The sequence below is a fragment of the Perognathus longimembris genome, chromosome 2 (genome assembly GCF_023159225.1).
Source record: "Perognathus longimembris pacificus isolate PPM17 chromosome 2, ASM2315922v1, whole genome shotgun sequence".
Classification (NCBI taxonomy): domain Eukaryota; kingdom Metazoa; phylum Chordata; class Mammalia; order Rodentia; family Heteromyidae; genus Perognathus; species Perognathus longimembris.
In genome coordinates, this window is record NC_063162.1 from 82,043,469 (window position 1) to 82,115,557 (window position 72,089).

General features: G+C 38.2%; 1 pseudogene; it reads right to left on the minus strand.

Annotated features, from left to right (window-relative positions):
* Nucleotides 1–23,024: 23,024 nt before the first annotated feature.
* Nucleotides 23,025–42,310, minus strand: LOC125345776 (annotated as a pseudogene).
* Between the last annotated feature and the right edge of the window lie 29,779 nt (nt 42,311–72,089).

The following is a 72,089-nucleotide window of genomic DNA, read 5'->3' on the forward strand; positions in this document are numbered from 1 at the left end:
CGTGATCTGCATATGTCTTCGTATAGCCTGTTGTTTATCAATTACTAATGGAAATCATGGTGTTCTTAGGTTCTGAGAATGTACTATTTCTGTCTAGAGGAGTCACCAGACAAGTAAACATGTCATTGTAATGCAGTATAATGATAGATGCTGTGAAGGGAATAAGGTGAAATCAAGAAATGAATATAACAGTGTGGTATGGAACCTCATCTTCAACAATTCATGAAGTTTGTGTAGAAGAGATTCCATTTAAGCAAAGATCTGAAGTTGAAGATGTGGATAAAAAGATGGTTGTGCTAGTGGTGGCTTTACTGTATCCTCATTGTTAATGCTTTGGATAAATGCCCATGAATGGGATTGCTAGATCATAGGGTAGTTCTATGTGTCGTTTTTGTGAGGAACTTCTATACTGTTTTCCAGTTTTACACTAGATAACATGTGAAAGCAGCCTGAATTCAGGCTGTCAAGGACTGATGTAACAACTACACAGTGCCAGCTGAAAGCAACTTCTTTAGCTTCTGAAGCAACATTGCATACCTGTGTCTCCTTGTGCCTACTAAAGCTACAGCCATGACATATGCATTGCTAGCATGAATCTAAGCTGGACAGCTAGCAATCTTCTGCACAGGTCAGTGCTACGTTTTGCTTCTGTTGCGGTCAGTCAAAGCTTCTACATGATTCCAATTGGGCTTCTCAGCCTAACTTCACAGTGCTCAAGTACATGGAAATTTCTACTATCATTTCAGTAAGTATTGCATGCCCAACAACTGCTTGCTATGCTTTCCAGTGCTGCTGTATTTTTTCTTAAATCTTTTACAAAAAAGTATTCTGTATTTAATTTTTTTAAAATAATTTCAGACTTAAGGAAATCTTATAAAAAATTTTTGTGTTCTAGCCATGGGGCTTGAACTTAGGGCCTGGGCGTTGTCCTTGAGCTCTTTTGCTCAAGGCTAGTGCTCTACCAACCTAAGCCATAGCATCACTTTTAGTTTTTTGGTGGTTAATTGGAGATAAGTCTCATGGACTTTCCTGCCCAGTCTGGCTTTGAACCTCAATCCTCACATCTCAGTGTCCTGAGTAGCACAGGCATGAGCCACCAGCTCCCAGTTATAAAAACATTTCCACCTCCTTTCCTTCCACCCTTCTCTCATTTCCCCCAAAACATTTCTACCCAAAATAACCATAGCAAAATTATTAAAGTTAGGAACCCAAACTGATAGAATATTGGGACCATTGGCACATACAACTGGTTTTCAAATGTCCATCTTCCAGTAATACCTTTGTTCTTAGTTCAGGATGCAAACTACAAGTTGCCTTTAGAATTCATGTACCTTTATTCTCCTCCAACGTCATCTTTGTAGCTACTGAGCAGAGAAGACAAATGATAGCCATGTTTTTTGTTACTATCAATTTAAACTTTAACCCTTTGGTTAAAATTGTATCTGCAAGGTTTGCATCACCATAACACTTACTATTGGTTCATTTCTAGTTATTAAGGATCCTGTAGAGAGATACATCAAAAGTATGCAAATATTCTCTTCTCCTTATACTCCTCCCTCTACCACCAATGGCTTCATCACTCTGGATGATTTTTGCTTCCTACAGTTACTTACAATGGTGTCTGTCAAATAGTAAGGAAGAAATTGCAAGTATTATCAGTCAGTTGCTTCTTCTGAAATATTGTCCCTTTTTAGATCCTTGAATTCCCAAGGCCAGCTATTCCAACTACGGACCACTCTATGTCACTCACAAATGTCACTTATAGAGGATTCTATCTTTTCACTCTCGGCCTCACATGGTCTGTTGTTTTATCTCTTCTCTCTTTTCTAGATCTAGATTTCAGGCTGTAATTCATTTTTCTTTCCCTTCCCTAGACCCAGGTAGGCATATATACAATATCTAGTGTACCAAAATCATATACAGTGACCACATAGCTAACGCCACAGGAAATTCATCTAGAACTTTAAAGAGAACATCAACAATAGAATCCTAGAGTTTTTGACACTGAAAATTCTGCTTTCATTTTCTTTGCTTGGCTAAAACTCTCAGCAATGAGTTTTCAGCTTAGATTCTTTTGTTCATTAAGACCTTGATACTTTGGTGTCCCAACTGCTTAGGTAAGGCTGGGCCTCTTCTCCAAAGTGACATCAGAATGCAGGATAATAATTATGGAATAGGAGAGTGGTAGTCAAATTCTTTTGGCCCTATGTGGCTTGTTTTATGAAATTAATCAATTACATATCAATGAAGCACATTTTAGCTGTCAAACTAGTTGGAAAGACCTTCCATTCTAGATATATAATGTGATGATTTAGTATATATATATATATGTATATATATTATAATAATTACCACAATCAAATTAATTACCATATCTGTCACCACCCATCATTATTATATGTGTGTATATGTGTTGAATACACTTAACATCTGACTTATCAAACTCAAACCCCAGACCACTTCTCCAAAGTCCCTTCCTTCAATTCCAAATTCTTGGAGATTATTTGTGGAAAGTCCATAGCTCCTCTTTGAGATACCCTCTTATCTATTCTTATTCCAGTTTTAGTTTGTCATCAGACAACCTCTTTTTCCTTGCCACTATTCTTTCTTTGTCTCAGGTCTAGTTTCTCTTTATTTTTCCTGATTTGTTTAATCATAAGTGGAAAATAGCAATCAATTGTGCGGTGGAAGAAATGTGCAACTCAAATTGAAAGAGAGAGAGAGGGAGAAGAAGGAGAAAGAGGAGGATGAGGAGGACAAGGAAGAGAAAGAAGAGAGAAGGTGGAGGAGGGAGGAGGAGAGGGAAGGAGAGGAGAGGAGAGAAAAGAGGAGAGGAGCAAAAAGGAAAAGGGGAGGGGCAAGAATGGGGAATCAGAGAGGTGAAAAGGGGAAGGGAGGGGAAAGGGAAAGGAAGGGGAGTGTCTAGGGGAAAGGAGAAAAGAGAAGAGGAAGAAGGGAGAAGAGGAGATAATGCACCAATGGAATTGTTCCATATGGGTGCAGTCTTATGATACCATCTTGTTCTGAAAACATTCAAAATATTTTCAAAACTTTGAAAATATCTCTTTCAATCTATTTAAGAAGCTGAGGTTGATTGTCCTCAATTATAATTGCCTGGAAATGATGGTGGCATGTAGTTATTAGGAGGGGCAAAGCAGAAGGGAGAGGACCCATCTGGTGTAATTAAGTCAGTCATCTAAGCAAACTGACTTCCTGTGAGTAACACAAATTAACTCTGGTGCTACTTGGGGAATTAAGGTGCAAAGAAAATGTTCTTTGGGGCTCAGACTCAACCTAGAAAGTTTCCAGGCTGTGCTTTAACCTGAGTGACCTATCATTCTGACCTACAGATTATGTTATGCTTCATTCCTGGTTCATTTCTTCAGTTTCAATCTTCCATTCTTGTATTGACAAAGTATTCTAAATTCTTACATAAAATTGTAGGAGGGGGGAGTCACTTATATTCCTAATTCATTAAGAGAATTGTTTTACCTTTTCTTTCTTTTTTTTTTTTTTTGCCAGTCCTGGGCCTTGGACTCAGGGCCTGAGCACTGTCCCTGGCTTCTTCCCGCTCAAGGCTAGCACTCTGCCACTTGAGCCACAGCGCCGCTTCTGGCCGTTTTCTGTATATGTGGTGCTGGGGAATCGAACCTAGGGCCTCGTGTCCGAGGCAGGCACTCTTGCCACTAGGCTATATCCCCAGCCCCATTGTTTTACCTTTTCTACGTACTGCTTCACCTTAACCGTAGAAATAGCTGTAACTGTAATTACAACCTCAATAGTATTTCACATTACCATTTTAATAGCGAAGGATACCAATGGGTGATGACTAACTTCTTAACCTTTCCTGTATTGTTAGTTACTTAATTTGTTTTTTATTGTTCTTTAATTATAAATCATCTTACAATTAATGCTTTCATAAGTCTAATTTTTAACCCTTCTTCTATTTCCTAGGATAAATTGCTAAGGGTTAGCAAATTATGATCCAAAATACATGACAACTTCATATTTTGTGTACTTGGATCTGTCATTTTTCTCTTTATTTTTTGTTTAATACTTAGAATATTATTATTCCTTTAAAGTTGTAACTAATCCTGTGTTTCTTCTGGCTAATTTATGATTTCCCTGATAATTGGTTTTTGATACATGCTGAGACTTTTGTTGGTGGTGGTTGAGTGGCTTGAACTTAGACTGGTTATGCAAAGATTTTTAATAGGCTTGTTTATCCTCCCCCCCAAATAGTTTGAAATAACCTAATAATCTTTCAGTACATTCTTGCTGCTTTAGTGATATTTCATTAATTCTATACTAACTTAGGCCAATTTCTGAACTCTCTCCATACTGTTTCTATGGTTTTTGAAAATTAATATTTCTTTTCTTCTAATTGAAAGTATATTTTGATATGAAATAGAGATACTTATTCCTCATTATAATGTCCTCTAAATATTCTTCTCTGGTACCCTAACATAATATTTAAGAAATTTCTTTTCTATTTCATTCCTTTAGCTAAGCAAGCACTATGAGCCCACCATCTCTTCCTAAGAAGCCCAAATCCCACTGCATCTAGCGTTCATTCTCTTTGCCTTCTCCTTTAATTTCTTCAAGTAATGGTGTTGTTGATACCAGCTGGATATTTTCCTAGTTTCTCATGCAATTCCTTATCAGTGCAGCTGAGAAAGATCATCAGTCATTCCAGGATAGCCCCAATCAACATTCCACTTTTGCACTTTCTTGTCCATTCCCAAGTTTAGAGGAATCTATTTCTTCGGATTCTCTTTGTCCTTCTCAACTGCTTAGTGTGACTTGGTAGAAATAGTTAAGAAAGTAATAAAAACAGCTTGGTATTGGCACAAGAACAGCCCTGAGGACCAATGGAATAGAACTGAAGACATAGAAATGAACCCGCAGAACTATAGATACCTAGTCTTTGATAAAGGAGCTAAAATAATAGGATGGAAGAAATACAGCCTTTTCAACAAATGGTGCAGGCAAAAGTGGTTTAACACCTGTAACAAACTAAAGCTAGATCCTTATATATCATCCTGCACCAGAATCAATTCCAAATGGATCAAAGACCTCATGGTAAAATCAGCTACCTTGAAAACATTACAAGAAGGAATAGGAGAAACACTTGGGCTCCTTGGCACAGAACGAAACTTTCTTAATAAAGGCCCAGAAACACAACAAATCAAAGAAAGGTTGGATAAATGGGATTGCATCAAACTGCAGAGCTTCTGCATGACAAAGGACATAGCTTGCAAGGTAAATAGAAAGCCCACAGATTGGGAGAAGATATTTACTGGCCATACAACATACCTAAAATACCTAAAATATTTGTAGAACTCAAAAAATTAAATTCCTCCAAAACAAATCCCCAACGAACCAACTGCCCCCTCAACAAGTGGGCTAAAAACCTAAAAAGAGACTTTTCTGAAGAGGAAATGAGAATGGCCAAGAGACACATGAAGAAGTGTTCAGCATCACTGGCCATAAAAGAAATGCAAATCAAAACAATACTGAGATTCCCCCTCACCTCAGTAAGAATGTCCATTATCAAGAAAACTAATAGTAACAGATGCTGGAGGGGATATGGCCAAAAGGGAACCCTATTACACTGTTGGTGGGAGTGTTAACTTGTTCATCCACCCTGGAAAGCAGTATGAAGTTTCCTCAAAAAGGCTACAGAACTCCCCTATGACCAAGCTGCATCACTTTTGGGCATCTACCCAAAAGATTATAAGCAACACCACACCAAAGCCACCAGCACAACTATGTTCATCGCAGCATAATTTGTCATTGCTAAAATATGGAACCAACCCAGATGCCCTTGGTAGATGAGTGGATCAAGAAAATGTGGTACATATGCACAATGGAGTTCTATGCCTGTATCAGAAAGAATGGCATTGCCCCAATTGTAAAGAAATGGAAGGACTTGGAAAAAAATCATACTAAGTGAAGTGAGCCAGACCCAAAGAAATATACACTTTATGGTTTCCCTCATGGGGAATAATTAGTACACATCCAGGATAATCCTAGCAGTAGATCACAATAGCTCAATAGCCATGTACATATGAACACATAAGATGATGTTAAGTTATGGAAAAAAGTAGTTTATCATTGTTGTTGTTATCTTCAAAATACCATGTGAAATTATGCCCCTTTTCTTTTGTCTTTCTTTCCCATGGTTTTATCCTTGATATCACTATAACTGATTTTGGCACCCTAAATATTGTATATACATGTATTGGAACTAGGGAAGAAAAAGGAAATACCAAAATTGAGAGACACGAGATAAAAAGACAAACCAATGCAACAGCAATACTTACAAAACTATATGGTATAAACCAACTATACAACTCATAGTGGGGAGGGAATTGGGAAGGGGGAAAGGCAGGGGAAAAATGAGGGAGGAGGTAACAAGTTGAATAAGAAATGTACGCACTGCCTTACATATGAAACTGTAACCCCTCTGCACATCACTTCGACAATAAAGAAATTTAAAAAAAGAAAAGAAATGGTTAAGAAAGGTGCCAGTGGGTCACACCTGTGATCCTAGCTACTCATAGACTGAGATCTGAGGACTGTGGTTTGAAGCCATCACAGACAGGAAACTCCATGAGACTCTTATCTCCAATTAACCACCAAAAAGCCAAAAATGGAGCCATGGCTCAAGTGCAACCTTTGAGTTCAAAAGCTCAGGGACAGTACCAAGGCCATGAGTCCAAGGCTCAAGACCAGCACAAAAAGGAAAGAAACGATGATTGGCATTATGATAAACTGTTTATTGAGCATTTAAGGTTTGGGCAAAGATGGTAGAAAACTAGACATGGCAGATGTATTCTTCAATCTACAACATTCCTATAGTCAGTTTAAATTTTCTAGAATAGCTAAAATCATTTACCAACTAAGAGGTCAAATATGCACACTAGGATATAAGAGTAAATTTCCTGGTTTTGAGAGTAAAATACATGGGAGAAAGGAGGGTAATGCAGAGGGAAAGAACAGATGCTTGTGTCAAAAAGACAGCCATTTTTTAGGATTTATTTGTATTTTTATTAGTTTAATTTGTTGTATAGAGGGTGATTACATTGTTACATTTTCTCACGTCTACAATATATTGCTATCAATCTCACCCTCTCTCTCTTTTCCTTCCTTTCCCATTCTCCCCTACCAAAAACAACTGCAACAGGTTTCCTTATCCAGTTCTTGTAGATGCAATCTATTTTGATCATACTCATCCTCTTTCAAAAGGTATTTTAAATTATTCATCTATTATATTTGAATATATATAGAGATATATAGATTGCCTTTGCTATATAGATCTATATTGATCTCTCTCTTTCTCTCTCTCTCTCTCTCTCTCTCTCTCTCTCTCTATATATATATATATATATATATATATATATATATATATACAACTTCTATTCATTTGTTGTTGGATACCTGGTGGAATTCACCAATTGGCTATTGTGAACCATGGTGCAACATACGTATGCAGATGTCTACTTGAGATATAAGTCCAATAATAGTATGCCAAGTCATAGAGAAGTCTTTTGAGAACACTGCATAGTGATTTTCATAGTGGTGGCTCTAGTTTACTTTCTCACCCTAAGTGTATATTACAATTCTTACACTTTTATCTTTTCTAAGCCTGATTAAAAAAAAAAATCATTCACGGGGCTGGGGATATGGCCTACTGGCAAGAGTGCTTGCCTCGTATATATGAGGCCCTGGGTTCAATTCCCCAGCACCACATATACAGAAAACGGCCAGAAGTGGCACTGTGGCTCAAGTGGCAGAGTGCTAGCCTTGAGCAAAAAGAAGCCAGCGTCAGTGCTCAGGCCCTGAGTCCAGTCCCCAGGACTGGTCAAAAAAAAAAACAAAAAACCATTCACGGAGTTAAGATCCTGACCCACAGAAGAGGGAGCTAAAGGTCAAAATGTGAAGTGAGCTGTTGAAGGAAACATCACTTATTAACTGTGAATGCAGTAGTCCAGCTCAGATGGGTTCATGAAATCTTGTTCTCTATCTGCTCTAAAATGATTTTATGGTTTTCTCACAAGTAAGTGGAAAGTCAAAGCTTTTGAAAGAATATCTGCTGCTGCTACTTCTTCATGTCTCATCTCCAAGTTCAGGTTTATCATCTACCTTCCTTGCCTATACATCTCATGAACTCAGTTGGCCCAGATCTCTCCTCTAGTCCTTAGGTTTTCTGACATTTTGTACAAGTCAGAAACCAGCAATAACCTTGGCATCATTCTCTCCTCACCCTTTCTGCCATGCTCCTCCAGGTCACCTCAAAAGTCTTCTGGATTAGTTGATTCTTGCCTTACTACAAACCCTTTTATCCTCTTGTCAACTCTCTTTGCAAAAGGCTAATGTCATGTTCATTGTTTAACATGTTGAGATAATCTTCTATTGGGTGAGGAGCTGGTTGTAATGTTCAAAGTCTTGCCTTCTGCTTATCAAGCCCAGCATAAGCTGGTCCTTAACCATCTCTGCAGCCTTGTCTCTTACCATGTGGCTTGGCTCTTCTGCCCACTATAGACATGCCGTTAGAAATAGAATTTAACAGGAACAGTGCTCCCTAAGGCAGGTGGCAGGAAGTGCTCCTCTCACTCCTGTTTCTCGTTTCTCAAAGAAAAGAAAGAAAGAATTCAGGGTGGGTGCTGTCCCTGAGCTTATTTGCAGGGCTTGTGCTCTACCCCTTGAGCCACAGCACTACTTCCAACTTTTTTTTTGGTGGTTAATTGAAGATAAGAGTCTCATGGGCCTTCCATTCCTAGCTGGTTTTGAACTGTAATACTCAGATCTCAGCTTTCTAAGTAACTAAAGATTACAGGCATGAGGCAGCAGCACCCAACTAAAATCTCCCCCCTTCTGTAGAGGACATTTCCCTACTCATTCATCAAAGAGCCATTAGGTAATTGTCATCTGCCAATTTTCAAAACAGTGCTGCCCTAAAAATTACTTACAAATGCCTCAAATTAACTTGATTCTAAAACTTGTCAAGAAGATTTTGAGTAAGCACTTCCTAAAACAATTTTGAAATTAAATGTAGGCAAATATATAGCACAGTTCTACATCTCAAATGTTGCAAGATATCCTTGAAGGTTATTGAAAATACTTATTTCTAAGTTAATGTTTCAAACTCTAACATGAGAACATAACCTCTGAGTGACTCTTGTACATGGGAGAAGGGAGGGAGTGCTTTTCAGTGAAGTTTACATGCTCTGGTTGTTCCACACAGTTTTTGCCTTCTCAAGTTCAGAAGGTTTTCTCTACAGCAGCACCTGTGGGGGCCCTCCATACTGCTTTTCACTATGTGATGTGGGGACTCTTGTACTTCATTTTCCCTTTGGATGCCAAAGGCACCTATTGTGCACAGGCTTTCACCCAAAGCACTCTTCTCACAGCCAAGTGAGTCATTTCTTCAGTTGACTGCTAATGCCAGGTTGACTTCCAGCCAGGCCCACTGGTTACAACCACTCTGAGAAAGAGTCCTGGCTCTTGTCTGAAACTAAGTTGCCCAGGGCTTTCATTTTGTGCCTGAAAACTTCTCTCATTTTCTGGGACCCAAGTTATTTAGTATTCTTTCTATCATATCAGTTTATCACCGTTTCCTAAAAATACCGCGCCCCCCCCCCCCCGTTTCTCTATTATTTTGTTTTAGAACTTCATATCCAGGCATTTAAAACTGCAGTTGTGGGAATAATGCTCTCATCTGAAGATGTTGAAGGCCCATTCTTTGTTTCCTGGCTTCCAGTATGATCTTATTGTAGCTGAATGCTGGCTCAGGGTAAGGAAATAGTTTTCTATATTTAAGAGCAGTGCCCTTTGGCACCTGCCTCGCCTTTATAAACTCAGCCCAGGCTTCTCACTTGGGAATTATAAGAGCGATTTTGACTCAAACCTATATTTCTTTTGGCTTCAAGGGGAAAAAACTATATAAACTTTAATTTGGCTCTGCAGGTCAGGAAAGTAAATGTCACTGCAGATCTTCATTTATGATCAAACTTCATATGCAACACCCTTTCAGTCAGAAGGAAGTATACAGAAATAGTTGGCCATGCTTATAATGCAATCAGTTTAATTAGTTTGAACATACTAATAAAATATCAAACATTGGCAGAGTGACCATCTTCTGACTTTGTCCCATTAACTAGAAAGGCAACAGTGTTCTGGTTGCCTGTTAAATCATGATTTGATCATTTCACACTCTCAAATCCCTTATTTGTTCAGTCAGTTGTGCCAAAATAATTGAGAAAGAGAAAAACAGACTGTAAACACAAAGCTGACCTCTTAATAAGAGACGAATGGCCATTTTAATTCTTCACTCTTAACTGTATTTCTTGAAATTGCCCTAGGTGGTATATTAAGCAGCATAACAAAAAGTTGATGTATAAAGTATTTGAGGAGATAGGAAATTTTATGTCAGAAACGGGGGTGCTTTGTGTATAGAAGAAGTGCAGGGTGCGGAGAGCTGCTATATTGATTGAATTTGACATGTATTTCGGCCAGAAGTTATGCTGAAAATTGAGACATACAAATACGTCAGAGGCTGGGCTTCTCATTCCTTCAGGAATCTTAACAAACATGAGTCCTTCCACACTATCACAATAGCTAAATAAGAAAACTACAGTGTGAACAAAGAAAAGACCACATTAATTTGTTTGGTGCAAATGAGACATATTTCATGGGAAAAATCATGCAGAAGAATTCTGATTTCATACGTCACAGCAATGGAAAGGGAAGCCCTCTTGAAATGAAAAGTATAAGGTTTAAAAAAGGTTAGGATATTTTGGAAACTATATAAAAAAAGACAGCATTGTGACAAAATTCCCTAAAGTGATGGTTTTAGAGTCAAGGACCTCTCTAAGACTGAATCTGCTCCCCAGAACACAAATACAATGCATCTGCATACACAAATATAATACATTTGGCAAACAAATTGATGGATATCATGGTGTCAAGACACCCTATGGAATCCTCAAATGTGTATTCACAGAACATCAATTGGGCAGTATCCTCTGATTTTGCAAAGACTCTGGGTTGGGACTTTGCAAATTAAGATGCTTGTATGTGAGTACTTTGATCACAGCTTTGGAAAGTGTTTGTCCCTATTTTGAAACACTTAAGATTATTTTAATACTAGAAAAACCTCAAGACATTAATGAATTTATAGTAAGTTTAGCCTCTTCCTAGTCAGGAAGATATTTTTCTTTTAAAAGAATTGTTTGCTTAATTCTTAGTTCTTTTTTAAAATGGAGATGATTTAATTCAATAATCAATAAATCCATTGTGTTTGCTGAGATTCTACTATGTACATATTATTCATAGATTCTTATATATCATAATATTCTTGAAAAAATATTTTTGTTTTGTTTTGTTTTTGTTGCTGGTCCTGGGGCTTGAACTCAAAGCCTGGGCACTGTCCCTGAGCTTTTGTGCTGAAGGCTAGCACTCTACTACTTGAGCCGCAGCTCCACTTCTGGCTATTTTGGCAATTAATTGGAGATAAGAGTTTTATGGACCTCCTGCATGAGCTGAGCTGGCTTCAAGCCATGATTCTTAGATCTCAGCTTCCTGAGTAGCTAGAATTACATGAGCTACCAGCATCTGACTATTTTTGTTGTTGTTTATTTGTTTGTTTGGTATTATTTTTTGGTGGTGGGGTTTGAACTCCGGGACTGGGCACTGTCCCTGAGGTCTTTTTGCTCAAGGCTAATGCTCTGCCACTTTGAGTGACAGTGACAGTTCCCATTTTTAAGTGGTTAATTGGAAATCAGAATCTCATGTGGACTTTTCTGCCTAGGCTGGATTCAAACCATGATCCTCAGATCTCAGCCTTCTGAGTAGCTAGGATTGCAGGCAAGCCACCAGCTACCAGCTTTTTAAAATGTTAATCAAATATAAGAATTAAGTTGCCTAAGAAAATTCATCATTGAAACCAGTGTGATTATCTTGTTACATGGTTAAACTATGATTCGTTAACTGCTTCTGTATTGTTCTTTGGTAAAGGGAAGTAATGATTTTGTGGTATAACCTGAGATTCACCAAGTTACAGAAAAAGCAGAAAATCTGTTTTCAGTCTTGTGTCTATACAGAAATTTTCTTTTCTTATGAATATAGGATTAAGTCATTTTTGGTGTCATCTTGTTGGGGAACCAAACCACTAGTGAGCAATAATACATTGTGGATGACAGCTAGAAAGATGCTTTCAAACTATGGTGACCAAAAACCTTTCCAAATATCTCTGATATACTTGGAACAAATGCTTTGACAGATCATTAGGGTGTGCTTAAGTAACAAATGCTCACTAATTGCTGACTGGGAAGGCAGGTCTGATCCCCTAGAGCTCTCCTGTTTGTGGGAAAAGATAGGGACTATTTCCAAAAGCCACCTCCATTCTCCCCAAGAGCTCTTCACCTCTGGAAAAGCTAAGGACACAAAGAATATCTGTTTCACAGGACACTGAATTATTACTCTGCCTACATTGGATCTAGACTGAGCACCAGTTTCAAGTCTTCAGTTTTTAGGTATTATCCATTGTTCAGAGAGAGTAGAGTGGGAGAAGTGGAATTCTCTCCTAGCAAGTTTATGTTGGGCCTGAATATACTACTTTGAACTTACAGGACTAGGGGGAAAATCATGTGTGTGAGTTGTTAGAAGTAAAATTAAAATTTCTTATAGAAGTTAGGGTATATAGTCAGCCAATGACATCATATAAAATAGTTTTAGTCTATATTTCTTCACTCTTCATTCACTCTAGGCACTCGACATTCATTCACCCTAGGCACTAGGCCACATCTCAAAAAATGCTTCAACAACAAAGTTGAGTTATGAAAGAGGCATGCCAGAACACCATTCTGGAAACACTTTGTTTTGTTTTTCTAGAATTGTGCAAGCCAAAGTGGCATTCCAAAGCCTATTTTTCCATTTTTCATCAATGGTTACTAATTTTTTGTTTAGAGAAGCTTCAGTTCTACCTCCATCCTCAACACAAACAGATGCCCAACTCCCCTTCTGAGATCCCAAAACACCGTAGAGGTTGAGCTGCATGATTCTTCTGATTTCCTCCCCTCCATCAGTGTACACTCAACTTCCCCCACTGCCATACACGCTGAATTCTGTGCATAACCTCAGGAAGGGTGCAGCAGGTCCTCTACCACCACTGGACTTCTGTCACAAATGCAATTTGGCTTATGCTCTGTGTCCTCTAAAAGGCCTTCCAAGGTAAGGACCAGGCCTCACAAAATGTTCAGCACAAAACTGTGGTGTTTAATCATGAATTCAGAAAAATGAATGAGTGAATGAACTTTCAACCAAGAGAAAATTTGATAGTGCACCTTATCTAAGTGTATGTGATACTAATAAGGTTGACCAGGACAAGCCCTAGACTTCAGAGAGTGGCCAATCCAAAGTTTTCTAGAAATATAATACTGAGCCCTCAGTGGATGCCATGGTACCAAAGCAAGATCCGGTTTTGTTCTGACCTAGATACCAAGAAGTGATTAACTCCTCAAATGTAGCTGAGGCACAAGAAGATTTTAGGACAAAAGCTAAGATCTCCAGGGCACCAAGAGATGGGAGAAGTTGGAGACAGAAGTAAACAAGGTACAGAAAGGTGATGTTCTAGAACTTTGAATTTTTACCCAATATCCTTCATTGGCAGGGTGCTGTATAATGTCTCTTGTACCAGGCATACTTAGGCATGTATGCAAGAAGACAGTTTAAGGTAGAGTATGAATTCTTTACAATCCAGGCTGGCCACTGAGGTCTTTGGATGATAAAATATCCAATGCTATTTTTGTTTCTGATGTTTCAACTTTATAATTTGAATGTGCAAAATTGTGCTTTAAAAACAGTGAGCTAGCTGGGCACTGGCAGCTCATACCTGTAATCCTTGATACTGAGGAGGCTAAGTGATATCTGAGTGTCACAGCTCAAGGCTAGTACAGGCAGGAAAGTCAGAGAAAATCTTATCTCCAATTAAGTAACCAAAAAGCCCAAAGCGGAGCTGTGGCTAAAGTAGTACAGTGCTAGCCTTGAGAAAAGAAAAGCTCAAGGATAATACCCATGTCCTGAGTTTGAGCCCCAACACCAACACAAAAATGAACAAATACAGTAGGTTGTGGAACTATGTCATAGCAAGTTTAAACATACTTACAAAGATTCACATTTAAAAGGTATCCTGAAAGTCAGGTGCTCATGGCTCATACCTGTGATCCTAGCTACTTAGGAGGCTGAGATCTGAGTATCAAGGTTCAAAGCCATCCAGGACAGAAAAGTTTGTGAGATATTTAGCTCCAATAAAGCACCAAAAAGCTGGTAGTGAAGCTGTGGCTCAAGTGGTAGAGCACTAGTGTTGATCATCAAAAGCTCAGGGACAGCACTCAGGCCCTGAGGGCAAGCTCTAGGATCAGCATATACACACAAAAACAATGTGAAATAAAATAAATGACTACTTGCTTTCATTGAGCTCCTGACTGGTGGGACATTGGGAGAATATTTTTAATAGCAGAGCTTTTACCCAGTCCAAGTATTTTTTTTCTCACATATTTAGGAAAAACTTAATACCTTAGTATGGAGTTCTCAGAGCTTTGTATGTGTTTCCTGCAACGACAAAGCTGTAAAATATAGATTTCTTTCCCATTCCTCTTAATTCTGGATTTGGCTAGTAATTGCTGTCCTGAACTCTATTCAGACTTCTGTTAAAGAACTGAAAAGTGATTGCTAACAGCAAGGAATTTCTTCAAAATTCCCTTCATAGAAGGAGTCAATCACAGCAGACTGTTACAAGATATGTATCCATAGCTCTTAAGACATGAAGTGACTTAAATAAGATTTGAGTACTGAAACACTTTTCTTAATTTGGTTCTATGTGGTTGGAGAAGACAGAATGGAATTGTTGCTTGTGTGTCAAGCATTTTAGTGTTCAATAGATTACTCCAGCTTAAAAAGTAGTCATAAAATAATGAAAGTAAGAATTAGCAAGTTCAAGCTGGGCACTGGTGGCTCACTCTACTCACCCTAGCTACTCATGAAGCTGAGATCTGAGTTTCACAGTTCAAAGCCAGCTCAGGCAGAAAAGCCTATAAAATTCATTTTCAATTAACCAACAAAATCCCAGAAGTGGGGCTGTGGTAAGGCCCTGAGTTCAAGCACCAGGACCAACACACACACAGTGTGTGTGCACACACACACAGAGGAATTATCAAATTTTTAGCTATGATCCAACGATGAAGAATTTACATGTTGGAGACATAGAAGATAAATGAGTAGGAAGGAAGGAAATATTTCAGATAAATGTCCCTTAATTCTAATCCTTAGCATATTTTATTTTAAATTTAAATTTTATTGTAAAGGTGATGTACAGAGGGGTTACTGTTACGTAAGTCAGGTAATGAGCACATTACAGTTACATAAGTCAGGTAATGAGTACATTTCTTTTTGAACACTGTCATCCCCTACCTCATTTTATTCCAGTTTTTCCTCCTGATTCTCTTTCTCCCCGTATTGTATAGATCATTACCAACATAGTGAGAATCATTGCTGAATTGGTTCACCCTTCACCTCACTGTTTCTGTGGTTCCCCTCCCCCTTCTCAAATCAAATAAACTTACACATAAGACAAAAGGTACGGAGTCAAAAGCAATGACACTCCTGGACATTTAGCCCAAAGACCACAAACCAGACTGCACTAAAGTCACCAGCACAACCATGCTCATTACCTCATTGTTTACCTTAGCTAAGATATGGACTCAATCCAGATGCCCCTCAATGGACTAATGGATCAAGAAAATGCTGAAGAATGGACAGATTTGAGTGAATGTATGTTTCCAATTCATCCACCCAGCCTTGTAGGTAGATTTTCAAGGAGGAAGCCACAAGTTGACCATTGATGAAATATTTATCACAAGAAAAGTGGCAGGATATGAGTGCAACAGATCTTTTGGAAATCTAGGCAATGAAGTATACAGTGCAGCTGTCAAGCAGCAGTTAGACATATTCTCCAGGTCAGGAAAGAGGCCTAGAAGACTTGTTCAGTTGGCCCTATGTACTTTGTGGGTGCACCTAGCCACCTCTGCCCATAATGAATCAGACACAAATACTTATTCAAATATTTGTTGAATGTAAAATTCATATGTGTAATAGATAAAGCTCGGAAAATACTTGTTTATTTCTTTCCAATATTTTTTAAACATACGAGTAGTACCAATTTACCATGTTATCTTTTTTATTTTTGCCTTGACTAAATCTGATCCTCAATTATAGTAATTTTCTTATCATTTGGTTAAGCATTCATTAAATGTTCTACAATATTTCTGTTGGCTAAGATTTTCAAGGAGTAGCAGATAATGAGGCAAAGAGGAAATCAGTCCAAGTGAAAGTGAATGATACATTTAATGAATTAAAATAAGATAGAAAGAGGAGATAGGAAATAGTAATAGGGAATATCTGTTCAAAGTATATTATAAACATTATAGATATATCACAATGTAACCTCTTTGTACAGTTTATATATGTAAAAAAGTGAAACAAAGCCACATGTCAGTGATTTATTCCTGTAATCTTAACTCCTCAAGATGCAGAGACCTTGGAAACATGGTTCCAAATCAGCCTGGGCAGGATAGTTCTTGAAACTGTTATCTCCAATTAACCAGCAAGAAAAAAACAGACATGGAGCTGTGGTTCAAACAATAGAGCACCTGCCTGGAGCAAAGCTAAGGGACAACATCCAGCCCCCCAATTTAAGCCCCAGTATTAGCACTCAAAATTTAAAATAATAAACTCAAACGAAAAGCAATACATTAAATACATGAGAAGGTATTTTTGTCTTGTTTTAAAATCTCTGGCAAAAGATCTAGAATAGATGAGGAAGGTTAATGAAATCATCATTGACATACTTTCTCCAAACTTAGGAGTGAACTTGCTTAAAATCCTGGCTACCATATGGAGCAAAGCCATTTATATTCTTGACATAGTTTCTGAATTTTAAAATAAAGGGATCCTTCAGGACACGTGATCTTCACAAGATTGTCATAGAGTTAGTAGATATCTGTATTCTTCATAAATTATGATATGAGTCTTCAGAGGTAATATAGGAAAGGTACTTGCACCTTTCAACTAAGAACAGAATGTCATTTTGTCCCTTTATTGTGTATACATGTGATTAAAGACTATTTCACTTCCTGCCCCATGCTCAGTAGTGTGTCCAAACTTCGGGAAAGGTTTTTTTCTTCCTAAGAAAACGAGTTTCTATCCATCTTAAATATTTTCTTACTAATTGAGTGAGGCTGCCCAAACAACCTCATGAATCATTGAAGAAATGCTCCCACGCACTTAGGAAAATGCCTGTCATTTTTGTTGGTCAGAGTTCTTTTTCAGAGGAAGCTCCAAAATACATGTTAGTTTAAAGAGTACTCATTGGGTCTTCCAAAGGGCTGCTAATGAAAGAATACATGAACAAAATCAAGTTAATAAAGATTCCTTCTAGTGATTTTTTTTTGCTCCCTGGATTCATTTGTTTATAAACGCCTTCTTTACTGGTGTAATCTTCATTGCATCATTATTATTATACTTATTGTTTTATGATATTTTTATCTTTACACACATACACGTCTAGTTTTTGTATGAGCACCCAAACAGGAAGCCTATTTTTTTCTTTTTCCCTTCTCCCTCCTTTTCTGTTTGACACAAAAATGTGATTCCTTCATCAGAGGTCTTGATACAGTTATTCATTTTCTTTCAGATAAATGTAAGTTTGTATATTTAATCTCATTCTACTCTTTCCATGTTGTCCTTGGTAGAGTTGCTCTTCTTCCATCAAATACATTTTTTCATATTTTTCACTTTGACTCTGGTGTTATGGGAATATAGTTCTTAACCAAGTATGTAAAGACAATTTCCTGTAAGGTTTTATGTCTTGGTGCAATTATTCATGTGAATATCAACTGATAAATCTGCTCTGAGAAACTGCTGTGCCTGTCATCCCCACTTTTCCCTAAATCCATTTCCTGCTAGGCAAAACTCTTGAAATAGTTTGAGCAAAATAATCCTAAGAATACAACAAATTATGTGCTGATCTCATAGGAGAGCAGTCGTTCATGGTTTGCCAGAAGTTCATTTCTAAGTATTGTTGAGATAGAATACTTGCCAAAAGACTTGCCATTTAATGGTTCAGTTGAGTAGTGATTTATTCCCCCAAAATATTTCCAGATGTTCAAAATCACCTTCACTTTAAAAAGGGCACATTTTACAAAGAGAATGGCCTTGACTTTGCAGCTACTCTATCAAGTTACATACTTTATTTCATAAGTTGAAAAAAATAGATACCTGCTTGTTTTGCCACATGATCTTAGCACAGGAAATCCCTGCCACGCGGTGTGGAAGGCTTGCAGCCACATCTGTTTCTGGTCTGTACATCCAGTGAGATTTGCCATGATCCTGCTGCTCGTGAGAATTTTGACTCTTGCAGGCTCCCATCACCAGAGAAAGGAAGAGGCTACACTGCCGGGTGACCCCTGGCAGAACATATGCTTTCCTATGTAAATACATTTCTGGGAATATATGTTATAATCAGAATCCTACACCTTTTATTTATTAAGATGACAGAATGAGAGCATTATACTCATTCCATGAACTAGAGTTTTAAAGCTTAGCTTTTGCCAGTGTATAAAATAGCTACAAAGGGTGTGTTTTCCAATTGGTTCTATGTTCACTGCCAACTGTGAAAAGCCATTCTCCATGCAGAATTTGAAAGATGGTTTATTTATGTCAAAAAATTCTGCTTGCTCTCTCTCTTTGAATTAAGAGGTTGCACCTACTACTTGCAGTTGTTTAAACACGTTTTAATCTTAGATATAGGTTCCTGGGAAAAAGAAAGTACCTTCATGAAAAAAAAATCTCACAAAATATCTTCTTTTTGCAGAAAGCCAGTGAGCAATAAATATACAGTGGCTAATTATTTTTACTCTAAATTATATTCTAATTAATTTATTGGTGTAAAAAGAACATTCCCTTCAGAACTATATCCCAAAAGGAAGTTTCACAGTCATCTTCATGATGCCATATATATGACATATGAATCACACCTTACATATGTATGTGTGTCTGTGTGTGTATGTGCAAATGTATATTCTATATAGATTTGTATATGCTATACTTATATTATGTATATTTGTATTTTATATATTATATACCTAAGTTATAGAATTATATATTATATTGAATATATTTATATTATATATTGCATTATATTTATATTATATATTCACATATGTCGCAGACCTGGTTGATTGCTATGTTCTTGTGGGTCTTTTTCAAACTATGGGCTCAAAAACATTTCTGTTTAGGTAATTGTCTAAGATAAGACTTTTCAAGAGTTTGGCATGGGCTGGGAATATGGCCTAGTGGTAATGGTGCTCACCTCGTATACATGAAGCCCTGGGTTTGATTCCTCAGCACCACATATATAGAAAAAGCCAGAAGTGGGACTGTGGCACAAGTGGCAGAGTGCTAGCCTTGGGCAAAAAGAAGCCAGGGACAGTGTTCAGGACCTGAGTTCAAGCCCCAGGACTGGCAAAAAACAGAGTTTGGCATGATGATCAACAGTGTGGCCTTCTGACAGGCTGTACTCAGATTCCATCCAGATCACCCATCTGCTGGCAGTTCAAATTTGGGCAGATTACTTCATGGCTCCTCTTTTGACAGATAGCATGCCTTCTCACCATTGTTGTGAGCAATGGCACATGAACAATAGAGTACTTAATATAATATTTCTTATATTATAAGCATAATATAGGGTATTTAATTGCTGTTAATATTATAATTACTCTTACATTTGTTTCCATCAACTATAGGCCAACTTAATTATTTATTCTAGGATTCTACAGTACATCTTGCAATTTCCTTGCATGAAAATTATTGGGGTTTTTGTTTTGCTTTGTTGGTTGTGGGGCTTGAACTCAAAGCCTAGGTGCTGTCCCTGAGCTCTTTACCTACAAGGCTAACACTCTACCATTTTGAGCCACAGCACTGCTTCTAGTATTTGAGTGGTTAACTGGAAATAAGAGTCTCATAAGAACTTTTTTCCCCAGGATGGCTCTGAACCATGATTCTCAGACCTCAGCCTCCTGAGTAGCAAGGATTACAGGCATGAGCCACCGGTGCCTGGCTATAAACTGCGTCTTTTATACAGTCATTGTGGACATGTTATCTTTGCTTTAGTGAAGATACATACTTTTCCTGTCTTGTTTAATGGATTATTTCCATGAGAGATCTTTCACTAATAGGGATCACTTTCCCTCTTTACAGAGCATAGAGTGCCCGAGAACTCTGCTGAGACACTGAACAGTTTGACTCTGTGTTAGATAGAATTTCCATAAAGCATTGCTCTGCTTTTAATCTTTAGTCTCTGTGTTACATCACTACCCCAAATTTCAGCTATTCCGTGTGTGTGTGTGTGTGTGTGTGTGTGTGTGTGTGTGTGTGTGTGTTTAACTCAGAGGTTTGGATATAAAGTTTGAAATCTCCCATCCAATCCCAAACTTAGCTGCTGAAGAATGTGTAGCTGTGTTTGTAGAAAGTAAATCAGTGTTAAACAATAGGGTATCCATTTTCAACTCTAATGCCAAGCAGGAAGCAACTTCTCCTGCCAAAGAGGCTTGAGACACCCAGCCCCTTTTTTTCTATCTGCACTCAGCCCGGCCTGTGAGCTCCTGTGTCTTCATCTCATGGATGTTATGTTTTTCTGCATCTTCTGAACACACCTAAGACAGGAGGTTTTCTACATAAAATCATCATCTGTAACAGCTCATTTGTCACTCATTGCAGTTCCTTTTCAGTAGGTCTAGTTTTATTTGTTTAATTGCTTTTGGTGGGGAAGGGGTCTGGTTTATTTCTATTACAGCATTTTTTTTTTATTGGAGAAGATCCAGTCTTGGTATGGTGATCATTTGTCTTGGTATGCCACATTCCACCTCATCTTCTGATATTATTATTAAGAGAACCTCTTTTATCTGTAAGGTATTCCAGTTTAGAATATACTTTTGAGCTAGGCACCAGTGGCTCACACCTGTAATCCTAGCTACTCAGGAAACTGAGATTTGAAGATCATGGGTCAAAGCCATACTGGGGGAGGGTTGGGGGAGTCCTTGTGAGACTCTTATCTCCAATAAACTACTCAGAAAAATCCAGAAATGACACTAGAGCATTAGCCTTGAGCACAGAAAGGCTCAGGGATACAGCCCAGGCCTTTAGTTCAAGACACTGGAGAGAGAGAGTTTTCAGTTACTACTGCTCATAACCTCTCTTTCTTAAGGAAACTTGCAGAAATAGGATGATTTGCATCTCTCCAGTTGGTTGTTTTTCCTTGCTTCTGTTTTCCCAGTTAGAAAAAGCTATAATGCAATGAGATCTTTGCCACTTCCCTTCCTTCCAGCTTCCCAAACTCTGTCAAGACCACCTGCAGTTCTTCAAGAGGAGTTTGAAGTGAGAATCTTCATTCATTCCCCAGCCCAGTGCTTCCTGCAATCCATGGGCAGCCTGTGTTTGTAACTAATGTTCATCATGCATTATTGGGTGGGAATAGACCCCTACCATATTGGCTGCCAACCCATCTCTAGCCCTTATATTGTCTTGGAATGATCTGAGCTGGTGGGTAGCATGAGTGAATAGCAGGCCAGCTCTGAAGACTGTTAGCAGTTAGGGTGCCAACTTGGTCTTCTCTTTGGTATAATATGGGTATTTGGCCTACAATAAAATGAGAACATGCTTCCTTTCCAGTTTGGCTATTCTTTTCTACCTCATACTGGTTCTGTCAGAATGAAGTTCCAAAATGGTATACTGCAGTCTATACAGTTACTATTATTTTTAAAACTTTTTGTTGTTTTTGCTGTTCGTGGGGCTTGAAATCAGAGTCTTGATTCTGTCCCTGAACCACTTGGAGCCACAATGCTACTTCTAGTTTTCTGATGATTAATTGGAGATAAGGGTCTCATAGACTTTCCTACAAGGCTGGTTTCGAACCATGATCCCCAGAACTCAGCCTCTGAGTAGCTAAGATTATAGGAGTGAGTCACAGGCACCTGGTTCAGGAAATGTGGTTTTTTTTGTTTATTTGTTTTTTGTTTTAGTAAAAGAAACATCTGTATCAGGAGGTAAGAAAGCGATGATCAGTGTGAACTCATCAGCAAGATTATTAAAATGATCCCCTAATTTGAGGAAAATGGAGAGTTGGAAGAACTATGAAATGAAAATCTCTTTAGGATTTGGAAAGAGTGACTGCTCTGGCTTCTCCCCAGACCATAAGCCAGAATAGAGACAGAAAGCCCTGGCCAGCTTGTAGATAGAAAACATTCAGGATTTCTTGGAGAGACAGTGAGACCCCAGAAGAGTAGACTAAACCCAAGTGCACAGGGACAGCAAGGGACTGGTAGAGAGAATCACAAAACCTAGAGAACATGAAGATGGTGCAGAGGGAAGATCCCACGCACAAGGAATCCCTGACCAGACCAAGCACTGGCTGGAATATTTAATTATTAAAACCAAACTGTATGGTACCATAGGTGCTGCTTTTCTGTGAGACTGTTTATAAGGAACAGGACTCATTTATTTCTTAAAAACAAGAGAAGCTATTCAACAATGTTAACTGCATATATGCCCGAAGACAAATTTTAAGGAAAGGAACAGAGCATTGAAAGCAGTGGAGTTTCGTATCATTTTTTTAGATTGACATTATTTTCTTTTTCTTTGGGTCGAATCTACTTTACTTTAGAAAAAGTAAATGTGTCAGCTGGTTGCCTTATAATCATAGCTCCTGAGGAGGCTGAGATATGAGGATTGTGGGTCCAAGGCAGCCCAGGCAGGAGTATCTGAAAGGTTTTCATCTCCAATTAAGCAGCAAAAAATGGAAGTTGGAGATGTGGTCTTACTGGTAGCGCTCCAACTGTGAGAGAAAAATCAGGGGGAGAGCACTGAGTTCAAAGCACCAACACCAGCATTAAAAAAGAAATGTAACCAGATGCCAGTGGCTCATGACCATAATCCTACCTACTCAGGAGGCTGAGATCTTAGGATCAACATTAGAAGCCAGACCACACAGAAAAGTATGTAAGACTCCTATCTTTAAGGAACCACCAAAAACAAGAGTGGGACTGTGTCTCACACACACACACAAACACACACACACGAAGTGGGACTGTGTCACACACACACACACATGCACACCCATTGTAGAAAATTTAGAAAATGCAAATCATGCAAAAATACATTTTTAAATGAGCATAGTTGTGCATGCTTGTAACTTCAGCTAATTGAGAAGAGGCAGAAGTTATTTGAGCCCAGACTGGGCAAAGTTATAGGAGACCCTGTCTCAAAAACAAAATAATAAACAAACGAGCTGTAATAGAATGCTTTCCTAGCAGTTTGAGATCATGGATTCAATACCCAGTACCACATACAAGAAAAGACAGCTTATATTATTACGAAATTGCTATTGGGCTGGGAATATGGCCTCGTGGTAAAGTGCTCACCTCATATACATGAAGCCCTGGGTTCGATTTCTCAGAACCACATATATAGAAAAAGCCAGAAGTGGCGCTGTGTCTCAAGTGGCAGAGTGCTAGCCTTGAGCAGAAAGAAGCCAGAAACAGTGCTCAGGCCCTGAGTTCAAGCCCCAGGACTGGCAAAAAAAAAAAAAGTGACTTAAAAAAAAGTGACTTAAAAGAAATTGCTCTTATGTAGTGCTTAATATATAATGTTTAAATTATGTCTTCCCATGAATTTTTCTTTTACGTATTTAGAATTATTGTTTTATTATCTATTACAATTCATAATATTTACCTATACTTTGCATTTATTATATTTTATAATTTTGAAACCACCATTTTACACAATTATAAATAGTACAATCCAATCACCTGTAATATCACACAGGATTAGTAACATTTTCAGTTTATTTCCTTCAAGTTTTTCATTACTCACACAACACATATTTAGATTTTATAATAAATTGTTTTAAAAGTTGTAAACTTAGTTTCTTCCTGTAAGTTAATATAGACTTTTATCCTTAACTGGATTTGCTACAAATTTTTCTACTTGAGTTATTTTCTAGGGTAGATTTTTATATATACAATATATTTAATATCATGTATATCATATATTAAATTATAAATATATAGGTATAATTTAATATATGATATATTAAATCATTGTATAACATATTTAGTACATAATTATATATATTATATTATGTTATATATGGGATGATTTTCCTTGCTTCATATCTTTGTTATTATCTGATATTGTCATGTAAAAAGATAGCCATCAGAGAGAGGCAGAGTCAAGAAGGAGAGAGAGATTCATGAAGCAAGTCTAGCCTCTGTGATCTCAACTAGAGATCCTCTTGTCTTTACCTCTTCTTTCCAAATACTGTGATCACAACAACCAGACATCCATATTCCTTTTAATTATGTGCTACCAAGTTCCTTTTAATTATTTTTTTTTTTGTGCCAGGGCTCTGTGCTCTCATTTAGCTTTTTCAGCTCAGAGCTGGTGCTCTTTGCTTGAGCCACACCACTAGTTCTGGCTCTTGGGAGATGAGTCCCTTGGATTTGTCTGTTCAGGTTGACATCAAGCCATGATTCTTAGAGCTCAGCCTTCTAGCCTCCTAGGAACTAGGGTAACAGGTGTGAACCACCAGCACCAGGCTGTGATCACTCCTCTTGATTTCAATGTTGCTTTCCTGGTTTTTGCTCTGCCCCAGTGCTGTTCCTTATCAAATTCCTTTCCTGAGTCATCTATTTCTGCTTAACCTAAAAAACAAACAAACAAACAAAAAAAAACAGTGTGTGTGGGGGGGTCTTTAGAGTTAACATTAGATTCCTTTTTTCCCTATCTACATCATTTCCCTTTAAGACATCGTTCACCATATGGGTTAAAATTCCATCCAAAGGCTTTTCTATGTCTGGATTTTTCACAGCAATGTAAAAACTCATCCATGGATTTTCATGTATTAATAAGTATTTTCTTCATTTTTACTGGCTTGTGTGTATTCTCTACAGTTGATTGATTTACTCAGGAGTTGGTTGACATATACATTGTGTTCAGTCTTTGAGTTTTAAGCTACTATGAACATTCAAACAAAGTGTTTTCTAGACATAGTCTTCTGTTTAAGGTTGGGTAATAAATATGTGAAGAAGAACAATTTATGTATAACTTTATAAGGGATTACAGTATTTTCTAAATTATAATTATACCATTTCATGTATCCAACAGTCATCTAGTGAATGTTTCTCCTTGCTTCACATCGTTGTTATTATTTGGTATTGTCATGTAAAAAGATAGCCATTGCAGTGATCTAGTGAAGACTTAATTTGCATTTGTTCAATGAATATTGATATTGAGTGTATGTTTGCATATTTAATGGCTAACTATTTTGCCCTATTTTTTCAGCTATTTTTCTTAGCATTGTTGGTAAATTAATACTCAAAATTATTGAGTCTTAAGAGTTCTTTTTGTATTTTATTTTCCTTTGGGGTATTGTGTATTGATTCTAAGGCCTCAAACATTCTAAACAAGAACTCTACCACCTGAGCCATGTGTCTAACCCTTTGGTCTGCATTTTGCTTCTTGAGATCCGCCCTTGAGGTGTTCCCAAGTTGGCCTCAAATTAGCAGCTTTCCTGAATCCACCTTTTCAGTAGATGGGATTACAGTGTACAATACCACATCCAGCGAGATGTCTGATACTTGTTCTGAGTACTTACCCTAGTTTTTACTGCTGTATCCATTTACATAAAAATGCAAGTAGCTGCCTACAGAATTTGGTGTCCTTCAATGAATGAGCCACTCCTGGTCCTCATTCATGCAGGATGAAACAAGGGAAAGATGGCCAGCCTTCTGCTCAGAGAAGAGCAGTTCTTTGAAGAGAAGTTCTTCTGAACCTTTCGTCTCCGGTGGTCTTTTCTTTTTTCTTTTCTCTTCTTTACCTCTGTTTCTGTTTTTTCCTTATTCAAATACAAACTTCATAAAAGAAACGACCACAGTGTGTCTTGGAAATGAACTTTGTCTATTTTTAAACACTTTCTAGATAAATCATTGTTAGATGCATAAATGAGTGTATGTAGGATCAGATCCTAATTTTATCCTACTCTAATAGATGGTTTTTAAAAGTCTAAAGAAAAATATGAGAGCTTCTCATTTCAAATAGCCAAAAATAAGCCTTGGAGACAGCTTGTTCCATCAGGTTCTGCATACAGGAAAACAAACATCTAGGCATTCATCCCTTTGGAAGAATATCAGCACAGTAGAAATGTGTGGGAAAATCTTGAGCATACAGACTCCTGGATTTTCCAAGAACCTCCTGATTCAGAATTTCTAGTAGTGAGTTCTAGAAATGTCTGTTTTGCCACAACTCTGCACACCTTTTTGCTTTTCCAACTGCCTGTATTGCTCCTTTCCTGTTTCACATAGCAATACCGCAAGCCTCATTTCCCTGCTGACCAAAAGTAAAGGCCAATATGAGCAGAATGATGCATTGTTTTTAAATAAAAGGGATAAAAAGCATACTAAATGCTTGCTTTAAAAAAAGAATCTCAGGCACTGGTGGTTCATGCCTGTAATCTTGGTTACTTGGGAGGTTGGGATCTGAGTATCACAGTTTGAAGCTAACCCTGGCAGGAAGTCCGTGAGACTCTTACCGTCAATTAACAAGCAAAAACCAGAATGGAACTGTGGCTAAAGTAGTAGAGTGCTACCCTTGAGAAAAATGCTCAGAGAAAGCACCCAAGCCCTGAGTTCAAGACCTAGGACCTGCATAGACTTATACACACACATACATACACAGAGCAAGAGAGAGAGAGAGAGAGAGAGAGAGAGAGAGAGAGAGAGAGAGAGAGAGAGAGGAAATTCTGACACATAGATGAATCTTGAAGATGTATGGTAAGTAAAATAAATCAGTCATACAAAGACAAATTCAATATGGTTCCAGGTTCAGAGAGGGTATATTCAATACAGAAAATAGCATGGTGGTTTCTGGAGGTCAGGAGGATGGGGACCAACCAAGGAGATATTGTTTAATTGGGACTGAGTTTTAATTTGGGTTCTAGAGATGGATGTCAGTGATGGTCACCCAACATCTAAATGTACTTAATACCAGTGTGCTGTGAAGATAAAAATGGTTAAGATGGTAACTTTTATGTTATATTCCACAATAATAAAAACTAAAAAGTATGGGAAAGGATATCTAATACAACCCTATTTTTTAAAAAAGACAAACAACTACAAAAGCAATACTTGTAAAACTGTTTGGTGAAAATGAACTTAACAACTCATGGGGGAGGAAGGAAAAGGGGGAGGGGGAGGAGGGAGTGAGGGACAAGGTAACAAACAGTCCAAGAAATGTATCCAATGCCTAATGTATGAAACTGTAACCTCTCTGTAATACAGTTTGATAATAAAATATATATAAAGATTATAGCACATTTAATTTCATTTCCTTTTAATTTTTCTGATTAAGAGGAGTAAAAATCAGAAAATTAAATAGACTTGAAATACTGAGCTCTCAAGGAGAAAAGGGAGAAACAGCAAAAACTAAGAAGCTGGTTAGGTAGTGCACCTGGACCAGCAACAGAGAGGCTAAAGCAGAAGGATATCAAGTTTGAAGATGGTCTGGGGAAAGTTATCAAGATTCTGTCTCTGAAACAAAATAAAAACACAAAGGCTGGAGGCATGGCTCAAGTAGTAGACTCTTGTAAGCACAGATACCTTAGTTTAAAAAAGAAATAAAGAAAATAAGTAAGAAAAAAGAAAGCATGGCTTTAAAAAGGCTTTAATTAATTTAATGATGGAGAAAATGGAGTACCTTGAAGAAGAAAGCAAAGGAAGTCACTTGATCTGCAAACAATCCAAGAAGAAAAGCAAATAAATTACTTGTTGCTGCTATTTTATTAAATGTGTATCATGAGACCAGTCTTCACCAAAATATGTCATATAACTTTTAAAACTTAAAAGATAGTTTGTAAAAAAAATAATAAATGTATGACAAAGAGTTGTAGGAGGGAGTAGAATTGCCACAGCAATCTTTATCAAATATTATTTAAAAGTTTGTAACACATAAAATAAATTAACATAATTAAACATAAATTTTATAAATTAGTTAAATGTTTGAAAGAAAATACAATAAAATATCAGAACAATCATTTAAGGTTGAAACTACAGCAAATATTTTCATATTTGAGGGTGGCATTGATCAAGACAACATGTTAAGCTGAAATCCCTTTGTACATTACTTAAAGATAATAAAAAATTAATAATACTGTCTGAATTTCTAGCAATGATAATATGTTGTTCCGTGGTCATCAGAAAAGCTAGAATGGAATTTCAAACAAAACAGAAAAAAACAAAACCATTCCTATTTCTAGTAGTTTCTCTTCAAGGAATGAATGGAAAAAGACGATCGTAAGTACTTGTGTTCTTAAAAGGGTCAAGTCTCCCCTTCCCTAGGCCTGAGAATCTACACCAGGCTTGGATGCTCTTAGAAATATGGTGGAGCACTGCCATTGAACTTGGGGGCAGGACAGGCAGCCATCTTGGTGACAACTTTATAGCAGGAGCACAGAGGTATGTGGTGGTGTTGAGTAACCTGTCCACAGTAAAGGAGTGAGTGAGTCAACAGCAGGCTAGACTCCAGTCAGCGTGACTTTGACTGCTGTGGTGGTAGTTGGGGCCAATGGGAGGAAGACCTGTGTCAAGCCATGTGAGGAATGCAGGGCTCAGACTATGTTTGTGCAACCAGGCATCTTCAGATCACTTTCATTCTTCAAGTGCAGAATCCTGGCTGAGTGTGCCTGACATGTCCCTTTGTTCTTAAGCTGAGGTAGGAAATGTGGGGAATTCCCCCCAATAAATGACATCATAACATACAGCATATCGTTCAGGTTGGTGGCCATCCTGCTGCTAAACTTTCATTCAACAGTATTTCACTCGAACCTACTGTTTTCCTGTCCTTGGCAGCTTTATAGATCAAGTTTAGTCATGAGAGCAGCTGTGGTAGTTATTTCCGGATGCTTCTGGCATGGTGTTTGTTGCTGGTTGGCCCTGAAAGTCCCTTCACTCTGATGGGTGGATTTTTCACTTCTTATTTCTCTACCACCTCTGCTTTGAACCCATGGAAATATCTAGACACACAAGCTTAGACAAGTTGATCTAGCAGAGCCTTCTTTGAAATAAGTTGAAATCACCTACTACAGTGGTACCTTCCTTCTAGCAGCTGGACGGCCTGAGTCATGACTGACCCCATCTTGCCTGAGACTCTCCATTAGCAGTTAGAGTGACTACACAACAGAATGGCTACAGAACAGATCCACCTAGAATCTCATGAGTGGCTGATCTTGACTTGAGAGAGGCTTGTTCTGCTTGCCAGTTAGGCCCTTCACTGTCAAAGCAGAACTCCTGCCTCTCTCAGCCAGCCATGGAGGAGGGGCTGAGGCTTCTGGTACAGCAGACCGACTGGTAACTTTGTTACTGAACCCAAAGCCTTGCACTGAAGCCATATGTCTAGCCCCTTTTTGCACTGGTTATAATTTGAGGAAGGGTCTCATTTTATGCCTGGGCTGGCCTGATCTGAGATTCTTCTATTCTTCCCTATGTCACTGGAGATGACAGGCAGGTTCCACTGTGGCCAGCCATTCTTTCTTTCTTTTTTTTTTTTTTTGACCAGTCCTGGGCCTTGGACTCAGGGCCCGAGCACCGTCCCTGGCTTCTTCCCGCTCAAGGCTAGCACTCTGCCACTTGAGCCATAGCGCCGCTTCTGGCCGTTTTCTGTATATGTGGTGCTGGGGAATCGAACCTAGGGCCTCGTGTATCCGAGGCAGGTACTCTTGCCACTAGGCTATATCCCCAGCCCCCCATTCTTTCTTTCTTAGTAGCTGGGGTGTCAGGATTTGCATCACCACACCCAAGCACTGGTTGAGATGAAGCCTCCTGAATTTTTTATGCCCAGGCTCCCTATATTGAAATGTCCTGATCTCTACTGAATAAGTAACAAAACTAGAGCCATTGCATACAACTGCTTTTGAAAAAAATGTTTAAGTAATACTTGGATGCATATAAGTTGTTCATAGTAATGGGGTGCCTATTTTATGTTTTAATACTTGTATACTCCATGCAATTTTTAGGATAAATTCAGGATAAACATAGCCATCTCCTCAAACATCTGTCACTTCCTCTGAGGGGCCACAGTGAAGCTGTTTCTTGAGATGAGGTTGAAAGAGAGAAGGTTGCAGCCATCTGCTGCAGCTGGGATTGAGTGTTATTGCTAGGAGACCTGTCAGGGAGGGCAGAGTCTAGCATCCAGTCTCTGCTGTACTTTACCACCTCCCAGTGACACAAACTAACAGGGGCCCATCCTCAAAGGAGAAATTAAGTTAGCAGTAAATCACAAAGCTAAAAATAGCAGCACACAATGGCAGAATGCAGACAGGTTGAAATTGAGAACAGCAACTTCATAGGAGGCAGAGTTTCACTGATGTACAAACACCAGTGCCCAGTAGTCATTGCAGAGCTGACAATCTGTCCATGTAATCACCCATCTAAGGTTTGGATGGCACTCAGAATTCTCCCAACCCTGCCTGCCTACCTGTGGACCCAGCACAGTGCATCTTCTTCCCATGTTCATGTGTACTGTGCTGTTTGGGCCTGATAGCCTTTACATTCTCATCTCTGCCTTTTCCCCACCTCTCTCCCAGATAACAAAGCCCCCTCTCCTCCTGTCTTCACTCCCATGTCAATTCACACTTCCCTGAACTCTGTAAGTCAAACTCTTCCATTTTCAAGTCATAATACCATGCAGATACTCTTCATAATACTTATCAAATGGGAAATTTACTTGTATTAGTGAGATTCCTTCGGTTGCCTCCTTTTACTAAACTGAACATTCCCAGGCATGGATAGCATCTGTCTTTGCTTGGCAATAAAATTTACAGAAGGCACTAAGCAAGACTTCTACCCCAAATTGTTTTTGTTTTAAATTTCAGAGATTATAATTAGCTAGTAGATACCATCTATGAGGCAGAGGCTGTCTCTTACTCCCCAAAGAAATATTAGTACTCATTACTCCCACGATCTGGCAGCTCAGTGCTGTAGTTTGGCTCTTGAACACCCCTCTCCCAGGCCTGTAGGCTTAAGCCCTTGGCTCCCAGGCTGGTACTGTGGGGAAGTAGTAGAAACTTTAATAGGTAGAGCCTCCTAGAAAACTTCAGGTCATTAAGACTGAATTGTGCAGCCAGGTGTTAGTGGCTCATGTCTGTAATCCCTGCTACCCAGGAGGCTGAGATCTGAGGATCATGGTTCACAAAAAAAGATGGAAATGGAACTATGGCTCAAGTGGTTGAGCACTAGTCTTGAGCAAAAGGAGCTCAGGTATAACTCACTCAGGCCCAGAGTTCAAGCCACAGGTCCAGCAAAAAAAAAATTTTTTTAAGAATGAATTGTGCCCTTGAAGTATACCCTCTCCATCTCATACAGGGCATGAGGTATTTGTGCTTAACCACATGCTTCTGCCATAATGAGCAATGGACCCAATCAACCAACCATGGAATGAAACCTCCAGAAAAATAAATTTTCATATACATCTTGCCTTCTTATAAGTTGATTCTGTCAAGTACATATAAGGACAGAAAACATGTCATTCAGGTGACATTTTTTTGACCACCCTGAACCAAGCAACGGAGGCTTGCACCTCTTCCTCTGGCCAAGGTAAATTAAGTTGTTAGCTAGATGATGCCTCTCTTTGCTTTCTACATAGTGATTGCTTCAACCTTCCTAATTTCTGCTGCAAACATTATTGAACACCCATCCAACTTCTGCTTCTTTTATTACAGGCCAAGTTCAATTGAAAGATCTTTGAATTATTGATACATAGTTCCATGCTGGTCTTTGAAGTCCTCTGATATTATCCACAGTCCCATGATTCCCCATGGGGGAAAAAAAGCATCCTGATTCATTAGTCCTCAGTTGCCCTGCCTTTTGTTTTTTTGGCTCAGTCTTTGTTTTGTCAACTTGTTGTGTGTGACTGTTTTCTCCTCTCTTCATCTGTGATGTCTAGGCAATTGTCCCAGTTTCTTCACTTAGGCTTTTGCTTCCAGCTGCCTACATATGGGTCGTGTCTTCTACAAAGAAAATGATTTGTAATGATCTATTCTTACAAAAATGGGAAATTAAATTTCTTTCTCTGAGGCGACACGTTTTATCCTTCTGATAATCTGCCCAAGAAATCTGTAGGCTGAGTGTAGTAGAGAAGCAGAAATGGTGGTTAGCATGAAGGCAGAGATAAAACACAAGACATGTCTTTGGTAGGAAATATTCACAATTAAGTATTCTAGGGGGGAAAACACTCCTAGGAAAAAGATACACAAGTATACAGAAAACTTACACTATGTCACTGTGTTCACAGAGGAAATAAATGCCTGTTCCTCTTATTGTAAAGTCATTGTATGTTAGTGAGTATGATCCTTGTCCTGGGTATGGTAGGTCAGGGCATTTACTCTACCTGGTGTAGCTAACCCCACTCCTGCCTAGAAGGATAATTTAGTACTGGATATCACATTTGAGAGAACCCATAAAGCCTTCACAGCAGCTCCTTGAGTGAACAATACCATGGGCAACTTTACAATGGTAGCAAACAATGGAAATTTTGAAACTATTCCTCAGGAACAAATCATGGCCAAGGAGTACTGTCTGAGGAATCTTGCACAACTTTTCCCAGCACATGATGAGTTTTGAGCTTCTCACATCAGATGTGCCAAAAAGGTTCAGAGTCATGAGGGCTGGCTCATTTTCTTCTTTTTCTTTGCCTCTTTCTATGTCTACATATTAAAATCCAGTCAGCCATCACTTAACCAAATCTTTATATTTCAAAGCAAAAACAATGGATCTTACTTTTTACCAGGTGAGAGCAGGCTTGTGTATCCTCTTTGAAAAAGACTGTCATTTTCACACCAAGGACAAGGTGAACTCAAATGTCCACAGCAAATGAGTAGTGTTCCATGAATTAGAAGTTTAGCCCCCTGCATTACGTCAAACATCACTGCAATTGTGACATTGTGGTGTTTGAGGGATCTGGAATAAAGCTGAACTAAGCCTACTTTTGGCTGAGCTCCAGTTTCCAAATCAGCTTTGACAATGTCCATTTTACTGCCATGTCCCTGATCTACACTGATTTCCCAAATGATCCCTACCCTGTTCTATGTTACAGATTATGACACCAGAGGGTCAGTGAAAATTATCATTGGATATCCAAGTATACGTCTGTGGTGAAAAAGTCCAGTGTGATGCCAAACATTATGGAGGAATCTGTGGGAACAAACACCAAATTATTCATCTCACTATCATAAAAAAATTGCACATCCATTCCTGGAAAAGACTGTTTCCTATCTATAAATACTTGTTTGGGGTCAGCTTTCCAAGAGGGTGGACAAAATACCTGAGATACAATACTGTAGGTTGACTTGCAGTTTTGATCATTTCAGTTCATGTTTGGTTTGATGTTATGACTTTTGTTGTCTGTGATGAGGCAGAAAGAACCTGCCCACCTCATGGCAGCCAGAAAGCAGAGAGAGGGATAGAGCTTAAAATATTGGGACCACAATGTTTCCTTTACGAACACACCCCAAATAACCAACCTATCTCCTAAAGATTCCACATTTTTCCAATAGTAGTACATGGTTGTAGGTCAAGCATTCAAAGTCCAGCCTTTGGGGGAAATTCAAGACCCAAACCATAGCAACACTTCTCTATACAATTTTTTGTTATTTTTATAGTATCACCACTGAAACTTTAATCTCAGCTGCCAAGCAGCTTTCTCTAGCCTAGCATTAATACAATATGAATAAAGAGACAAATTTGGAATTGGCTGGGACTTAGAGTAAGGACCAAGAAAATCAACAAGATGCAGAAGTAAAAAGAAATTGATGTTAGATAATGAGAAGAACAATGGTAAAAAAAAAAAATAAAGAAAAACGATATGGGGGCACTGGAATTTCAGATAACATGATAGGGACCCCCCCCCAAAAAAAAGAGACATTACCTGATGTTGAGGAGGCCGATGTAGCTTTAAGAAGTAACAGAAGGAGAAATAGATATGGGCGGGGGAGTACAGGCCAAATTATGTAAAGATCCAACCTCAGATGACGCATGACTTTTGCTCTTGCATTACTACTACTACTACTATTAAGTAGTTGTACAGAGAGATTTCTATTCAACGTCACTTTATAGGCATAATGCATCTTGATCAATATCACCTGTTTTATTGTTCTTCTTCGCTTTTACTTTGAATCACTATAAAATTCTGGTCCATAAATGGCACAGATTTTTTTTCTCAGATTTTTATTATCAAACTGATGTACAGAGAGGTTACAGTATCATATGTTGGGCATTGGATACATTTCTTGTACTGTTTGTTGCCTTGTCCCTCATGCCCCCCTCCCTCCCCCCCTTTCCCTCCCCCCCCCAGGTGTTCAGTTCACTTACACCAAACAGTTTTGCAAGTATTGCTTTTGTAGTTATTTCTCTTTTTTTTACCCTGTGTCTCTCAAATTTGGTATTCCCTTTGAATTTCCTACTTCCAATACCAGTAAACACGGTTTCCAATATACTCAGATAAGATTACAGAGATAGTGTAGGTACAACCATAGGAAGGTGATACAAGAACATCATCAATAATAGAAACTACACATACACATAGGATGTTGAAAGTAGTTACAACTGTGATATATCACTTGTTTCCATAACATGGAGTTCATTTCACTTAGCATCATCTTATGTGTTTCTAAGGGTATAGCTATTGGGCCTTGTGATGCTCTGCTATGGCTTGCTTAAACCTGTACTAATTATTCCCAATAAGGGAGGCCATAGAGTCCATGTTTCTTTGGGTCTGGCTCACTTCACTTAGTATAACTTTTTCCAAGTCCTTCCATTTCCTTACAAATGGAACTATGTCATTCTTTCTGATAGAGGCATAAAATTCCATTGTGTAAATGTACCACATTTTCCTGATCCATTCGTCTACGGAGGGGCATCTGGGTTGGTTCCAGCTTCTCGATATGACAAATTGTGCTGCGATGAACATTGTTGTGCTGGTGGCATTACTGTGATTTTGTTTGTGGTCTTTTGGATAGATACCCAACAGTGGGGCTGCTGGGTCATAGGGGAGTTCTATATTGAGCCTTCTGAGGAATCTCCATACTGCTTGCCAGAGTGGCTGAACCAGTTTACATTCCCACCAACAATGAAGTAGGGTTCCCTTTTGGCCACATCCCCTCCAACAATTGTTATTATTAGTTTTCTTGATATATGACATTCTTGCTGGGGTGAGATGGAATCTCAATGTTGTTTTGATTTGCATTTCCTTTATGGCCAGTGATGTAGAGCATTTTTTCATATGTCTATTGGCCATTCTCATTTCCTCATCAGAGAAGTTTCTTTGTAAGTCTTTAGCCCACTTGATGAGGGGGCTATTGGTTCTTTGCAGTTTTGTTTTGGAAGAAGGTAATTTTTTTAGTTCTGCATATATTTTAGAGATGAGGCCTTTGTCTGTTGAATGTCCGGTAAAGATCTTCTCCCAGTCTGTGGGCTTTCTGTTTATCTTGAGAGCTATGTCCTTTGCCGTGCAGAAGCTCTGGAGTTTGATGCAGTCCCATTTGTCCAACCTTTCTTTGATTTGTAGCCTTTCAGGGTCTTTGTTAAGGAAGTTCTGTCCTGTGCCAAGGAGCCCAAGTGTTTCTCCTACTCCTTCCTTTAGTGTTTTCAGGGTGAATGGCACAGATTTTTAACTCTGTCATTGTCTTCTTTCAAAGCCCTTTCTTGACTTTCACTGTCCTTCCAGTTATTATGTGCTGTCATGCTCCAGGCCTACTGTGCAAATCATCCTACTTAATGTGGCAAGGAGTTTATGATCTTAACTTAGTATCCAGAGGCTAATGAGAGTAAATAACTAGCCCAGAGTCATTCAGCTATTAATTAGGTGAGCTAAGTTTAGATGAAATATTTTATTTTCCATTCTAATAAGCACATAACCTTTCATAAAATAAATCAGTCTCTCAGAAGAATTGATAGCCCTGTCACAGGGCATATGGATTCAGTCCCTGGTTAAAATATGGTATAGATTACACTTGAAAAATATTCATAGTTTAGAAAATGTTAACACAATCTAATTTACATCGTTTGCTAAGCAGAATGGTAATAAAAGCACTCTCACCTTGACTTTCCAGAAGTGACATGAGGCATGGAATACAGAATTTTTTATTCCTTTCTCAGCCCTCTATCATATACAATCTCCCCTGGGCTTCCAGCACTGGGAGAGAAGACAAAATAATATTACTGAAAATTATCCCACTCCAATATGACCTGGACAGATAAAGCTTAGAACTACAGATCGTATGTCTGTGCTTATGAAATTCCTAAGGTGATCCCTGAAGAGAAAACTCTAGCCAGTTGGAGTTGGATCCCACATGCATTTTTCAATCATGGTACTTGGCTTTATTAACTGACATCGATGTCAAGTTTGGTTTGCTCCTCAACTCCTCATCCTTCATTCTGGGCTTTGCTTTCACTGGTCCACCCACACCTTGTGTCCCCAGCTTGACCCAGCTTCCATGAGTAATTTGGGCTCCACCCCAGGGATCACATCCCAGCTGTAAGCTACAGCTGCACTTGACTTGAGACTGTGCCTTGGCCAGAGCCTCCTGGGTGCTCCCTTCCTGAGCAGCCAGCCACTGCTCTGCTGCCCTTTGCTTCCCTCTGGTGGGCACCGAGCTCCTTCTCTGGCAGCTTAGCTCAGTCAAGGCCTCTACAGCCAACCTGATGAGTCAGAATAGTAGGGATTGCTAAAATAGGCTCTGCCAGCCCTCTACCCAGAGGAGAGTGGCTTCACGAGCTGCTGTATTCTAGCAAGCTTCCCAGTGATACTTGTGCCAGGAGAAAAGGCTCTACTTGGAGAAAAACCCCTCTCAAGACCCATTGGCATGGTGTAAGTGAACTGAACACCTCATGGGGGGGAAAGGGAAAGTGGGAGGAGGAAGGGGGTCTATGAGGGACCAGGTAACAGACAGTACAAGTAATGTATCCATTCCTAACGTATGAAACTGTAACCTCTCTGTACATCAGTTTGAAAATAAAAATTTGAAAAAAAAAAAAAGACCCATTGGCAGGCAAAAAGGACGTAGTGGGTGAATGGTCAGCCCTCCTCCTGAAAACTCAGTCATGATGCCTCAGGCTCTGTGCAGGAGACACGAAAGGCCTCCAGCAAAGGTTTTTACATGCTGGTGTGAAGTGGGAAAAAGAGCCATGACATCATCCCTAGGACTGTTATAGCCAAACTAAAAACAACAACAACAACAACAACAACAGAAAATTAAAATTAAACCAACAAAATTTAGGCAGAATTAGAATTATACTTTTCACAATGGCATTTCTAAGGAGCTAGACCCTTCCAGGATTAAATCATGCCAACTTTGGAAAAGTTCTTGAATTATACTTCCAAATCTATGGAGAAAGCACTTAGGCAATTTTTAAAAAGTCATCCTCATCATAGCTGACATTTTAAGACAACCAATCATGTTGCAATGACTTGCATCATAGCAACAGTTTTTCTCCATTACAGCCTATGGGAATGGATTCCAGTGTTCCCTCCCATTTTTCAGATGGTAAAGGTGACGGGAGAGTTATGTAACTTGCTAAGAGCCAAAGGAAAGTGGACTGTGTCAATGTAGACCCCAGCGGAGACTACGGGCATTATCATCCTTCCACACAATAAGGGTGGTGTATGTGAAAACTAAGATATATGCTATGTTGTTTTGTGTCACTAAAATGATATAAATAACTGAGCAACAGCAGCTCATATCTATAATCCTAGGCTCTCAGGAGGCCACGCTCTGAGAATCTCATTGAAAGTCAGCTTGGGAAGACAAATCTTAGAGTCTTTCATGTCTAATTAATGAGCAAAAAGCCAGAATGGAGGTGTGGCTCAAGTAGTAGAGGGGCAATCATGTGTAGACAAGGCCTGAAGTCTAAGCCCCAGGACTGGCACATATATGTGAATACATATATATATATACATGCTTGTACACATCAATAATACATATATGTGTATATACATATTTGTGTATTTATGTGTATATGTACACACATATGTGTGTGTACATATAAATGCATATAAATGAAATACAGAGTTTTTAAAAATTCAATCATGTCCTCTCAGAGAGAGAGAGCTATCACTTAGATTTGGGGCTATCAACTTTTTTGTTTTCTTCTTTTTTGCTACAAATATATGCTTCTAATTGAGATATAGAATGTCTTAATAATAGGGCTAGAAATGAAGTCTATGAATGATTAGACTTATATGCATGTTTACTAAATTCTTATTAAAATAATTTCATTATGCTAAATAATTATTTTAAAAATCTAATCCTTGTAGATTATAAACTCATACTGGTAGAACTTTTGAAAATTAAATGAAAATGTAAGGTAAGTAACAAGAAGAGGAACTATACTGCCCCACACCAACTGAATTCATGATTTGCTTTCTTTGTTATCTCATGTTACCATTGAAGATGTGCCTTCACATACAACAGCATTGGATTTGGTAGCGTGGAGAGGAGAGGAGAGGAAAATACTGGCTCTTTCATAGCTAACAAAAGTTTCTGTTATGTGGGTACGGGTCCTCAGGCTTGATCAGGACCTAGATACTGTCCCTGAGATTTTATGCTTAAGGCTAGCACTCTGTCACTTAAGCCTTAGCTCTACTTATGACTTTTGGTGGTTAATTGGAAATAAGAGTCTTGTGGACTTTTTCCTGACTTGCCTGATTTTGAACTATGATTCTCAGATGTGTCTCCTGAGTGCTAAGATAAGAAGCATAAGCCACTAGTACCCAGCTCAATTTTCTACTTTTTGTCTTATCTCAGATCATATTATTATTAGAATGCAATAGAATATTCTAATGTAATGATAATGTAATATAATAATATATAACAAAGTAATATTTATTCTAATATTATTTTATTTTAGAAGAAAGATTTAATATGAAATTGGTAGAATCTGTATTGTCAGTTTCTCTAGATGATCACAAGAGTTGAGTTTTTTGTATTATGACTCCAGTGCTTTTTTTTTTTTTTTTTTGCCAGCCTTGGAGCTTGCCTCAGGGCTTGAGCCCTGTCCCTGGCTTCTTTTTGCTCAAGGCTAGCACTCTGCCACTTGAGCCACAGTGCCACTTCTGGCCCTTTTCTATATATGTGGTGCTGGGGAATCGAACCCAGGGCTTCATGTATACGAGGCAAGCACTCTTGCCACTAGGCCATATTCCCAGACCACTCCAGTGCTTTTTTATATGCTTTGCTTTGACCATTCCTCTGGGAATTTTTCACCAACTTGTTGGAAGATTAACAGAGAGAAACATTTTTACATTATTATACAATTGTGTTTAAAGGCATGCATTCAGATGATAGTGTATCCTAAAGAGTATTCCTTGGCTTGCAAGGGCATTCAAAAGAAGATCTTTTCAGCTTAAGTTTGGAACAATCACAAGTCCTTTTTGGGATATAGGCGCCTGGGCACTGTCTCTAAGCTTCTTTGCTCAAGGTTAGCTCACTACCACTTTGAGCCATAACTACCCTGATCCTCAGATCTCAGCCTCTTGAGTAGCTAGAATTACAGGTGTGAACCACGAGCACCTGCCTTATATGCACTTTTATATCTGTCATATGCATGTCACACATTTTAAATTATAGATGATAAAACAAACCAGTCAGTAACACTGAAATTTCTCCATAATATCCTGGGGAGGGTTCTAGGGATGTGTCTAGAGAGCCAGTGGCCTCAGTTTGGTGTGACTTTTAGCAGTAAGTCTTTATTTTCTCTCTTTGCTATCTTTCTTTTTTCCTTTCTTCATTGTTTTATTCTTTTGGCTGGTACTGAGGTTTGAACTCAGGGCCTTATACTCTCACTTGGCTTTTCTCTTTCAAGGCTAGCATTCTACCATCTGAGCCATGGCTCTACTTTGGCTTTTGTTGGTTAATTAAAGATAAGAGATTCTTGAATGTATCTGCTCAAGCTAGCTTCAAACCTGGATCCTCAGATCTCAGCCTCTTTAGTAGCTATGTTTACTGGTGTGGGGCTCTGACACCTAGCTTTCTGCTGCATTTCTTAAGTACATTTTGGCATGAAGGCTGTCAAGCCTGACATCATTAGGTGTCAAATACTCTCCCATACCAAGAGGGAATGATCATTCTGGAAACAAGATGTACTATCGGAAAGGATGAGTTTGTAGGTAAAAGGAAATTCTTTTTAAGTCTCTCTACTCTAAACCATCAACCTTTCACAATGAGAAGAACTTGGATTCCACACAATGAAAAGTCCAACCACACACTGACTAAAAGGCACAGGCAAGCAGAGATGTCTAGTTGTTGCAACTAAGCAGACTTAGCTTTTTATTTGTTTTAACCACGTTTTAAAGCTCAAATCCATTTGTTAAGGCAGCCTGATCATCTAAGAAAAACAATCATGTGAAAGAACAGGATGCCACATCTGAGAGATTTGGGAAAGCATCAGATTACTGTAGTTTTTGCCAGCTCAAAGAAAAAAAAATACTTTCCCATTTACTCCACATTTCCTGCATGTCAGTATAAAGTCATTCCCACACCACAAAATATGCCTTCAAAATCCCATACCCTGCATGAGACCAAATTCTTTGGCTTTTTGGAGGGCTCTCTTCAGAGCCTGAAATTGATTCCCAACAGCAGTTCCTCTGTGGTTTTGTTCAAACTCAGAATCTTTTGGCTCAGGACACCAATAGTAATTGAAAGAAGATATCCATTGTCGTGTTCTGTATTAGTGGATCATTTCAGCATGGATGTTTTGTTTCCTGATCATTATTTATGATGCCATAATTGTCTTTGGGCTCATGTAAGCATGTTTCCCATTCATAATCAATCTTTTTGTTTATTTTTTAGCTGTTTTCCCTTTTTTTTTTTTTTTTTTGACATTGGGAACGTTTATTAAGACGCCACCACCAACAGGACACGCACAGGATGCCTTGGCTTTATGCACCTTCTTCCTTGGCAATGCGGTCTTTATTAAGTAGTCCCATGAATGCTTTCTTCTCTTCCATAGTCTGGAAGTGGCCCTGACCAAACTTGGAGGTAGTGTCGATGAACTTGAGGTCGATCTTCTCCAGAGCCCGCCATTCGGTCTGCACCAGCAGACTTGGGCAGCGTGAGCACTCGCTTCTTGGTTCCCACCACACAGCTTTCAGCATAACGAAGTCGTTGGTCACTTCACTGTAGTGAACAAAGCCACCCAGTGGGTTGATGCTCTTGTCTGACAGGTCGTAGTCTGCGGAGCCATTGTTCTTGGTTTGCCGTCCTTGACCAGGTAACCCTGGCCGACCTTTTAGATCTTCTTGTTGATCTCAGTGTGGTCATGGTAGCCTTTCTGACCAGCCCGGGCCACAGAGAAGCCCACACGGGCAGGATGTCACGCTCCAATGCAGGCAACCTTGCGCAGGCCTCGGTGAGTCATGTGGGGCAGTTTCTTGGTATGCCAGTGGCTGAGGACCCCTTTGTATCTCTTGCCCTTGGTCACCCCGCTGACATCAATCATCTTGTCCTGCCCAAGCATTTGGTTCACTGGGACCTGCTGCTCCAGCCTCTCGTGGTCCCAGTCCAGCTTCTTGGCCACGGTGCCCATCAGGTGGGCCTTCTTCTGGTGTGGAGGAAGCAGGCTCATCAGGGTGTGAGCGATGATGTAGACAACCTGCAATACTTCTTCATGCTGTTGAAGTCCTTCTCCAGCTGTTTCTTGCCCATGTTGTCCTGCCATTTCTCACAGTACTTGGTGAAGGACTTCTTAGATTTGTGCCAGTCCTTGTAGAAGCGCCTTTTGCACTCATCACTAGTATGATCTGCAAAGATTGTCTTGAAGGTCCACAGGCCTCGAGGGGTTTCCACGTAGCCCACTATACCAACCACCACCATAGGTTGGGTTTCCACAATGGTCATAGCTTCTACAACTTCCTTCTTGTTCACCTTGGATCCTGGCCTATCCAGTTCCCACACGATGTGAATCATGCCAGCCGTATAGCCCAGAAAGGCTGTGAGGTGGACGAGGTTGGAAGCATCATCCTTGGGGAAGCTCTTCACTCCCCCCCCGCCCCCCCCCCCCCGCCCATGCCGGCTGCTATGTTTCCGAGGCAAGAGGCCCAAAGACCCCTTCTGGAAGTGGAAAACTTCCTGTGAGACATTTTTGCCTCGCAATCCCGCGGTAGAGCATTGTTTTCCCTTTTTTGCGTTGCAAGAATAAGTTGAGGGGCTGGGGATATAGCCTAGTGGCAAGAGTGCCTGCCTCGGATACACGAGGCCCTAGGTTCGATTCCCCAGCACCACATATACCGAAAAACGGCCAGAAGCGGCGCTGTGGCTCAAGTGGCAGAGTGCTAGCCTTGAGCGGGAAGAAGCCAGGGACAGTGCTCAGGCCCTGAGTCCAAGGCCCAGGACTGGCCAAAAAAAAAAAAAAAAAAAAAAAAAAAAGAATAAGTTGAATAATATTGCCATATTCATAGTGAGTTGTTACATATAAACATGCTCCACATAATGTATATGTTATAGCTACATATTTGTAGACGAAATATATACAGAGTCACAAATATATACTGAGGAAATTTCAGGGAAATTTAGATTCTCAAACCCACGTAAATATGTGGTCTTGTAAGAGTTTCCTCTGTTGTTTTGGATGAACAATTTATGGAACCATAAAAAATGCTTCTAGATTTACACCTAATTCCAATATGAAGAGAATCTGGTTTTTCTTTACAAATTTACATTCTCCCAAGAAATACTACTCTGAGCTGTCAAGGGTATGCGCAAAGAGTATTTTCAAAAAGAAGACATTTGAACAACTAGGTAGAAAAGAATCAATTAGAAAGTTGAATGGATATGGAAATTCTTCTGTATATTGCTCTATTAACTATATTTTGTCATTTTTCTGTAGAGAAAATACTTGTCTACTTTGACTATAATTGTGACTGAAATAGTACAATTTCTCAAGTATATATGTGTGTGTGTGTGTGCGTGTGCGTGTGTGTGTTCTTTGCCTTAGATAAAATACTGTAGATTTTCCAATATTCACTTTGTTAAATTTTGATAAGTCATACATATCTAAAAATTTATCTTTTTTGTAGGTTTTCTTCTTTATTATCAGTTTTCAAAATATTCTTGAATTATCTTCTGGATTTTAATATTTCCTGATACAATATCATCTTTTTCTTCTTTAAAAGATTAACTTTGGGGAATATTTTTGCTAGGTGTTTTTCAACCTTGTCAATGTTTTCAAAGAACCAATATTTGATTTCTTCATTGTACTGTTATTTTAGTTTTTGTTTCATTAATTTCTTCATTGATCTTTTTATTTGTTTTTGTCTGATGTTTTTAGGTTGGTTTGTTCTTGATTTTCTCATACCTTAAGGGGCAATATTAGGGATGTTGACCTGGGGTCTGTCTTATTTTTTTAATGTAGGCACTCATAAATTTTAAATTTCTTAGAACTGACATTTTGCACATCAAAGATCTCCTAAGTTATGTTTTCATTTACATTTAATTCCAGGAAATTTTTAATTTCCTCTTACAATTCTTCAAAAGAGTATTTTTCAGCCTCTGTTTGTATAGTCTCTGTAATTCTTCCTCTTACTGTTTCTAATTTCATTCCATTGCGATCTGATAAAATGTAAAAAATTACTTTTGGCTATTTTTTATTTGTCAAGAGTTTCTTGAAAGTCTAAATTGTGGACTGTTTTATAGATAATTTCAAGGGATTCTGAGAAGAATATGTATTTTATAGCTATTAGATTAAATATTCTGTACATTCTGTTAAATCTATTTGATCTGTGATATAATTTGACTCTAAAGTTTCTTTTGAAGATCTTTATTTTTTGTTATTTATCTATTTGGGGCTCTAAACATCTCATGTTTTGGTTGTCCATTTCTTTCCCTATATTCAGGAATTTTTCTGATACAATTTTATTAAATAGTTCTTTCTGTCTTTAGAGTGTATCTTGCTTACCTCTTCTACGCTACAATTTCATATTTGTTAACCAATTCTATGAAGTATTAAATGTGGATATGAATTTATTAATTGGTATCCAAATGTCATAATTCCTTAGCTATATGTTCAATCCCAGATATTCTTTCTTATGTTTCGTCTAGTCTATTCTCCATAGAGTTTTGTTAGTTCATTGAGCTTTTCATTTCCATGATTTCTGAGTCTTTGTTTGAAGAGTATCTCCTCATCCAAATTGTTTATTTTTTATATACATTTTAAATTTATTTCTGTGCTGAACTTACCTGTTTATTCAAATCCTCGGAGGTCATTGATCTGTGTGTGTGTGTGTGTGTGTGTGTGTGTGTGTGTGTGTGTGTGTTACAGTTGAAGACTAAACCCAGAGCCTTACACTTGCCAGGCAAGTGCACTTCCACTGAGCTAAATCCACAACCCTGATTGACTGTTTTAAAAATAGACTTTAGGATTCACTTGACTTTTGAATCCTGTTTCTAACTTTCAACAATCATAATTTCTTGGGATTCAGTTATTAAAGAATTGTGAACTTTTGGAGGAGTCATGGTACTCTGCCTGTTCATGTTTGTTAGACTTTAAAGTTTTGATTTGTGCCTTTGTTATAATGGATATCTCCTAGGGTTTTATTGGGATATCTTCCCAGAGAGCACATTCTCTTGAGGGATGAAGCCCCAATACCACCCCTGGGTCAGTGTTATATGTAAGAGGGAAGAGACAGTTAAGGGTCTGTTGTCAAGGGCTTTCATTTTAAAAGCTATTGTTCCCAGTGTACATAGATGACTGGAACAACTACAGGCCCTAGTGAGTTTTAAAATCATTTGATGTGGGAAGGTTCTGCTCCAGTAGCCCTTCTCTAGTTTGTACTCTCAGAGGCAGCAAGTGTTCAAGCCTGCAAGTGTCATCTGAGAGTGACAGAAACCAACAGAACACTGAGATCCACAATGCAACTGGAGAGCTAGAAGGCTTTAGTGCATTATACCAGCATTGTTCCACTCAGTGGGAAGGCTCAATTTTTCAAGCTGGAGAAATTGAGTTATCAGCCAGAAATCAAGTGCTCAGCAGTTATGGGCTCAGCATTCACAGTACTGACCAGCAACAAACCTCACAAAGCAAGGATGCTGCACCAGTGGTGGTAAAAATCCACTGGCAATGGGTTCTGGCCTGGGGTTTGGAATCTTTGTGATAGGATTACAAACCCCACAGTAGGGCTTGTTCTTTCTCTCAAAGGGCAGAGCCAACCAGCTGTGGTGACTTCACAGCCTGAGCTCCTTACTGCTTTACATGTCACTGGATCTGTATCTAATGCGCACTCCCCCCATCCTCCCCAATGGCTGCCTCCATGGTGGTCTCCCCCCTCAGACATTGTGGGAGGGGGTCTCAAGGCTCCCAAAGTGGCTGTTGTTCTTTGTTTCCACATACCTAGAGTATATCAGTCTCAGACAATAGGGATCCTCTCAAGATGGCGTCTGATTATAGTCCTCCAAGGCCTGGTGAACAGCAAAATGAATGTATTCTCTAGTGTTGGCCTGTCACTCAGAAGTCACTGTCACATAAAATCCCTGCACCTGGTTAAATGTTTGTGAGAGCTGTGGGTTTCTCTCATGGCTAGAATTGTCTATCTTTTGCCAATAGGGATGTCTAGCTTGTGATTCCAGCTGTTTCTCTCACCAAGGAGAGAAACTTCCAGAGAATTTTACTACCACGTTTAACAGTTCAGGTCTTCCCTAAAGTAAAGAAATCTTGACTAAATTAATGCATAGATAGATAGATAGATACATATATATGAAGCTCTCTTTAAAAACAAAACAAATCTGTCTTAATTGCCTTTGACATTGGGAAATTTACCTTTCTCTAAACACAGAAAAATTCAATTGAATAATTCTATTGACAGTCCTAGAAATGGTATTATACCAGATTGAAGTAGCTCTTAAACTACTTGACAATCACTTCAATGCATCATTTAGTCATTTACTATGTAGCTCAATCGCCCCACCACACATATCTAATTTAATCTATGAATGATGTAGTGGTTATTCAATGACAGGTATTTACTAGTTCCTATAATTTTTGGATCTGCTACTTTTAAGTGGTTCTGGGTATCAAAGCAATGCAAAAAAAGGAAAGATGATCCAAAGCCTTTCATTTTAGGGTAAATGACACATAGGAGGATGGCTTTAGTAGCAGTCAATTGCTCTGTGACACCTAGAGCTGTCTCTTGGTGAGACTTGGAGTCATGACTTTGGCCATTAAACACATTCAATATGTGACTTCTTCTCACCACTTCATTTCTAATCACATCTGAACACAACCCATAGCTCCAAAATTAAATCCTCTTGCAAGCTACCATACTAACTTACTTGAAGTTTGGCAACAATTACCCAAACTGTGTCCTGGATTGACACCCAGTGTCCTCTGTCTGGCAATCTGAGTGATATTTTTGGCAGTACTGGCATTTGAACTCAGGTTCTCATGCTTGCTAACCATATTCCTAGTAGAGGGATTATTATAAAATGTCAGTGGTGGCTGGGTACTGGTGGCTCACACTTGTGATCCTAGCTACTCAGGTGTCTGAGATGTGAGTATTGACATTTGAAGCAAGCCTGGGTAGAAACATCTGTGAGACCCTTATGTCTAACTAATCAACAGAAAGCCAGAAGTGAGGTGTGGTTCATGTGGTAGAATGTCAGCCTTGAGTGAAAATAAAATACAAGCAACAGTGCAAGGCCCTGAGTTCAAACCCCAGTAATGGCAGAAAAGAAAAACTAAAACATCAAACAGCCCTCCACCCTTATCTCTCAAAGAACTTTACCATGGGCCACAAGGCAGTAAGTTGTCCATGCCCCATGAATGCCTCCAACTTTCTCTCTTTCTGTACTCTTTCTTGCTTGTACCAATCCTTCTTGTACCAATCCTACAGGTTTATTTGTTGATAATATATGTCGTCCCCAACAAATGACATACCACCTGATGTATCAACAAACCCTATTTGCACATAGAACTAATTTTCTTTGTTGACTCTGTTTTTTTCTTAGATTTTGTGACTTCCAGAATCTTCCACCATTTCTATATGCAGCATATTGTGTGTTATCTGTCTCACGTGGTTAGAATGTTTGTCTAAGAAAGCAGAGCTATTGTCTATGCTGTTCACACAAAAACAGAATAAAGCCAGGCAAATTACAGACACTTGATTTATGATTATTGAATGAAGAAATACATAACTGAATGATTGGGTGTTAATGCATGGAACCTGCTTCAATATTTAAACCTGTTGAATCACTCATTCTCACCAGTATTTGTGCAAATATTGGTTGTACAGTGAATGGTGTCCATCCTTTTATAAACTAGCATGAAAGCCACTTTTACTGGCTAAACTGAAAGTTAGCTATGATTGTGGGAAATGACTTTGACTCTTAGGTTGCCTAAATCATAGATCAAATCCCTGTTCCACCATTTACAGCCAGATGATCTCAGGCTAATCACTTTGTGTACCCTTCATCATTTCATGTATATGATGGTGCCCATTTCATAGGCTTGTCATGAAAACTAAGTTTACATACATAAACATTTAATGTTAGTTAATTGCCTAGAAAGTAATAGTTACTGACAATAGTAACAATAAATGCGATACATATTTTTTACAAATGGGTAGCTACAGAACTATCTGAAAGAGAAAACATCTTTCTCTTAGTGATTATAGCAATTATTTTAAATTAGTATTGACTGGTGAATATTAATTTAAAAGTTATAGCTAAAAATTGGCCTTTGGCCTTTCAGAATTTCAGGAAAAGAAGTTTTGTGAATGTCTGTCATTTAGATAATACATTTAAATATCATCATTTATCACAAGTGGTGATCTTAGAACTAAGTACCTTTTCCTCAAAAGGCTAAACACAGAGCCCCCCATGACCTAGGAGCCCCACTTTTGGCATCTATCCAAAAGATTACAAGCAAGACCACACTAAAGCCACCAGCACACCTATGTTCATCACAGCACAATTTGTCATTGTTAAAATATGGAACCAACCCAGATTCCTCTCAGTAGATGAATGGATCAACAAAATATGGTACATACACACAATGGAATTTTATGCCTCTACCAGAAAGAATGATATTGCCCCATTCGTAATGAAATGGAAAGTCTTGGAAAAAATCATACTAAGTGAAGTGAGCAAGACCCAAAGAAACATAGATGCTATGGTTTCCCTCATTGGGAATAATTAGCACATGTCTAGGATAGTCCTAGCAGAAGATCATAATAGCTCAATAGCTATGTACATATGAACACATAAGATGATGCTAAGCAAAATGAACTCCAAGTTATGGAAACAAGTAGTTTATCATTGTTGTTATTTTTAATATACCATGTGAAATTAGTCGTTCTACTTTTGTCTTTCTTCCCCATGGGTTTTACCCCTGATATCACTGTAACTGATTTTGGTGCCCTGGATAGTATATATACATGTATTGGAACTAAGACAGGGAAGGGGAATACGAAAATGGAGAGACAAAGGATAAAAGCAAATCAATACAACAGCAATTCTTACAAAACTAAATGGTATAAACCAACTGTACAACTCATGGGGGGAGGGGAATTGAGAGGGGGGAAGACAGGGGGAAAATGAGGGAGGAGGTAACAAGTTAGATAAGGAATGTATGCCCTGCCTTATGTATGAAGCTGTAATCCCTCTGTGCATCACTTTCACATAAAGAAATAAATAAGTTTAAAAAAAGAACTAAGTACTTTATACTCTTAAAAGTTACTGAGGACACAAAAAATGATTACTGTGTGTTGGATGTAATGATATTTCTGTATTCAGAAATATTACTGTATTTGAGAGTATTGTTTAAAGTACATATTTATTCATTTAAATTTTCCATACTTAAGCCCTCTTGCTGTTAAGCAACCTTCCCTTAGAATTTTTATTATTAAGTAGTTTGCACAAAGAGGTTACAATTCCATATGTCAGGTTATGATATAATACATCTTGACCTTTCATCATTATACCCCATTTTCCTCCCTCCACCCCTACTCTCAAGTTACATAGTTCAATTTTTGCACAATGCACATTAGGCAACCTTTAAAAAAATATCTATTTTTGAAAAAAAGATACTCAGAAGGGTTGCACTGTTTAGTTGTTTTGCAAATCTCTTTAATATCTGGTTCATAGAAGAACATTGGATTTGTTGACCCGCTGTAAGCTATTATGAACAGGAAAATAGCCTTTAAGAAACCTTATTATACAGTCTTGAGATAATGAGAATTAAAATGATAAACATTTCAGCACTACCATGAAATTATTTCTGCCTTGTAGAACCTTCCCATTTTCCACTGCCTTGAAACCCACTTTGAGCACCCCTAGGCTAGTTCAGTCTTTTCTTCTTGAGATTTGATAAAAATAGAAAAATTCTGTAATTTTTAATGTTATCTTTTCTAATTTTTTGTTGTTTTGATAGCTGGTCTGATTTAAAAAAAACTTGAAGGGTGGAAATTAGAACCCTTCATGCATTTAGGTTTAGTTCTTAACGGAGGAAAACAAATGTTTTAGAATCAAGATTCTAGGAAATGGGGTTAGAGGTGTGGCTCAACCGATAGCATGCCAGGCAATGAGCAAAATATCAGGTTCCAAGTTTGAGTTCCAGTCTTCAGAAGAAAAAGAAAAAAAAAAAAGAAAAGATTCTAAAAGACTTAGAAGATTAGAATTGAGTCTCCTAGCTTAATTGAAGAAGTCTTTCTTCCACACAGCAGTTGGTCAGGATTCAATCCTCACCTTTACATGGTTTGTAATATGCTTGTCTGCAGCCTTGTAAGTTTTTCTCTTTTTTTTTTGAGAAACATAAACTCTGTCAGAAAATAAATAAATAAAAACAATTCAGAGCAGCATGAAGATGAATACTCATGAAAACAAACGAAAAAAACCCTACAGGAAATTTTCTATTAAAACACTCACAATTCAGCATGGGAAATTAAAGGTAATAATAGTCAACATCACTGAAAAATGGGAGCACATTTTACCAATCAAAATCTACAATGGGTCAGATGTTTACAACACTGTTAGCAAGCTCCTCCAGGTAAAGCAGCAGAAGTAGGAATGAATGGAGCCTTGCCCCCTGCCTAAGGGAGAAGCAGGCACCTAGGGCTCTGATGCACCTTGGCACTTTGGTTAACTCTACAAACCTATGTCACAAAATCTTGATCATCAACTTGAAAGTAACAAATTTTTCCCAAAGCCACATTTTGGGAACTCTATTAAGACTGAAAGAGCTGAAGCAATCTGACAACTAGGCAGACACCTGTGTTGAGGTTATTGAGCCAAAATAATGACATCACAGATGAAAAGTGAGGGTGGAGTAAAGGAAATAGAGGAAGTTTGTAAAGCTCAAATGTGCCTTTGTGTACCTTTGGGCCAGAGTGAAGATGAGGTGACAGAGGGATGGGGACTGGACTCCTATTTAGGTTTTGTTTTGTTTTTTATCAGCCTGATGCAGCCTAAACCATGTGGTCTCTGGTCTTCCTGCCTCTCTGAGCAGAAGTCCAAATGCACTGAGAAGATCTTAAACCACCTGTCTGCATGGCTTGATGGAGCTTTTGACATTCTAGTCCATTGTTTTCAGGGTCTTTTCTACTCCCAGGACTCTGTAAAGAAGCTAAGCACACTCAGTTTATGATGACTGTATGTGTGTGTGTGTGTGTGTGTGTGTGTGTGAGAGAGAGAGAGAGAGAGAGAGAGAGAGAGATTGTGTGTGTGTGTGTGTGTGTGTGTATGTGTTTATAATTCAGCCTGTAAGATTTCCTTTTCATTGTAGAATAAATAAGTCTGAATAATCCTCATGCATGTCTAGACCGGACTGGTATTCCGAATAGCTTCCTTCCTGCCTGCGCCAAGCCTGCCAGTTCTCTGTGAAAAGTCACTGTTGACAAAGCTGGCACAGGGAGAACTCTCCTGGCCCTGCCTCTCTTTAATCTTCTTTCTCTGGTTTCTGTCCCACAGGCTCATAATCAGAGTCTTCTCTTCCTAGCCTATGGCATGAGTGACTACCCCCACCCCCACCCCCTTTTTTCACATGTTCTCCCAGTTGCTCTCCTTTGATTTCAGGCATTAAACTCTGTGAGAGAGGAGGTCTCCCGAAGCAACCTCACAGTTACCTGTACCCCAGGCCTGAAGCCACTGGTAAAAGCAAGATCAAGAAAATGCAGAGCAAGCTAAGAAGAAAAATGACTACAACTCAAGGAAATCATTACTGAAAGTCTTGGAGACAATTTCTTCTAAAATGTATTTGTTGACCACATATACAGAAAACGGCCAGTAGTGGCGCTGTGGCTCAAGTGGCAGAATGCTAGCCTTGAGCAAAAAGGAAGCCAGGGACAGTGCTCAGGCCCTGAGTCCAAGGCCCAGGATTGGCCAAACAAACAAAAACAAAAACAAAAACAAAAACAAAAACAAAAAAAAGGTAAAATGTATTTGTTGCAGAAAACAAAAGAAAAAATTGAATGCATTTGTTCTGTATGCTTAAATTTTTGAACTGAGGTACTATATGAAAACCAAGCCCAGCAGAGGTAAATTTTAAAATGGTTTTAGAAAGATGCACAGATCTGACAGTGTAGATTGTCCATTGGTATGAGGGAGAGGTTTGAGAAATAAGTTAGAAATGGAGAGAATGGATAGAAATGATGACGAGAGACAGGAGAGGGAGTAACTTTCTGAAAACCCCAAACTGTACACAGGGAACCTTCCTAAAGAGGGCTAAACATAAAGAGCAGAGTAAAATAGCACAAGGGAAAAATTAAAAAATATAATTCCTAAACTAAAATTACACAATATGTGTATATGAAGTATCACACAAAATTAGAAGGATTACCTTTTCCATTCTTGCCAATATCGCCTCATTCTTCCTTCTCACATAACTCACAAACATTCCCCTTTTACAAAGCCTGATTCAACGCCATCATCACTATGAAGTAATTTATTGTCTTTCATTACTTTTGTATGTGTGTGTCTGTGTATGTGTTCTAAACTTCTGTAAAGTTTCTTCACACTCTGCCAGTATTGATTAAACACAGTGAAAGCTTACTTCTTTAGTTTGGGTCACCTAACATACAGATTCCAAGATAGGATAAAATGTCCAAGAAGTTCACTGGGGGACAACTGTGAAAGAAATTGGGTAGAAGCCTGGGTACTAGGTGAGTAGGCAGACCAGGATGTAAGGCTTACCTCCAAATAAAGAACAGGAGGCACAGGTGGAAACATCTTCCAGTACTCTGCAGTACCTGGAAGTTTCTATAATCTATTAGGAAGTCCTAGAACAGAAATTGGCTTACAGAGGAGTCCAGCCTCTCCCAGGAAGAACTTGCTTTAGAATCCTGGTGTATGTTATAGTTAGCTGTGCACACACGGCTAAGAATGACTACATGTAGCTCAGTTACAGGCTTCAGAGCCTTGTATCCAAACCCCTCTGGTGATTTACACTATAGATAGAGATCTGTCAATCACTTCTATGTCCACCCTGCTGCTCAATAAGAATGAATATAACAATCAGATATTGAGCAACTAGGTACACAGAGATCATGTGCAGCACAATTTTATGTGCATGCAACATAAAAAATGCAACTATCACACAGTGGTATATGTTTGTATAGAAGGATGTCCCAAATACTATAGGAACCAGAGGGATAAAGCAATCAACTCCACCTGACAAAGCAAGACTTACAGCAGAATTAAAGATCAAGATACACAGCTAGGCTAGGTGCTAGTCTCTCATACTTGTAATCCTAGCTAGTCAGGAAGCTGAGATCTGAGAATCATGGTTCAAAGCCAGCCTGGGCAGGAAAGTCCATGAGACTTTTATCTTCAACTAACTATCAGAAAACCAGAAGTGGAGCTATGGCTCAAAGTGGTAGAGTACTAGCCTTGAGCAGAAAAGCTCAGGGTCAGTGCCAGGCCCTGAGTTCAAGCCCAGACTAACCAAAAAAAAAAAAAGAAGAATATTTACAGTTAGGTATTCAACCATAGAGATTGGTATGGAGAATATTCCTCTCAGAGAGAAAGAACCTTTATGTAATAGGCTATCTTGAATACACTCTAGTTGATTTTACCAGTAAAAGTCCAGAGATATGCCAAACCATTTCTTTTTGCAGAGTGAAGTTGACATGAATCTGGTTTTCAACTGAACAACAGGAACACGTAATATAGTTTAAATAAAACTTTACCTTCCTACTCCATGAAGCTTTGTTACTCAGCAGAACCCAGTTCCTCAGCCAGCCTTGACTGATGCTGCCTGCAGATAGAAGGCACAATTACAAACAAGTAGCACAATTTTAGGTGATCCCTCCTTCCTCCCCACTGTGATATCAACGAAAGATACTGATTTTTTATGCTGGTTTTGTATCTTACTACTTTACTGGAAGTGTTTGTGGGATCTAAGAGCTTTGGGTGGGGTCTATAAGACACTTTACGGGCAGGAAAATCATGTGCAAGTAGGAATAATTTGATTTCGTCCTTACCTATCTGAATCTGGATTGGCATGTTTGTTGTGGCATCTCTTTATCTCCAATTTTGTTAATCTGAGTCTTTTTCCTTCTTCTGTCAAATTTAGTTAAGGGCTCATAATTCTTATTTACCTTTTCCAAGAACCAGTGTTTTATTTCACTGATTCTTTGCACGTTTAAGTCTCTGTTTCATTCATTTCTGCACATAAACATTAGTAATTTTTCACTCACTAACTTTAGTTTTTGCTTTGTTTGTTTTTCTAAGAGCTTGTAGTGCATCCTAAGGCTATTGATTTGTGATATCTCTATTGTTGATGTTTATTTGTTTTAATGAAAGTGTTCACAGACACAAACTTTCCTCTTAAAGGTCCCTTTGCTATATCCCAGAGATTCTGTAAGTTAGTTTTACTTTCATTAAGTTCTAGGAACTTTTTGATTCCCGTTCCCTACTTATATCTTGTTTGTTATGAAAGATAACTTTACTTGATATAAGGCCAACAGTTATTTCCATTCAGTATGTGTTATATATTCTTCCACATTCTCTTTGCTTTGGAGGTTTTGTTGTGCAATCAGTTATTCTTATGGGATTGCTCTTATGTGATTTGTTAGTTGTCTCTGGCAGTTTCAATAGTCGTGTGTGTGTGTGTGTGTATCTGTGTGTGTATTTTATGTTTTAATTGTAATATGCCTTGGGGTATTTCTTTTCTGACCCTGCCTCTTTGATGTGAAAGTTACATGTGCTTGTCTCAAGACAGAGAAGGTTTTCTGCTATTATTTTATCAAATATAGTATCTATAGCTTTAGATTTTTTTCTATTTTTATATCCAATACTAATAAATGTGGCCTTTTGATGGTACCTCAAGATTTTGTATGTTTCATTAGTATTTTCTTAGTTCTTATGTGCTTGATCTAATTGTTCTATTTTATCTTCATTCCCTAATCACTCTCTTCAAATTGTTCTGTTTTATTAGCAAAACTTTGAGTCTTTTTATTTGGGTTATTGAACTTGTCATGTCCAGAATTTCACTTTGTTTTCAAGATTTTTATAAGTTCATTGAAGCCCTCTTTCATATTCTGCATTCTCTTATTATTAATATATTTAGTTTCATCTTTTTAAAAATTCATTCAGATACTTATACATATTCTCTTTAATATCATTTTAATACCATTTTTTTTCTGGTAACAGAATTTGAATTCAGGAGCTTGTACTTGTTCAGCTTGCCCTCTACCACTTGAGTCATTCATCCATTCCCTACTTTTTTTGTCATTTGTGGGGCTTGAACAAAGGGTCTGTGCACCGACCCTGCCCTCTTTTGCTCAAGGTTAACACTCTCCCACTTTGAGTCACAGCTCCATTTTCAGTTTTCTGGTGAGTAATTGAAGATGAGTCTCAAGGACTTTCCTGCCCAGGCTGGCTTTGAGCCACAATCCTCAGATCTCAACCTCCTGAGTAGCTAGGATTACAGTCCTGAGCCACCAGCGCCCTACATGAAACTGTCTACATGAAACTACAGATTACCGGATATGTCCTTTTCCAAAGGCAGGTTCCTAATTCCCCATCTCTCCAGAGTGTACCCTTTATTTCCATCTGCTCCATTCCCATTATCTACACTGCTGCACTCTTTGGGAAGCTAGTATCAGAACTATTTTACTGAGCCAAGTTTGGTTTCTGAGGTCAAGTTTGTTATATGTTTCAGCTCTTTTTAAAGGAAAAGGTGAGTTCTAGGTTTCTCCATTCAGGGATCTTGCTAATCTTGAATTCCTTTAATAGCGAATTTTGCAAACATGTTTTTTCAATCTGGTCATTATAACTTTGATCTATTTTAAACATACATAGAATAAAGGGGGCTGGAAATTTAGCTAAGTGAAAGAACGCTTGCCTGGCAAGTGCAGGGCCCTGAGTTTGGTCCTCAGCTCTGAAAACAAAAGGATGGATAGATAGATAGATAGATAGATAGATAGATAGATAGATAGATAGATAGATAGATAGATAGATATTGACATACATAGGATGTGAGTTGATAATACAGTTGAGCATAAGTTCCATTCCAGACTATAGGTCTCCAGTAATTTGCACAGGCATTTCTTATATACATTGTTCTCATTTATGAATTTATTTACATCTTAAACTCAGGGCCACACACTTTTGTTTGGCTTTTGCACTCAAGGCTGATGCTTGGTCACTTGAGCCATACCTTCACTTCTGGCTTTCTGGTGGTTAATTGGAGGTAATAAGTCACCTGTATTTGCCTTCCCAGCCTGGGTTTAAACTGTAGTCCTCAGATCTCAGCTTCGTGAGTAGCTAAGTTACCAGGTGTGAGCCACCAACACCTAGCTTCATTTATAAATGTATTATTAGCTTTCTTTTCTTCAATTTAAATTTTATTGTAAAGGTGATGTATACAGGGGTTACAGTTACATAAGCCAGGCAATGAGTACATTCCTTTTTGAACAGTCTTACCCCCTCCCTAATTTCCTCCCACTTTTTCCCCTCCCAAACTCCTTCCCCACCAAGTTGTGTAGTTCATTTCCAGCATAGTGCCTAGTGAGTACCACTGCCGAATTGTTTCACCCTTTGTCCTTTAAATTTGTCCTTTAAATTTAACATGAAGACAGAAGGGTGAGTTAATCTTAATTCACTTTATCATTTCTGTTCCTTAAATTTTTTTTTAGTTTTGATTTTTAAAAAACATCTTGTGTCAACTTCAATTTCCTTTAACTATCTTCATTTATTAAATATTTACATTTTAATTTTTATTGGTCTTAAAACGTATATGCTTTGTAATTAGTGCACTTGAGAATTTTAAACTGAGGTCAGTAGTGTTTAGATATATTTCGTTGCATTTTATGATCAGCTTTTCATGGTAGGAACATATTTTTCTGTCTTCTTTTCAGTGGTTGCACCTCACTTGCCTCTCACATTTTAACATGGCAGGCATGATTGATTGTGTATCAGTATAAAATTGCATATAACCTTTTGTAATAATTTATTTGGAATGAATAAGGAGCAGTATGTATATACAATATTCATTCTTTGTGTATGTGTGTGTGTGTGTGTGTGTGTGTGCTAGTCCTAGGCTTTGAACTCAGGGCCCAGGCACAGTCTCTGAGCTTTTGTTTTGCTCAACGTTAACACTCTACCACTTGAGCCACACACTTTTGGCTGTGTGTGTGTGTGTGTGTGTGTGTGTGTGCGCGCGTGTGCCCAGTTAATTCAAGTTAAGAGGAGAAAGACTTTCCTGACTTGGCTAAAATCAAACTGCAATCCTCAGTTTCCAGGCTCTTGAGTAATCAGGTAAAAATTACAGACATTGGTGCCCAGATACAGTCTGCATATTTTTTATCTGACTTACCAGTGCCATATTTTCTTCTAGATGGCTGGATCAGTCTCTTATTTGTTCATGTATGAACTTCTAGTCAGTAGCTCTGTAAACTCTTAGCATTATGCAGAGTTTCAATTTTTGCTGGTTTGGTAAATATTTTTTGATTTATAATATTAAATATTATTTTATTCTTCTAAGCATCAATTTTCATAATTACTATTGGGCTTACAAAAATTTCACTTCCTCCACAGTAGTTAGGCTCTAGCAAAACCCAAATTGTTTAAGTGTTGCCACAATAGTTTTCTTCAGGACAGATCTTCATCAAAATGCTTAAAGCTGTTAGTTACTCTTCCCAATACTCTGCAAGGTTAGGGCAGGGAATTGTTCTTCAGGGTTCACTCTAATGACCTGGAGGCGTTGCAAGGGATATAAGTAAGGTAGAGCCCCTTTGTTTCTATCATCATGTAGTCCATATTCCTCTATATTACCTGAGTGATAGACTCAGGGAAGGAAAATGTCCTTCCAGGAAGCTGTGATTCTATCCAACTGAGGGTTCCTTCAATTTTCAAGATGGCACTTTGAGCTTTGAACCGAATTCACTTCTCCATCTAAGAAAAGTTTCAATATGCCATGTGAAACCGTAGCTTCTTTTGTTGATGATACTCTTGTATCCCCTTCCTGTGGTTGTTTCCGTGCTATCACTGTATCTCATCCGAGTACCCTGGATAATGTATATACTGGTATTAGAACTAGGGAAGTGAAAGGGAATAACAAAATCAAGAGACAAAGGATAAAAAGACAAATTACTCCAAAAGCAATACTTGCAAAACCATTTGGTGTAAACCAACTGAACAACTTATGTGGGGTAGAGGGAAAGGGAGAGGGGGAAGGGGGGAAATGATGGAGGAGGTAACAAACAGTACAAGAAATATACCCATGGCCTAATGTATGTAACTGTAACCTCTCTGTACACCACTTTGACAATAAATAAGTAATTATTAAAAAAAGAAAGAAAGAAACGTTGTTGCTTTTCAATATGAGCAGATACTTTCCTTGTTTCAGTGATAAAAGTGAAAAGTTCCAGTATACTTTGTAAATGTTGGACTAGATGCCTGAAGTACCATGTAACTTTCAAGTTTTTATTTTGTCCTATTTACTCATAGTTGCCTTTACTTGACTAGAAACCATAAACTTCTATGTCATAGAATTTTTCACTACTTTTGCTCTGGGGTTTGTTCTTTTAAATTTTTGTTCAAGAAGACTTTTCTATTCTCAGTTGAAAAGATGTTCTCCTATTTTTTTTTTTTGTAATTTTACCTTCATACTTGTGACTTTAGGTAATCTGAACCCATTATCTACCATTAAGAAATGATACAGGAAGTGATGCTGTGGCTCAAAGTGGTAGACTACTAGCCTTGAGCAAAAGAGCTCAGGGACAGTGGCCAGGCCCTAAGCTCAAGCCCTACACCAGCAAAAATTAAATAACAACAAAACTAAATGTTTTTAAAATAAGTAATACATTCCGTTTTCCTCCTTGTAATGAGCTAATTTTCCTCAGAGTTGATGAAATACTCCATTTTTCCTATTTGACCTCCAGTATATGATGTTCCAGTTTATTCAAACCTCTCTCTCTCTCAGGTCTCTATCCAACCTCATTGATCCACTCATCTGTTTTTCTATCAAATACTTTAGGGGTCCAATACTACGTCAATATATAGCAGGAAAAATAAATTTTGTTTTTTCTTCTTTTTGTTGATCTGTGCTTCAGAAACATACTTTGGAAGTAAAATCTTTCTGACTTTATGTACTTGTCTTGCTTCTCCCTTTTTTAATAAAAATAACACCACAGGGATTCTTTGATGCAATGTTTCAGTGATACAAACACCATGTTTCTTTGTCTATTAGGATACAGCTGTGCTATGAATCGATATTGTAAGGTCTTCTGGTTCAGGTTGCATTATTTGTGACTCTCTGTCTCTCTCTCTCTCTCTCTGCCTCTCTCTCTTTTTGTCTCTCTCTCTCTCACCACATGCTGTGACCATTTTTTTCCAGTATTGGAGACCCACCTGCGATGTCAAGCTACTTTAAAACCTTAAGCCAGAGTTACTCTCAAGTGAGATCTGCTCTAGTCACCTGCCTTCACATGTATATGCCGCACATTATATGAATTTGAGGATTTCTCTGAACTTTTAGGCAAACACTAGGCTGGGGCCTGCCCCTCTTCCCCTCCAAACCTCTGGCCTAGTCTTTTATAATCATCCCTGGAATACTTGTCAGCACAGACATCAGAGCTCTAGGACAGTGCACTGGCCCAGATGTCAAGCCCCAGGACCAGCAAAAACAAAAACAAGGGGCTGGGGTTATGGCCTAGTGGTACAGTGCCTGCCTCATATGCATGAAGCCCTGGGTTCAATTCCTCAGCACCACATATAAAGAAAGCGGCCAGAAGTGGCACTGTGGCTCAAGTGGCAGAGTGCTAGCCTTGAGCAAAAAGAAGCCAGGGACAGTGCTCAGGCCCTGAGTACAAGCCCAGGACTAGCTAAAAAACAACAACAACAACAACAACAAAAGCCCAACCTAGTGTGGTTTGATGAGGTGAGGCTGCTCTACTAAGCCCATGCTCTAAAGAAGCACCTTTACAGTAGATGGACTTTTCCTTTCATGCCTGAAGCAAATGTTTCTCCTAGCTAGCTAAACCAGATCAGCCATAACCCAACTGCAAGGTTTTTAATACAGTGAGTAGATTTTTACCAATTCATCTTTAGTCATTTAGTTTTAAAATGTTATACAGTAAAATTCACTTTTTGACCTCTTATAAGCATTTACACTAAAAGTATAACATGTAGACTCTTATCTCCAAGTAGCCATCAAAAAGCCAGCAGTGGTAGAGTACTGAGCAAAAATGCTCAGAGACAGTGCTCAGATGATGAATTCAAGCTCAAAGACCAGCACAAATTTTTTTCAAATTTTTATTATCAAACTGATGAACAGAGAGGTTACAGTTTCATATGTTAGGCATTGGATACATTTCTTGTACTGTTTGTTACCTTGTCCCTCATACCCCCCTCCCCCTCCCTCTTTCCCTCCCCCCCCCCAGGTGTTCAGGTCATTTACACCAAACAGTTTTGCAAGTATTGCTTTTGTAGTTGTTTGTCTTTTTTTTTTATCCTGTGTCTACCAGCACAAATTTTTAAAGTTTAAAAAATTCCTCTTGCTGCCCCTTCATAGTTGACCCCTTCCTATATCTAACTCCTGGTAACCCACCAACCTCTTTGTTGTTCCTTTAATTTTGCTTCCCCAAAATGCTCTGTAAGGGGTAAAGCCAGGCTTCTAAAGTCTGGCTTTTTTCACTTGCGTAAATTATGGAAATTCATCTTTGTTTTATACCAGTGGTTTGTTTTTTTGTCTGTTGTGGTTTGTTGTTAACATTTTTTTTTTTTTTTTTTTTTTTTTTTTTTTTTTTGCCAAGGAGGATTCTATTTTGTAAAAATGTAACCGTCAGCTTATCCGGTCAACTGTTCTTGTCTTATCACATAGTCTATTTAAAGTTAATCTTTTAAATGCGAATCAAAACAGCATTGAGATTCCACCTCACCCCCTCACCCCAGTAAGAATGTCCTTTATCAAGAAAACTGACAATAGCAAATGTTGGAGGGGATGTGGCCAAAAGGGAACACTACTTCATTGTTGGTGGAAATGTAAACTGGTTCAGCCACACTGGAAAACAGTATGGAGATTCCTCAGAAGGCTAAACATAGAGCTCCCCTATGACCCAGCAGCTCCACTTTGGGGCATCTACCCAACAGACCACAAACAAGAACACACTAAAGCCACCAGCACAACAATGTTCATCGCAGCACAATTTGTCATAGCTAGAATATGGAACCAACCCAGATGCCCCTAAGTAGACAAATGGATCAGGAAAATGTGGTACATAGACACAATGTAATACTATGCCTCTATCAGAAAGAATGACATTGCCCCATTAGTAAGGAAATGGAAGAACTTGGAAAAAACTATACTAAGTGAAGTGAGTCAGACCCAAAGAAACATGGACTCTATGGTTTCCCCCACAGGGAATAATTAGCACAGGTTTAGGCTAGTGAAAGCAGAGGATCACAAGAGCCCAATAGCTATGCCCTTACGAACGCATAAGTTGATGCTAAGTGAAATCAACTCCATATTATGGAAACGAGTGTTATATCACTGTTGTAATTACTTTTAATATTCCATGTGAAACCGTAGCTTCTTTTGTTGATAATCCTCTTGTATCCCTTCCTGTGGTTGTACTCGTGCTATCACTGTATCTCATCTGAGTACCCTGTATACTGTACATACTAGTATTAGAACTAGGGAAGTGAAAGGGAATAACAAAATCGAGAGACAAAGGATAAAAAGACAAACGACTCCAAAAGCAATACTTGCAAAACCATTTGGTGTAAACCAACTGAACAACTCATGGGGGGGAGAAGGAAAGGGGGAGGGGGAGGAAGGAATGAAGGAGGAGGTAACAAACAGTACAAGAAATGTACCCATGACCTAAAATATGTAACTGTAACACCTCTGTACATCACTTTGACAATAAATAAGTAGTTTTCAAAAAATAAATTAAGTTAACCTTTTGTGATCTGGTACTAGAGCTTGAACTCAGAGACTTGTACTCAGTTGGCTTTTTTGCTCATAAGTGTCACTTTACCACTTAGCTACACCTGCAATGCAACATTTTATTGGACAAATAAAATTGGAGTCTCATGGACTTTTCTACCAAGTCTGTCTTCAAGCCTCAGGCTTCCAGGTCTCAGCCTTCAGAGGAGATAGGAATACAAACATGAGAAACCAGAGACCAGCATAATGTTAATTTTTACATAAAGTTAATTTCTAATTAAGACTGAAGTTATTAAAGTTTTTCTTTTTTCACAAAAGTCTTATTTTGGCACAATTCACATAAAGAATATCATTTTCCAGGGAGGATTTGTTCAAAGTATAATATGCACATGTATAGAAATATCTAATGAAATCCATTTGTACAACTAATTTATGTCAATGAAAATCACCCTTTTCCAACAAGTTATAGCCTTGGCAATAGTAAATTGACTCTATTTCATACTGTCTTGATTATTGTGGGTTTCAATAGCCTCTGAAATCAGCTACATACAGCAAATAATCACATATTATTCTTACTTTTCAAAATTGTTGTGGTTATTTCAGAAACAATTTATCAATCTATAAAGATTTTCTACTATGATTTTGACTAAGTTGTGATTTTAATGAATGGGTAAATTCATATAAAGAGAATTGATATAATGTTATTGATGCTTGCAATTTATAAATATAGCATGTCACTTCATTTATTAAGGCATTTCTGGAACTTTCATCAGTGTTTTGTGACATTTATCATACAGTTCTTCCACACATTTTTGTTTGTTGTTGATGTCTGGGTTAGATTTTATACTCAAGGTTGGCACTCTACAACCTGAGCCATAGCTCCACTTCTGACTTTTTTGGTGATTAATTTAAGATCAGAATCTCACAGACTTTTCTACCCAAGCTAACTTTGAAGCATGATCCTCAAGTTGCAGCCTCCTGGCTAGCTAGGATTACAAGAATGAGCCACTCATGCTGGAAATTGTACATGCTTTATTACATTCACAACTAAGTACCCTCTTAAAATTTCCATTTTCAACTATTCATCGTTACTTGGAGTCATTTAAAGTACTTTGATTTTCCTCAGTTCAAAGGAGTCTAACTTCTCTCTTCTTGAAGACGAAGTGAACTTCACTGACTAATTGCTAAATAATAGCATAAGTGAAAGATAATATATGACTTCAGAAACTAAAAGTTCTCTCTTCTTTCCCTCTCCCTCTCTTGTCTGAAATAAATCAGCTGCCATAAGTTCTCTCAGTCCATCCTCGAATAGGTGCATATGTGCATGTGACTGGACTAATAATAGTAAGAAACTGGAGCCGGCAGGGAAATATAGCCTCTTGCCAACACAAGTGAACTTGGAAATGACCTTGGCAATAACCTTTCAGCCCCACCAAGCCTTCAAATGGCTGAAGACTGCTGGTGCCAAACAGATGCATACTTTTCTGTACAAGTTGAGAAATAACAAAATATCTGTTGTAAGGTACTAACTACATTTTGGGTTATGTGTTACACAGCAGTTAGATAACTAATATGTGAATAGTTAAAAATTATTTGGGGTTTTGTATATTGATCCTCTAATCTTACCAAACTTACTTATTAATTTGAAGGGGTTTCTTTTTTTTTTTTGTAGATTCATTCAGATTTTTATAGGTAATCTTGACATTTACTACTAGAAGTTTTAATACTTCCTTCCATTACCAATATACTTTGTTTATTTTTAGCTACTAAATCTATTAGGAGAGAAAGTGTGAAGTACAAGGTTTTCAATATGTAAATCATTAGAGTCTCCAATATGTAGGTCATCCTAGCTTCAATATGTCCCCTCTGTCATATAGTATAAATTACCTTCTTACAGGAAATTACACTTTTACAACAGCTTTGGTAGATGGAAGATAATGAGAAGTAATGAGAAAATGAATTCATATGGCTATTTTAAGGGTGGGTTTATTGCCATAGGAATAGATTCATTACAAAGTGCCAAGGTTAGCCTTTTATTAACTCTCTCACTCCTTCACTATGAGATGTCCCAGGAAGATCTTCACCACGTGCTAGGCCCTTCATCTTGTCCTTCTAAGTCTCCAGGACCAAGAGAAACAAACACCTGTTTACAATAAAGAACCTGTCTCATAGGCCTTTAAAAATAATTTCTCCTTCTATAACTTATTTTTACAGATTCTATCCTATCTGGAAAGATGCGTTCTTCAGATATTAAAAGTCACTTCTTGTCCCCATTGTGATCTAAACATTTTCTCTTCTCTCTAATGACAAGTCAGGCAGAAACTCCTTCTACTCCTGTAAAATCTCTGGCGCATCTCTCCCTGCCTCATAAAGCCTAGATATCCTTGCCCACCATATATCTATTTATTCTGCCTAAATTATAGTTCCCTGCAGTTTAGACAGGCTCTATTTGGTGATTTGTAGGTTTTTTTAATCTGGCTTTAACTCAGCGGTCACCTATAAAATGCATATACCCTAAACACATTTCTGTTGAGAGATTTGTATTCATAGGACAGATTTTTCATTAAGCACATTATCAATAAAATATGCAGCCTTAGTCGTTTCATCATAAGTAGTTTCAAGATGTTTTCCTATACATTTTATAAGTCACTTTAAATTTGCCATCCAGAATGGAGTTTGATCTCTTGTTTTTCACAAAATTTAATTCAAAGATGATTAAATCCAGTAGCTTGCAAACTTTGACTAAACTCTGCTAAATGTTGAGATGCTTCTCTTGAAGTCTCACAAATAATGAAAGACAATAATGTAATATATTCTTGGGTTGATTTTCATCCTCATTACTAGAGGAAAAAAGAAGATTTAAAAGAGATTTCCTTTAAAACTTGCAAAAACTACCAATAAGGAACAATAATCATACATAAACCAAAAGCTCATCTTTGGTAGTAACTATACAGAAAAGACAGAAATTATTACTGAAAATATGAAGCAACAAGTATTAAAACAACCGGTTAGTTGTGAGATTAAAGGACTGTGCAGATGTTTTAACATGTATTTTGTGGTGTTTCCTGGATTTTAAGAAACAACACAAATACATTAAAAGGCCACATTTTTCCCCTTACAGCTTTGTTATTATTGTGCTAGGGCTTAAACTCAGGGCCCCATACTCTCTTTTGGCTTTTTCTCTCAAGGCTGGTGCTCTACCACTTGAGGCACACCTCTACTTCTGGATTTATTTTATTTTATTTATTTATTTTTTTTTTGCCAGTCCTGGGCCTTGGACTCAGGGCCTGAGCACTGTCCCTGGCTTCTTTTTGCTCAAGGCTAGCACTCTGCCACTGCCACTTGAGCCACAGAGCCACTTATGGCCGCTTTCTATATATGTGGTGCTGGGGAATCGAACCCTTGGGCTTCATGTATACGAGGCAAGCACTCTTGCCACTAGGCCATATTCCCAGCCCTACGTCTGGATTTTTGATGGTTAGTTGGAGATAAGTTCTCACAGACTTTTCTGTCTAGGCTTGCTTCAAACTATGATCTTCATATCTCAGTCTCCTGAGACTAGGATTACATGCTTGAACCACCAGCACCTATATAATTGTTTAGGTCATAGAGAAGCCTGGAAAAAGAGATTCTCTATAGTAACTATTTTTTCATGAAAGGAAAGGTTAATGGAAGAAATACATAAATAAAAACTAAATATTAGCAATTGATTTTTACCAGAAATAAATATGTATCATAGAATAAAATTATAGAAATATTATAACTCATGAAATTCATTATTTTATTATCTTGGGAGCAAAGTACTACAACAAAGAAACTAAACTCAGAAATACATAAAGCATGATAAGCTATCAACAAAGTAATTGCTATTACAAAAATGACTTTCAAGAAACAGAAATATTTTACAGCAATTTACATGATAAAGAGAGAGATAAAAATGTCTATGCATCACAGATATCAGTTATATCATAGATATTTCATATCAAAGTGTTTTTTAAAGCTTCTAAAAATTCAACATTACTTGTACAGCTCACACTTTTAGTAAGTGGTGGTAAGTTACATACTGTCCAGCAGATTAACTCAACAAATGAACAAAACCCAGCTCATTCAAGGTGAAAGTGATTTTTAAAAATTGTTATAATGCTATTATTTTATAACATCATGGTTTCATTATAAGACTGTCATAATTTTCATTGAAAACACATGCTATCTATTAAAACAAATAATTTCCAAAATGTTTGAAAACTTTGGAATAAAATTGTAACTTGCTAAAAACTGCCAGAATTAAGAGCCAAGAGCTGCCAAAGAGGACAGTGAGAACCACACAAGGTCTCCTGTGGAGGATTTGGGAACAGCTAACTTCATTAGGAGAAAACGAAGTAAATCAGTATAGAGTTTACACTTAATACTAATCTCTAAGTATCAGTTCCTGAATTGTAACACATCTACATCTTAACAAAAAAAATGCTTGTAATAGAAGAAACTGGACTAGGTTATAAGTGATGTAGGTTTTATGCAATTTTGATATCTAAATTTCTCTAGAAAACAATTTTATTTCAAATAGCTTTTAAATTAAGTTTTAGATAAAGTGTTATACCTCTCATAATCAATAATCAGGATATTTCCATTGTACGTAGTGCCCTATTTCCTTTTGCATTTTGTCCCACCCCCACCACACCCAGTCCTGGTACCTAGAAGCCAAGAATTCATTTCTACCCTTCTGGTAGTGCTTCTTCATCAATGTCATGCTACATAGTCATGATCATATATAGTCCACATAGTCATGTCATATATAATCATAATCACTGGATAGGGAATCTTTGTGTCTTCTTTCATTTCATGGGATGGTTTTGAAATAACTCTTAACAATGCACTTACTCTATTTCCTTCATTTTTATTACTAGCTAAATAAGTGATTGTATATTTAAACATGTTGGTTATTTCTATTACATATAAAAGTAATCATCCTATGTTAATATTTGTCTAGAAATATGTCTTAATTTCTCTTGGGCCAATTACCTATAATAGACATTAGTAGGAGGTAATATGTTAATTGTATATGTCTAACTTTATAAGACACTGCTTTCCAAATTATCTCTACATGTTGACTTTTTTTTTTTTTTTCTCAAATTTTTATTGTCAAACTGATGTACAGAGAGGTTACAGTATCATACGTTGGGCATTGGATACATTTCTTGTACTGTTTGTTACCTTGTCCCTCATGCCCCCCTCCCTCCCCCCTTTCCCCCCCCCCAGTGTTCAGTTCACTTACACCAGACAGTTTTGCAAGTATTGCTTTTGTCGTTATTTCTCTTTTTTTACCCTGTGTCTCTCAAATTTGGTATTCCCTTTCAATTTCCTACTTCCAATACCAGTAAACACGGTTTCCAATATACTCAGATAAGATTACAGAGATAGTGTAGGTACAACCATAGGAAGGTGATACAAGAGCATCATCAATAATAGAAACTACACATACACCTAGGACGTTGAAAGTAGTTACAACTGTGATATATCAATTGTTTCCATAACATGGAGTTCATTTCACTTAGCATCATCTTATGTGTTCCTAAGGGTATAGCTATTGGGCCTTGTGAACCTCTGCTATGGCTTGCCTAAACCTGTACTAATTATTCCCAATAAGGGAGGCCATAGAGTCCATGTTTCTTTGGGTCTGGCTCACTTCACTTAGTATAACTTTTTCCAAGTCCTTCCATTTCCTTACAAATGGAACAATGTCATTCTTTCTGATAGAGGCATAAAATTCCATTGTGTATATGTACCACATTTTCCTGATCCATTCATCTATGGAGGGGCATCTGGGTTGGTTCCAGATTCTCGCTATGACAAATTGTGCTGCGATGAACATTGTTGTGCTGGTGGCATTACTGTGATTTTGTTTGTGGGCTTTTGGATAGATACCCAACAGTGGGGCTGCTGGGTCATAGGGGAGTTCTATATTGAGCCTTCTGAGGAATCTCCATACTGCTTGCCAGAGTGGCTGAACCAGTTTACATTCCCACCAACAATGAAGTAGGGTTCCCTTTTGGCCACATCCCCTCCAACAATTGTTATTATTAGTTTTCTTGATATATGACATTCTTGCTGGGGTGAGATGGAATCTCAATGTTGTTTTGATTTGCATTTCCTTTATGGCCAGTGATGTAGAGCATTTTTTCATATGTCTATTGGCCATTCTCATTTCCTCATCAGAGAAGTTTCTTTGTAAGTCTTTAGCCCACTTGTTGAGGGGGCTATTGGTTCTTTGCGGTTTTGTTTTGGAAGAAGGTAATTTTTTTAGTTCTGCATATATTTTAGAGATGAGGCCTTTGTCTGTTGAATGTCCGGTAAAGATCTTCTCCCAGTCTGTGGGCTTTCTGTTTATCTTGAGAGCTATGTCCTTTGCCATGCAGAAGCTCTGCAGTTTAATGCAGTCCCATTTGTCCAACTTTTCTTTGATTTGTAGCCTTTCAGGGTCTTTGTTAAGGAAGTTCTGTCCTGTGCCAAGGAGCCCGAGTGTTTCTCCTACTCCTTCCTTTAGTGTTTTCAGGGTGCCTGTTTTGATTTCAAGGTCTTTAATCCATTTGGAGTTTATTTTGGTGCAGGGTGATATATAAGGATCTAGTTTTAGTTTGTTGCATGTGTTGAGCCAGTTTTGCCAGCACCACTTGTTAAAGAGGCTATCTTTCTTCCATACTATTGTTTTAGCTCCTTTATCAAAGATTAAGTAGGCGTAGTTCTGTGGGTTTAATTCTGGGTCTTCAATTCTGTTCCATTGGTCTTCAGGCCTGTTCCGGTGCCAATACCAAGCTGTTTTTATTACTATAGCTTTATAATACAGCTTGAAGTTGGGTATTGTAATTCCTCCAGCACTGTTCTTTCTGCTTAGGAGTGTTTTTGCTATTCTAGGTCTTTTATTGTTCCATATGAATTTCTGGATTGCTTCCTCTATTTCATTAAAGAATGGTGTTGGGATATTAATGGGTATTGCATTGAATTTGTAGATAGCCTTTGGCAATATTGCCATTTTGATTATATTAATCCTCCCAATCCAGGAGCATGGGAGGTTTTTCCATTTCCTTAGTTCTGACTTAATTTCGTTTTTCAAGGTTTTAAAGTTCTCCTCAAAGAGGTCTTTCACTTCTTTGGTTAAGTTTATTCCTAGGTATTTTATGTTTTTGGGGGCTATTGCAAAAGGAGTTGCTTTCCTGATTTCAGCCTCGGTCTTCGGGTTGTTAGCATAGAGAAAGGCTGTTGATTTTTGAAGGTTTATTTTATAACCTGCAACTTTGCCAAAGTTTTGGATCAGCTCTAGTAGCTTGGGGGTAGAGTCTATGGGATTCTTTAGGTATAGGATCATGTCATCTGCGAAGAGAGAAAGTTTAACTTCATCTTTTCCTATTTGGATCCCCTTTATATTCTCTTCTTGCCTAATTGCTCTGGCTAGGAATTCTAGTACTATGTTGAAGAGCAGGGGAGAGAGTGGACATCCCTGCCTTGTTCCTGATTTTAAAGGGAATGGCTTTAGTTTTTCACCATTTAGAGTTATGCTTGCTGTTGGTTTGTCATAAACTGCCTTGATTATATTCAGGAATGTTCCCTGGAATCCCAGTTTTTCCAGGGCTTTTAGCATAAATGGGTGCTGGATTTTATCGAACGCTTTTTCCGCATCCAGCGATAAAACCATGTGGTTCTTTACCTTGCTCCGGTTGATGTGGTGGATTATATTAATTGACTTGCGTATATTAAACCAGCTTTGCATCCCTGGGATGAATCCAGTTTGATCGTGGTGTATGATTTTTTTGATGACCTGTTGAAGTCGATTGGCCAGAATTTTGTTGAGAATTTTTGCATCTATGTTCATTAGGGAGATTGGTCTGTAGTCCTCTTTCCGTGATGAGTCTCTGCCTGGTTTTGGGATGAGGGTTATACTGGCTTCATAAAATGAGTCTGGTAGTGAACGTTCTCTTTCAATTTCATTGAAGAGTTTGAGAAATATTGGAGTGAGTTCTGTTTTGAAGGCCTTGTAGAATTCTGCGGTGAATCCGTCCTAGGATTCCAGTCCTAGGATGCCAGTCCTAGGCCGTGAACTCAGGGCCTGAGCACTGTCCCTGGCTTCTTTTTTGCTCAAGGCTAGCACTCTGCCACTTGAGCCACAGCGCCACCTCTGGCCATTTTCTGTATATGTGGTGTTGAGGAATCGAAGCCAGGGAGGGCCTCATGCATAGGAGGCAAGCACTCTTGCCACTAGGCCATACTCCCAGCCCCTCTACATGTTGACTTTTGATGAATAACATGTAAGTATTTCAGTGCTCCACATTTTTACTGGCAGTTGGTATTGAAAATCTTTTCCATTTTAGTCAAACTTAGAAGGTATGTGGTAGTTATGGGATTAATGGACATTTCCTAATGTGTGGTTTCTGGTCATTCTAATACATTATTTGGGGGAGTGTGTATAAAATTGAGTTATCTTCTATTATTGGATTCTACATGTTCTTTTTATATTTTGACTGCAATTCCATAGGTACATAGGTAGATACATCTATACATACAAGTGTATATATGATTTTTTTTTGCCAGTCCTGAGGCTTGAACTCTGGGCTTGGGTGCTGTCCCTGAGCTTCTTTTACTCAAGGTAAATGTTCAATGACTTGAGTCACAGTGCCACCTCTGGCTTTATTTTTTTTTTTGAGTAGTTTATTGAAGATAAGAGTGTCATGGAGTTTCAAATCATGATACTCAGATCTCAGCCTCCTAAGTAGCTAGGATTACAGGTGTGATTACAGCCACTGGCACCTGGCTGCATAGTAATTTTAAAATACATTTTTCCTATCTATGGATTTTTTTTATTTTACTAATAATGTCTCCAGCATCTATGTGTGTGTGTGTGTGTGTGTGTGTGTGTGCATGTGTGCGTGCATGCACATGCACAAACTAGGATTTTTATCTCAGGGCCTCATGCTTGATATTCTACTAGTTGAGTTATTCACTAGCCTTTTGTTTTAGTTACTTTTTGAGATAAGGTCTTGCCTTATGAGTAGGCCTGCCTGGACTTTGGGCCTTCTATTTGTGCTTCACAGAATAACTGGAATGATGTGAGTGTTCCACCCACCACACCTAGACATGAATTGGGATGGACACTCACAAACATTTTGCCCAGACTAGCCTTCACCTGCCCAGTTAGCTAGGATTATAGCCTGAGCTATTGCATGTAGCAAATACCACCTTTCCTAAATTAAATAAAAACAACTTTCTAAATTGTTGTAGTTTTACCTTAATTGACTCATAATAATATATAAATGTATAAACTACAGTATGATTTTAATATATTTATACATTGTTAATAATAAAAAAATAAATTTCCATATCCATCATCTCAGGCATTTACTGTTTATTTTAAATATTCAAAGTTCTAGCTATTTTGAAATATGTATTATCAATATTAGTCACCCTACCATATACCAGAACACCATAACATATCCTTTCTCTCTATCTTTACATCCACTGCTCAACTGGCCCCCATCACCTTCTGAACTCTTTGGCTCTAGTCACCAGAATTCTACTATCTTGTTCTACAGATAGGCATCTTAGATTCCACATGTAAGTGAGATCATGTAGTATTTATTTCCTATACCTTGCTTATTACATTGACTGTCATGTCTTTCAAGTACAACTGCATTGTCAGAAATGGCTGAATGGGGGAAAATAATATGTCCTCTGCAGGGAAATGAATGGATCTGGAGAAATGTTAGATGAAGTGAGTCAAACCCAGAGAGAGACAAAGAATTCCTGTTTACTCACATATGTGGAAGATAGACCTAAGTTATGAATATGTACACAAACATGCACAGGGCATATGCATATATGCATAAATATATCAAGTAAAGTATGCTATACATAGGAGGAAATTCCAGTGATGTAACTCCTTTGAGTGACTAACTTAGTTTGACAAATGAATAGCAAGAAGCCGGGAACGTGGTAGCTAGGAAGGGTGGCAAAGGAGAGGGGAGGTAGAAAAATGGAGAGGAAGGGTGAGAGAATACACTCATAATATTAATGTACATATGTGAAAATGGGACCAGGAAATTTTGAGTGAATAAGTGTGGTTGGTAGAGATGGATACAGACTTTGCATTGTACTCACAAATTTGCAGAGAAGAGAATTTGTGTGATTTTCTAGCCTTTTTTTTTTTTTTTTTTTTTTACGATTATCAATGCAGCTCATTTGTCACGCAGTCAGCATCACTGTCAGTGGGTGGGAGACTGCACAACCTCCTGTCTTCTGACCATTCTCCTAAGGACAAGAAGAGGCCAAGATATGGATTCACCCCCGAACTGCGATTGCACTCCTGGGCCACTTAGGAAGTAAGAGCGCCGACCTATAGCCTGAGCAAAATGAGAATTTGTGGAAACATTTGTTACGTCTAACTTAAGCCATTTGTGCTTTATTTGAACTCTCCAAGATATTTCTTAATTCAGCAAAGAAGTTTGGGGCTATATTGCAAGCATAACATTTTTTTTAAAAAGACAAATGTGTCTCAAGAATGATAAAACA